General features: G+C 43.0%; 1 protein-coding gene and 1 pseudogene across 1 annotated transcript; both read left to right on the top strand.

Annotated features, from left to right (window-relative positions):
- The first annotated feature begins 6000 nt into the window (after window positions 1–6000).
- On the top strand, window positions 6001–28211 carry LOC120053022 (annotated as a pseudogene).
- A 10651-nt stretch (window positions 28212–38862) lies between these two features.
- Window positions 38863–43524, top strand: LOC120052956 (zinc finger protein 713-like). Its single transcript, XM_039000200.1, has 3 exons — window positions 38863–39324; window positions 41608–41738; window positions 41936–43524. Exons 1-3 carry the CDS (start codon window positions 39066–39068, stop codon window positions 43115–43117), a joined length of 1572 nt encoding a protein of 523 aa, XP_038856128.1. The 5' UTR covers window positions 38863–39065; the 3' UTR covers window positions 43118–43524.
- The last annotated feature ends 17424 nt before the right edge of the window (window positions 43525–60948 follow it).

Below are 60948 nucleotides of genomic sequence, written 5' to 3'. Positions count from 1 at the left end.
GTCACAAGACGCAGGCCTCCATACTATCCCTAGAATTTCTAAGCAAACAGCTAGAAGCAGGGCTTTCTCCTATAGAGCTCAATTTTTATGGAATGGTCTGCCTACCCATATGAGACGCAGACTCGGTCTCAACCTTTAAGTCTTTATTGAAGACTCATCTCTTCAGTAGGTCCTATGATTGAGTGTAGTTTGGCCCAGGAGTGTGAAGGTGAACGGAAAGGCACTGGAGGAACAAACCGCCTTTGCTGTCTCTGCCTGGCCGGTTCCCCTCTCTCCACTGGGATTCTCTGCCTCTAACCCTATTACAGGGGCTGAGTCACTGGCTTACCGGTGCTCTTCCATGCCGTCCCTAGGAGGGGTGCGTCACTGACGTGAACTTCCTGTACGGGTTGGCACCCCCCCTTTGGTTGGCGCCCCCCCTTGGCGGAGATCTTTGTGGGCTATACTCTGCCTTGTCTCAGGATGGTAAGTTGGTGGTTGAAGATATCCCTCTAGTGGTATGGGGGCTGTGGGGGGCTGTGCTTTGGCAAAGTGGGTGGGGTTATAGCCTGCCTGTTTGGCCCTGTCCGGGGGTATCGTCAGACGGGGCCACACTAGGGTGTCTGTTATATCTGGAGTATTTCTTCTGTCTTATCCGGTGTCCTGTGTAAATTTAAGTATGCTCTCTCTAATTCTCTCTCTCTTCCTTTCTTTCTCAGAGGACATGAGCCCTAGGACCATGTCTCAGGACTACCTGGCCTGATGACTCCTTGTTGTCCCCAGTCCACCTGGCCGTGCTGCTGCTCCAGTTTCAACTGTTCTGCCTGCGGCTATGGAACCCTGACCTGTTCACCGGATGTGCTACCTGTCCCAGACCTGCTGTTTTCAACTCTCTAGAGACAGCAGGAGCGGTAGAGATACTCTCAATGATCGGCTATGAAAAGCCAACTGACATTTACTCCTGAGGTGCTGACCTGTTGCACCCTCGACATCCACTGTGATTATTATTATTTGACCCTGCTGGTCACCTATGAACATCTTGGCCATGTTCTGTTATAATCTCCACCCGGCACAGCCAGAAGAGGACTGGCCACCCCGCATAGCCTGGTTCCTCTCTAGATTTCTTCCTAGGTTCTGGCCTTCCTAGAGAGTTTTTTTCCTAGCCACTGTGCTTCTACACCTGCATTGCTTGCTGTTTGGGGTTTTAGGCTGGGTTTCTGTACAGCACTTTGATATATCAGCTGATGTAAGAAGGGCTTTATAAATAGATTTGATTGATAACGTTAGATAGTATTTACATTTACGAAAAACTTAGCTTAATTTAACATGGCTACCGGTAGGTAACGTTCAAAGACACAGCTCACAATATATATATATTTTTGATTAACTGAAAATCCTTGCTGTCATCTCTGCAGACCATGACTAACGTCCGATAACCCAAATGACTTATTGAGTGGCACCTTTCGAAAACCCCACATGTCCTTATACGGTTCCTTTCGAAACCACCACCTTTCCTGAGAGATGCACTGCACTGAGATATTGATTTACATATAGGTAGGTGGCAGCATAGAGACCCTAAGGGATGACCTCTGAGCGATTATGTCGCAGTTGCACCGCTCACACACAACTGAACACATGTGCAGGAGGCGACAGGCATATATTTACAGCCTCGGCCTTCTGCAAAATGTACCTCTTGCCATTCCTCTGTATCGGTCGAGGATCTTGACACTACTGGGACGACTGGCGAGGCCGCGCTCCCGTGACACTTTCAGTTCCAGTAGCTGTAGTTTCCTCCGCAATGTCCTGTTTTCTTTCTGGCTTTGAGTTATTTCCAAACGAAAAACTGCATAGTCGTCGTCTACGAGTTTACAGATCTCTGCCACGGCTGCATTCGCTAGCACCTCCATGATGGAGGCTATTTGAGTGTGAAAAACCATACAGTTAGCTAACGTTAGTATCTAGCTAGCTAGCGTTACCTAAATAACATTGATTGGCAACGTCTTGTCTCCAATGCGAATTAAATACTACATGTGGTAAGTGTGTGATATTGTGCAGGTAACTTAGTCATATTTTGAGTTCCAGGGTGTTAATAAATCCCCAAACAACAACGCTAACGTGAAAATTGTTATTGATCACTGTTTACTTTTTTGTGTGGTTTTCCGGCAAACTAGACGATGTGTTAAGTATTACTGCCTTTCACAGGTCGGAGTGTGAATCGCACATTTAGTTCACAAAAAAAGAAGCAATAGGCTGCCTTTCATTAAATGTTTTATGCCGGTTTGATCGCGGGGGAGGCACTAGTAATGTCTGCAGTTTTCGGTTTGGCTATTTGTTTCAAGTGTATTAGTCTCTAAATAAATCTGTCTGCCAAAATCCGTCATCTCTCCCATGTCTTATTCGACGAGTAGTTCTTTAAAAGTTTATTGCTTGCCTACATTTTACTCCCTCTGTTTAATATAACACACATACATTAATTATTAATTTCGGTTGCCTATACTGACGAAGTTTGTCCTATAGAAAGTATTTGACTCTGACGAAATTAAGGAAATTAGAGGGGGGGGGGGTACTTCGGCAAGGCCATTTTCTTGTCTGCTGACATTCTCCACCCCCTTCTAATTTCCTTAATTTTGTGGCTAGAGGCTTTAGAAGCTTCTGATAAATTATGTCAATTAGCCTATCAGAAGCTTCTAAAGCCATGCCATAATTTTCTGGAATTTTCCAAGCTGTTAAGGCACAGTCAACTTAGTGCATGTAAACTTCTGACCCACTGGAATTGTGATACAGTGAATTATATGTGAAATAATCTGTCTGTAAACAATTGTTGGAAAAATTGCTTGTGTCATGCACAAAGTAGATGTCCTAACCGACTTGCCAAAAGTATAGTTTGTTAACAAGAAATTTGTGAAGTGGTTGAAAAACGAGTTAATGACTCCAACCTAAGTATGTAAACTTGTGACTTCAACTGTATATACACACACACACACACACGGACATGTACATAATGAACTCGTACACATTGTAAATATGAAAATAGAATACAGTATTTCAGAAAGTGACCTACCGCTTGCATGTCAATAGACTGGGAAGAATTAACCTTTGCCATCTCCACCTATCTGTAAGCATGACCAATGGCATAGCACCTTATTGATTTGTGAATTCAACCAACCAATAGGAATACCTAAACATCAAATACATATTTCTGCTGTGTCATGTGGAAACATAACTAACCCTGTTACACTGGCCACTCGGTAACATTCACTGTCTTCTTAGTAAGCAACTCCAGTGTTTTAGGTTATTATCCTGCTGAAAGGTATATTCATCTCCCAGTGTCTGGTGGAAAGCAGACAACCAGGTTTTCCTCTCAGATTTTGCCTGTGCTTAACTCCCCAGTCCTTACAATTATAAGCATACCCATAACATGATGCAGCCACCACTTTACTTGAACATATTGAGTGGTACTCAGTAATGTGTTCTATTGGATTTGCCCCAAACATAACACTTTGTATTCAGGACAAAAAGTTAATTGCTTTGTCACTTTTTTTTGCAGTATTACTTTATTGCCTTGTTGCAAACAGGATGCATTACATTTACATTTAAGTCATTTAGCAGACGCTCTTATCCAGAGCGACTTTGTTTTGGAATATTTTTATTCTGTACATGCTTCTTTCTTTTCACACTGTCAATTAGGTTAGTATTGTGGAGTAACTACAATGTTTTCTCCCATCACAGCCATTAAACTCTAACTGTTTTAAAGTCACAATTAACCTCATGGGGAAATCCGTGAGCGGTTTCCTTCCTCTCCGGCAACTGAGTTAGGAAGGATGCCTGTATCTTTGTAGTGACTGGGTGTATTGATACACCATCCAAAGTGTAATTAATAACTTGACCATGCACAAAAAGATATTCAATGTCTGCTTTTCTTTTCCCATCTACCAATAGGTGCCCTTCTTTGCAAGACATTTGAAAACCTCACTAGTATTTGTGGTTGAATCTGTGTTTGAAATTCACTGCTCGACTGGGATACAGAGATAAGGTAGTCATTCACACTACATACGCATACCGACAACACACACATCACATGCTGCTGCTACTCTGTTCTTTATTCTTAATCTTATCTATTCTGATGCCTTGTCACTTTACCCTGCCTTTATGTACATATCTCAAATAAAATAAAATTGTATTGGTTACATGTGCTGAATACAACAGGTGTAGACTTCACAGTGAAATGTTTACTTATGAGCCCTTTTCCCAGCAATGCAAAGTTAAAAATACATATATTTGTTAAATAAAAAAGGAAAGAGTAAAACAATAACGAGGTTATATACAAGGACTACCAGTACGGAGACAATGTGCAGGGGTACGAGGTAGTGGAGGTAATACAGTATGTACATGTGGATAGATAAAAGTGACTAGGCAATCAAGCTATATAAACAGAGTACCAGCAGTGTATGTGAAGTGTGAAAATGTGTGTGTGAGGGTATGTAGTGTGTGTGTGTGTGTGTTGGGAGTGTCAGTGTAGTATGTGGGTAGAGTCTAGCAAGTGTGCATAGAGCCAGTGCAAGGAAGTCAGTGCAAAACAATTAAGATAAATAAATAATAAAAGGGGGCCAATGTAAATTGTCCATTTTGATTAACTGTTAGAAGCTGTTCATGTTCCTTTTGGTCCCAGACTTGGTGCTCGGGTACCACTTGCCATGCAGTTGCAGTGAAAACAGTCTATGACTTGGGTGGCTGTGACACCGCCTGGTATAGAGGTCCTGGATGGCAGGGTTCGGCCCCAGGGATGTACTGGGCCGTATGCACTACCCTCTGTAGCGCCTTGCGGTTGGATGCCGAGCAGATGCCATACCAAGCTGTGATGCAGCCAGTCAATATGTTCTCAATGGTGCAGCTGTAGAACTTTTTGAGGATCTGAGGGCCCATGCCAAATCTTTTCATCCTCCTGAGGGGGAAGAGGTGTTGTGACCTCTTCACAACTGTGTTTGGACCATGATACGTCCTTAGTGATGTGGACACAGAGAATCTTGAAGCTCTCGACCCACTCCACTACAGCCCCGTCGATATGAATGGGGGCGTGTGCGCACCTCCATTTCCTGTAGTCCACAATAAGCTCCTTTGTCTTGTCCACAGTTTTTTGTCCAAGTGTCACATATCTCCCTCAAATACATGGGTTCTGCATCACTACAGACCTGGTTTTGATCCCGGGGTGTATCACAACTGGCTGTGATCGGAAGTCCCATAGGACGGCGCACAATTAGTCCGGGTTAGGGGAGGGTTTGGCCATCATTGTAAAGAAGAATTTGTTCTTTAACTGACTTGCCTAGTTAAATAAAGGTTATATAAATAAAATAAAACATTGTACCCCTGCACATTGTTCTGGTTCCCTCTGTTATAGCTTCATTCTTGTGTATTTTATTCCTCGTGTTACTATTTTTATAAAAAATAATGTAACTGCATCGTTGGGAAGGGCTCATAAGCAAGCATTTCACGGTCAAGTCTACACCTGTTGTATTCGGCGCATGTGACAAAGAAAATTGAATTTGATTTAGAAGGACAACGGTGTTGCAATTGTGGTGGGGATCATGATCCCGAGTTCCTGGAGTGCCCTGTAATGGTGAAGGAGATTGAGGTGTCAAAAGTTGGCAGTCAATCAAAATTCCGATGCGATTTAAAGAGGTGAGAAAACAAGCAACGCGTGCGAAGATATTGTAGTGGATGCACCACAGCCTGTAGTACAATTTTGCTGCCAGGTGGCGTTCATTGCCAGTTCTAAACTGTACGGCTCAAGTGTCAAAGAAACTGGACATTATTGTGGCTGCGGCAGAAAAGTAGTTTGGACTTATGATCATTTTCAGCCTGTGTAGGGATCAGATCTGTTTTACTTTTAACAGAAAAGTAGTTTGATTTAGTTTATTTATTTATTTTTGGTCGTTTGTATGAATATATCCTGTTTCCATCCCACACAGTAGGTGGCGACATGCACACTAAATTGTGTTAAAGCCAATATACCATTGAAGAAGAAGAAGTAGTAAACGGAAGTAAGCGTTGACCAAGAACAATTTTCACGTTAGCGTTTTTAGTGTTGTTATTTAGACATTTATTAACACCATGGAACTTAAAATATGACCAATTGAACTGCACAGCATCACGTACTTACCACATATAGTCGTTAATTCGCGTTGGAGACAGGGCTTGGTTGATGATATCTAGCTAGGTGGTAACGTTAACTAACAATGGCCAATTGTGTGGGTTTTCACACTCAAATAGCCTCCATCATGGAGGTGCTAGCGAATGCAGCCGTGTCAGAGATCTGTAAACTCGTAGACGACGACTACGCAGTGTTTCGTCTGGAAGTAACTCAAAGCCAGAAAGAAAACAGGGGATTGCGGAGGAAACTACATCTACTGGAACTGAAGGTAGCACGGGAGCGCGCAGAGAGGACAACGCGAGAGCGCGTCGTCGCCAGTCGACCCAGTAGTGTCAAGATCCTCGACCGATACAGAGGAATGGCAAGAGGTACATTTTGTAACCAATTGGGTTAACACTTCGTCCGTTTTTGGATAGTATTAAATAGTTCCCCTGATTACTTAGCTATCTTGCTCAAAGACACAATATCATATTCTAACCAGTTTCTGAATGTCCTATGATTTAGTCATTGTAAACAATATGACGCAAATCAAATCAACTAATTTGTCACATGCACCGAATACAACAGGCTTAGACTTTACCGTGAAATGCTTACTTATGAGCCATTTCCCAAAAAGGCAGTTAAAAAGTAAATAGTAACACAATATAACAATAACGAGGCTATATATGCATGGAACATATCAATTGATCTAGAAATGGAATATCAAAAAGTTATTTAAAGTGTCACCTTACATCCTTGACAATTCTAGACATTGTCACTGGTGTATAATATACCATTGAGCATTGACAGAAGCTAACCTAACCACCTCTTTTCCCCCAATCACTCTCTCAGGTGAAGGACATCTCACTGGAAGCCACAAGAGCTTTGTGAAGCCAGCCGGACACAATACATGGAGAGAGAACCAACCAATCACTGTTGATGAGGGGAGTGGAACCTCAACCCAGCACGTTATTGTGATAGAGGTTAGTGTAATAGCGTTGCATAAAATATGAGTTACGTTGTAAATCAAATGTTTGGTTTATTTCAGAAAGGCTCCCCCTCAGCTATTCACTTGATTACATTGTCATTTATCTGCCATAGGGAAGCTTGTGAGACTTCCTTACGACATTGTTATCCAATTCAACTCATGAACCGGTAATAACCTCCTCTCTTCTTGCCAGGCTGCAGGTCCTGGGGTCAAGCAGGAGAGGACTAAAGGAGAGAAGGAGCCACGGCACAGCGGAGACATCCAGACTAGAGAGCCCCCTGTAGCCACGGAGGACCCCACCTCCGCCCCAGTGCCGTGTAGGACCCGACCCAGCGTCACCGAGGTCAGTGGAACGCCGAACACCGTCCTCAAGTCAGATACAGACACGGAGACTTTAACTGCAACACACAGGCTCTTACACACAGGATCTGACCACAGATCAGACCCAGAGAGACTGGGGCTCGGACCACTGGTCTGTCCTCCTGCTCCTGGTTCAGAGTACTTACCCGTATTTCACCAGAGCCAAAGAACGGTTCATTCCCGTGGAGATGGTGATGGTGACACGTTAGACACTGGTGGGGATGTTTCATCTTGTTCTTACGCAACAGAGATGGACCCTGACAACATGCCCTTGGGTTTAGACACACAGGCTGATCTGTCCAGAGGGGACTGGAACCATTACAGTAGTAGTGGATATTCTGAAGGGTGCCTAAATAAGAAAGGGGAGGTTATAGTTATAGATGAAGTGACTGTGAAAGTGGAGGGCAACTCTCCTCTGACCTTGAATGCAGATGAGACTCACTTAGGGGAAGGACACTCACAAGGCAGAGATTTCTTAGATTACAGGGAAAGCTTAGAGACAAATCCAAATGTCGCAACCCACTCCCCTTTACACACGCTCAGGGATCGGGACCCAGTGTCTACGTTGATGGGGCCTTCTGATTCACAGGGCTGCATCCTTTTCGATCAGGTATTGAACTCAAAGGACCAAAGGGCCAATGGGAGGGGAGGGGGAGCAACATCAGGCAGTAGTAAAGAGAAACGGTTCCTCTGCATGTTCTGTAACAAAGGCTTCAGCTGCCTCCAGAAGGTGGAGATCCACCAGAGGGTCCACACAGGGGTGAAACCCTTCAGCTGTACCCAGTGTCACATGTGTTTTGCTGAGGCTGGCAATCTGAAGAGGCACCAGAGGGTCCACACAGGGGAGAAACCCTTCAGCTGTACCCAGTGTCATATGCGCTTCTCCCACTCGTCCAGCATGAAGAGGCACCGGAGGGTCCACACAGGGGAGAAATATTAAAGCTGCCCCGAGTGTGAGAAGAGGTTTTCCCATCAGAACTAGCTGAAGATGCACATTTAGGTCCACATGGGAGAAAGGCTGTTCACCTCTACGCAATGTGGGAAGAGGTTCTCAGAGAGGAGCTACCTCAAGATACACCAGCAGAAAAACCATTCCACTAAATAGCTTATGATGTTTAGATCAAACCCTGCATTAAAGACAGATTCATTTTCAGTATTGTCAGCTGAAAAGATCCACAGATGCAATTGGAATGACGAGAGTGACAGATTTCAGTGTTGAATATCCCTGGGTAGAATATTGCATCCAGACATTGTATTGTATTTAAGCCTAAAAAGTCTGTTACATATTGTGTTTGTACTGTGTAGGCTATTTGATGTATATTACTTACATTCAACTACTTTATTTTTTCCCCCAAGACAATTTTTATGAGAAAATGATTGCAGTTTAAATTTTGGCCTGTCCTGACTAAAATAAATGTTGGTCGCCCGAGAGTCGTCTGTTCTTTCAACAATCGATTGGTAGAAATTTTAAACATATTTTTCAATATATATATAGTGTTTTAATAAAATCAACTGTATGTACTAGATTGTGTGATGCTTTAAAGGGGAATTGCACCTGCTGATTTGGCCTTGTTTTTTGGCTTGCTCCTCAAGAAATGCTGGTGGCCATGACAGAAGCCAAACGTGAGTTGGCTTGGGTGTGTAGATTGATGTGGGTGTCAGAACCTTTCCCACAACTTTCCCCTCACTCAGTCACAACAAACAAACCAAGTTGAGCTCAATAACTGCAGGCAGATATAGAGAAGCTTTGAATAGATCATTAGCCTAAAGAGTAATATGAGAAGAATGCAATTGCTAAATTTATGTAGATATTCTAAAACAAATTGTTTTGATAACTTTCAAATGTAGTCACAGGTCCATGTAGACTAAACAACACTTTACATAATACCATAGAAGCACTGTTCTGCTGATATAACAATGTGAACTTATCATCTTTTATTGTCGTTCACCAGCCGATCTGCTAATATTGTGCCTATCTGCATTTTGTCTGGGGGTATTGGGGCTACCTTAGCAAACATGTCCGAGTAGCCATACCTTCCTGTGTGGTGTCCCTTTCACAACAGGAGATCCCTGATCCTGGTTCAGAATACACAGGGTTCCTCCCTCCACATATTGTCTGATACCATTTAATAAAATAAATAAAAAGTAAAAGTTGTCTAGTAAAATGTTAATGCTGGGTGCCAGGTCTTTCTCCCTACAGAGACATCAGTATCAAGCCCGTCTGTCAGTCTGGACTTCATCACATCATCTTGCAATTCTCCATGTGCTGGCTCCATACATGTTTCTGTGAACACATACATAGTCACTGTTCTATTACTAATGGCAGTTAGGATAGGTAATATCTGACACACAAACGGGTATTATGTTGAAGTTTGAACAGGTCAGACTAAACCTACCTATTTCTGTTCTCTCTATTGATGACCGTTGGTGAGCAGGCAAGAGGTGAGGTCTTTTCCAGAGCCCCATTGATGAGCATAACAGCCTAGATCAGCTCCTGGCCCCTCATCAAAGGCACTGGTGGGTCACACACACACACACACTATCAATGGTGGTTATAAATAGCCTGGTCCTGGTGGAACCAACTGGATCGCTTTGTTCACCTTTCTACTTCACTTCAAATATCAAATGTGAAGTGAAATAGAACGGTACAAAGGGATCAGGCTGGATCCACCAGGCTAGGTTATGCCCTGGACATTATATGCATCTAAGAAGTAAAAAAAATAAGCAACAAATAATGTCAGTTTAAATAAAATATGTTTCACAATTGGGTTATCTGTACAGATGAGAAGCCTGTGAACGCTGTTGCCGTCGACAGGTGAAGGTTGCTGGCTGGATACTTGCCAACATGCTAGCTATATTTTAAAGACTTGTTACTGAGTTTTGAACACTTGTCAAACTACTTCACTACCTGTTCATTGATTAATTGGTGACAACTTGATCAAGCTTATGAATATGTAAAACTTAAAAAAGGTACTTGTGGTTCTCAGCAACTTGAACCAGCACTGAAATGTAAGCAGTGGGGTTAAGGTCTTCCCCCTCACTGCTCTTTTCCTCAGGTTGAAGCATATCCCTAACATCCAGACAGATGTCAAGAACTTGGGAACCTCCCAGCCACCAGGATAATTATCTTGTTCTTGGAGTTTATTCACAAGGTTAGATAGAAATAGATCCACCTATGTTATTCTCTATCATGCAGAATTGTAGCTAAACTTGTAAGTTGGGAAGCTCATTCAATATTACAGACGTGGGTTATTTTCTGACGGACAGCACAACACAGGCCTAGCCCCCCCCCCCCCCCCCCCCCCCAAATACAACCTTCCCATTGAAAACCATTGACATCCATGTCTGATTGGAATTATGATTACTGTACTCACGCCGACTCATGCCCTCTCCTCCCTCTAAAAGTCAAGTCTCCCAGACCCTTATAGTCCTCATTCGACAATGTCAATGTTAACTCTTGCTCTCTCAAGAGCATTCAGTACCTCTATCCATCTCTCTACAGGTTCTACAGAGAGAATATTCCAAGGACCGCCAGAGCCTTCTGACCAATTATCTGCGATCTCGCCAGAGCACAGAGAAGCAAGGTCCGCTGGTGGTAATATACTTTATGCTCTATGTAAACCCCCTTCACTATGGCTGTCTGTCTCTGTGTGATGACATACTGTAGCATATAATCCAGGGCCACTGGTTGGATTGGATTTACTGTACTCACTCCAACTCATGCCCTCTCCCTCTAAAAGTCTCCCAGACTTTTATAAAAACGAACGTGGCCATCCCCCTGTCCCCAGGGGAGTCTGCTGGGCCATGGAACTCTAGAGCAGCACAGCAAAACACCTGCCACCATGTTGTCAGCTATCAGCAGACAGTTCCCTGAGGAAGGATGCAACCATCAAGGCTTTAAGAGGGACAAATTAAAGGGGATGACCACCAAATGCAATAAAGTTTTGTATAAACTACTCATGTTCATTTTTTAATAGGTTACAAAACCATAACTGTTTTAGCCTGTACTCATTTTTACTAACTACTATGGTAACAAACATCTGACAACATGCAGACTTTCTCCATCAAGATAGCACTTGGCGCTTCTGATTCAAAGAGGTCTAAAAATCAATGCAAGTCCCATATCCAGGGTGAATAAATTATTCTTCATGTATAAAAGATCACACAGGTGTGCCAACTAAAATATATATCCCAGACAAGCCTGAAGTATAGGACAAATAGGCTGTGTTTAGACAGGCAGCCCAAGTCAGATTATTTTTTCACCAATTGGTCTTTTGACCAATCAGATCAGCGCTGAAAAAGATCTGATGTGAAAAGATCTGGGATTGGTCAAAAGACCAATAAGTGGAAAAATATCAGGATTGGGCTGCCTGTGAACGCAGCCAGAGGCAAGTGAATATAAGTCTGTTCTTGTGTTCGTAGAAGTTTGTAAGAATTTTAGTGGTTACATACAGTACATGTTAAATGGCTACGAGACATAAGGAGACTCTTGCTGTAATCAAAGGGAAGGTACTGCTGAAGGCCCCAGTATTCAGTCAGGCAGCTTGAAGCATATGTCACCATCCGGGCCCTTGTCACAGCATGCAGAGACCTGATGGGGAGATGACAATAAATACATTATGTAACTTTCATCACCAAAGTCGTGTTAGCATTTACTGCACGTTTCTGAACAAACCAACCATTTTGTTAGTGCCATTGATATAAATGGGCAATTCAAAGCAATTTAGTTTAGTTTATTAATTAGACCATTTAAAAAAAACAAGCACACATAAAACTTAAAAGCCATATATGCACATGAATAAAATTGAGGATAACACACAAAGTCTGGGACTTATTTCCATTGTGGTCCTCTTGAGACAAGATGGCTAGACAAGATCAAACACAGTATGGCAGTGAAATAAAACACAAACATAGAAGAAGAACATCTATCTCATTGCAGTTACATCATATGGGTTATTCATATGGAGAATAGAGAAGACAAACATATTTTTACTTTATTTTTTAAAGCTGTCCAGAGAGGACGTTGTTTTTATAGGCAGAGGCAACTCATTCCATTCTGAGGCTCCAGTATACAAGAAAGTACCTTTCCCAGCATTACTCCTGAACCTGTATAAGCACACATCAGCAACACCTGATCTGGTGCTGTGATTGTGTGCATCCCTAACACGAGGAAAGTAATCACTTAGATATCTGGGCGCAGGACCATAAATACTCCTGTAAAACAAACCTAGTCTAATCTGGGACACCCTAGCCTCAACAGGCAGCCAGTTTAGTTCCTGAAAGCAGCTCCTGCCTATGTGAATACGTGGACTCACCTTCAATACTACCCTGATCAGCTTATTCTGGGCTATCTGGAGCTTCCCCTTCATAAGTTTAGATAAGCCCCCAAACCAGGAAGTACTAGCATAGTCAAAATGCAATGAGTTCATATGCATTGACTAATACCTCTAGGGTCCTGTGGTGGCCTGGCAGCATGCTGCTTTCTAGTGATCTTACTCCTGCTCCACCTGAAATGCAATAACAAAAACATGAAAAACAATATGCCCAGTCAGTCAGTAAGTTGGCTAATTAAACACTCATGTAATGTGCCCACCAGGCAAATGATACCCAACCAATACAGCCTAGTAGTCTATTTGCAGTGAAATTGGGAGGGGCATTTTTCTTTACAACTTTTCAGTCACTAATTAATCATTAAAACAGGCAGTGGAATGAAGTAGTTTGACAAGTGTTCAAAAGTAACAAGTCTTTAAAATATAGCTAACAAATATATAGTTTTTATTTTCTAGAAACCTAGCTAACATTAGCTACACTTCAGTGATGGTGGTAGTTAGTTAGCTAGCTTTCCCCCAGTACTTTCAATTTAGCTAGATCGCTAGCTAAGTAATGGAATTTATATCAACTTCACCAATCAGATGGTTCACTAGCAAATATATCCGGTTTCCCCTTGCATCTAAAGCTGCCTGATAAAGCTTGCCAGTTGATAGTAAAGCTAGGATGAATGTCAGAGGCCAGCTAGCTAACCCAATAGCGGCTGTCAATGCAATGGCTGGTCTGGAGTTCGTCACAAATGTACCATTATATTTCACATGATAAGCTTTTAGTCGACTCCCACTTTGGAAAGGTACAGGTGGGGAGACTCCTGTCTTACCAGCAGCCTTTAATCACAACGCGACACATAGTTCACCATAAGGAGACACCACCATTCCCTTCACTGCCTATGGATGGCTACAGAATAGAGAGCAACTTTCAAGGCTGCACATGTGTGTTCTGTGAAGACGACCAGCTTCACATAGTCTCTTCAGGTGAGAGAATACATAAAGACCCAGTGGTGTTCGCACTAATTGGAGAGAAGGGTGACTGATACATGCAAAAGTTCTTAGGCAGGAAAGACTAAATAACAAGGGGCGGGCTCCTTTGTCTTTCAATTAATGAAAGGGAAACAAAACGAATCTGTCTGCAATTAATAAAGAAAATATTTTAAATAATACTTACATTTTTCTGTTCTCTTGTCACTGTAAATAAAAACTCTATAACATTGTTTGGCGTATAAGCAGAGGTGTTTATTATCAATAAATGGACTACAGGATGTTAGACAATGTGGATGGTCACAGCAAAAAAAGGGAAGATGCAATGCAGTAGTAGCTCATTGCTCCTTGGCCCATGCCTTCACAAGAGGCCCACACTGGTAGTTTTGTGAGAAGGCAAGCCACAGTCCAGATGCAGTTGATGCTTCCCATCAGTGACATGACGATCTCTTGGACAGGGTAGTTATTCCACTGGAATAGCAAAGGTACTGCTCCCTTCTTCAGACGTCGAAGCCCACTAGAAGGTTCAATGAAATCTTAATTTCCTAACTTTCAATAAAGATGCCGCAACAACTAATAACGTTAACGTCATTAGCACTAACGTTAGCTAGGTACTGGTAGCTAACGTTTGCTAGCTAAAGAGACAAAAAAAGACAGAACATATTAAAATTACAAAAATCACTAACAACAGATAAACAGAATTTTCAACAAGAATGATACAAAAAACGCTATAGAAATATGATTACTGCCCTCCCAAGCAAAAAGGCAGTAACTGCTCATAGAGTGGAACTGAGAATGGCTTCAAAGTTTTTTAATTGTCCAGCCAAATTAATTATAGGGTGAACATTGGAGATGTAATGATCTGTTGCCTTACTATGAGTACATTTTTTATTAATGTTGACCCTGACCTCTGACATGACTTTTGACCCTTAAAACGGCAGTTACTGCCTTCTTCCTTGGCATGATATGTTATAAATTGCAGGGTAATACCAAAGCAAAGAGCAGTATCTGCCATTTTCATTTGTTAGTTTACTATACTTCTCATTTATGCTATTAATACAAGAGCAGTGTAACTACTGACAGTGTAACAGAGTTGAAGCTGCATCCTTTGTGTGTCTTCCACTAAGATACCAGTTGCATTTACATAGAGATGTAGGTTCTGCATTAGTCACATTACATGCTGTGTTTGACAAGTAGCCCATGTCTTGTTATAAGAATAAATGTGAAAAGCAGCACTGAAATTGTTTGAATTACATGAAACGATTACCTGTCTTGTAATATATAATGATGGAACATGATCGAAGTATGATGTAGGGTAATACAATTATTTTTTAAATGACCATGAGATTGCTAATAAAAACATTTTATTTGTATTTTTTGGGGGTGCAGTTATCCACCCAATACACTGCATGCTTGACATCTCTCTCACTCTCCAGTGCTGTTACGTAAAATGAAATAATCTCATCTGCCTTCCGACCAGCTGTTCCTTCATGCCATACCACTGAGATTGTTTTCTTCTTCTTTTGAGACTTCTTTCCAATGGTGGCGAATGTCTCGTGATAGGCAACGATTCTTCTTGTGAACAATGCTGTTTCCACACCTGGCATGCGAGGGAGCATGATGACTTTTTGCATATCAACGCTCCTCACAGACCAGTCCTCAGGCCAATCTTTCTGTGCATCAGCCTGGTAATGGCTTCTGCTCTGCCCTGCAGACTTATGTTCCTCATATTTTCTACATTGCATGCAGTCGGGGTTGGTGATGGTGAATTCAGGTGCTGCATGGCTGTTGTCTTGGCAGGCTTGGGTTTCCATGGCCTCATTCTCCCTGTGCTCCATCTTCAGATGATGACCCTGCACCAAAGAGAGCTCGCACTCCTCTCCAAGCTTCACAAAGCTGATGTTCCTTCCCTTTACCGCCTTGCTATAGGTTTCATAACCGCAGCTGGCATCTTTGTTCTTCTCCTTGTAGTCATTATGCATGAACCGAATATTGACGTCACTAGGGAGGTAGAGGCGATGTGAGGCATGCTCTCGTCTGTAGTGGCTGATTTGGGGATGGAAGGACTCAATGTGTTGCAGGATTGGATTCATGTTCAATTTGCTCACTGAAGCTTTCTTTCCCCTCTGATCCTTTGGTGGAATCAGTTTGGTGGTGATTGACTTGCCCATCATTGTGACAATCAACCTGTCATTTTTGGGGTGGTAGCCCAATGTTGTCAGAAAAAACACTTTGCACACCTGTTGTGCAGAACCGCTCTGGTTTGGAAGATGGTACAGAAATGACCTGCTGCGTCGACTGTCAGCACCAACAGTGACATTTTTCTTAGATTGCTGTGCCACCATGTGGAAGATCCATGTCCTCTTCATCTCCCAATACTTTTCCCATATTTCCTTTCGCCTAACCTCTGAAATATTCTGAGTACATTGCCTCTTGCATTTGGGACCACATGGCTTACCCATTGGTGGAATCTTGGATTTCTTGTTTGATAGGTGTTCTGTAGTTGTGTCCACGGGCTCAGCTGCCACTTGTGCTGGAACATCCAACTCTGAAGGTGGATGATAATCTTCATCATCAACATCATTGGCAATTGATTTCTCTTCTGATAGACTGATGTCTAAGGAGTCAGAGACCACCTACTGGTTCTCTATTTCTTCAAATAGTGTTGACACTGTGACTTCAGTTAAAGGGGGTAGATCAGGAATCTTTGTTGGAATGTGGCCCTCAAACTCAACTGAAATAAATAGAGCAAATAATCAGGGACATGCATCCTAACGATTCTATTCTGTCATGGATGATAATAATTAATACTGACATTTTCTGGTGTGCAAACATATGATCATAATCCTTTTCAGTTATTCTATAATATAGGATATAATCAATGTTGATTTTATCTTGTGCAAACATTATCTTAATAATTTTCACTGCCATAACTCAGTTAATCTATTAATTTCATACCTGCTCCCAAAAAGGCTCTTACATTTTAATTTTTATTTACAAATACAAAAAAATTGCTTGGATGGACATTGACAGGAATAAAACCTAGTATTGACGTGGTTGTACTGTCCTAATATACCCTCACATGGCAACTTTGATCCGCATAGATACTAATCATCTAGACCACAGGGATTGGTGGAAATCATGCAAAACAGTTTTTCCGCATTCATGTAATGATGACACTGAAGCAGACACATTGAGCACACGTTTGGCATGTCAAAACTTGTTGTACTAATTACATATGCCACCAACAAAGGTGATGGATACAATTTGGGATTTTAACTTTCCTGACCAGGACAGTCACGCAAAACTGGAATATAAAAGAAAACCAGAAACCCCGAACATGTGAGTAGATATATTATTAATGAGCTAGCAATGCTATGTGTGCGCTCATCCGGAAAACGAGTATGCGTGGCTTTTGACAATTCAGTATGGGGTGCACGTCCAACTGACCGTCAGCTGGCTAGGGATCGTGTGTGTGGTGTAACGTTACGGATTCAAATAACCCATTGAATGTCAGAATAAAACTATAAGGATTATATTAATTCTAGGTATAATAGATTGAAGCTAGTATAAACTGCTGATCGTCTCTTATGGGAACATGTAGCACAAATCTATTGCTTCATGCTAATGCTAGCTAGGTAGGTTTTGACGTTTTGGTAGGGGCGCGTCAGTTTTAGCTAGGTGGCTGTCACTGGCTAGAAATCGTGTGTATGGTGTACTGATTCAAAGAAACCATCAGATTAAATTTCAGAATATAATTCATTATATGGCTAATAGATTGACGTTAGTATCAATTGCAGATCTCTTATGAGAGCAGGTAGCATTGTTAGTCTGCTCGCTAGCTAATTCATTTTGATGTCAGATCTACTTAGCTAGCTAGTTCTTACCAGTGTCTGGATGTCGGCGTTTCAGAGCAAGTTCAACCATCATTTCCCCCCGGGAATGCTGTGCCATGGTGTTGTATCCCTAGATTAGCTATGTGTGTGTAGCTGTCAGTCAGTGTCATACAGGTTCGATTGCATCCCTATCAGAATAAAATGATACAAAGGTAAAACGCAGTAACTGCAGCCAAGGGCAGGTTGAAACCAAGCTAAAAAAGGCAGTAAGTTCAGTTACTGCCATTTACCTTGGTTTCACAGTAACGTTTTGCAGTTACTGCTAATACGACCCACATTTTCTCCAAAACACAATACAATAGAGGCAGGATACTTGTCCACATGATTAAGCATGCATTTAATGTAACATAAATGACTAACTCGTTTTCGACCAAATGAGCAGTTACTGCCTTTTTGCTTGGGAGGGCAGATTAATATACTGAGGTAATGATAAAACGAGCGACTTCGAGACTAGTATGCTAAAATCAGGATGACAGGAAGCTGTGTGTCGGGTAGGAAGTGGCTGTTGCTACGTTGTGCAAAAGGTCTATTAGTCTTATTTATAATATAATTAGCATTACCGTAGTTCAAAGAGCAACCCGCACCCTTCTTTTAATCACGCCCCAAGACGCCCGCCAATGAAATCATTTCTCATCCGTGTGGAAGGGAAGTAAACAGTGACCAAGAACAATTTCACGATAGCGTCTTTATTATTGTTATTTACACATTTATTAACACAGGACTTGGTTGATATATGTTACGTTATTTAGGTAACGCTAGATAGCTTCTAACGTTAGCTAGCTAACAATGGATATGGGTTTTCACACTCAAATGGCCTCCATCATGGAGGTGCTAGCGAATGCAGCCGTGGCAGAGATCTGTAAACTCGTAGACGACGATTATGCAGTGTTTCGTTTGGAAATATCTCAAAGCCAAAATGAAAACAGGGCATTGCGGAGGAAACTACAGCTACTAGAATTGAAGGTAGCACGGGAGCGCGCAGAGAGGACTATCAGAGAACGCGTCATCGCCAGTCGTCCGAGTAGTGACAAGATCCTCGACCGATACAGAGGAATGGCAAGAGGTACATTTTGTCCCGTTCCCCTCTGCGCATGTTTAGATAGTATGCAATAATTCCCCTGATTACAACTTAGTTATCGTTCAAGAAGTTATGAGAAGTGTTACCTAACATGCAGTGTCAATAGTGTACAATATAGCATTGACAGTACCTAACCACCTATTTTTCCCACAATAACTCTCAGGTGAAGGACATCTCACTGGAGGCCACAAGAGCTTTGTGAAGCCAGCAGGACACAATATCTGGAGTGATGACCAACCAATCACTGTTGATGAGGGGAGTGGAACCTCAACCCAGAAAGTTATCGTGATAGAGGTTAGTGTAATAGTATTACATCAAATTACAGTACATCAAATGTGACCAGTTTATTTCAGAAAGGCTCCCCTCAGCTATTCACTTCCTTACATGTAACATCCTCATTTATCTGCCAGAGGAGCTTGTGAGACTTCCTTACTACATTGTTATCCAATTAAACTCATGTACCGGTAATAACCTCCTCTCTTCTTGTCAGTCTGCAGATACAGAGGCTGCAGGTCCTGGAGGATTGTCTCTGGTCAAGCAGGAGAGGACTGAAGCAGAGGACCCACAGCACAGCAGAGACATCCAGACTGGAGCAACGTCTGGAGTGGCGCCCCCTGTAGCCACAGAGGACCTATCAACTGCCGCTGCGCCTCAACCCAGGACCCGACGCAGCATTACGGAGGTCAGTGGAATGCCAAACGCCATCCTCAAGTCAGAGACTTTAACTGTAACACAAAGGCTTTTACACACAGTACCTGACCGCAGGTCAGACCCAGAGAGACTGGGGTTGGGGAGACTGGGCTGTCCTCCTGCTCCCGGCTCAGAGTATTTTCTTTATGGTAGCCCGACGACTGTTCATTCCCATGAGGACTCAGGTGACGCGTTAGAGACTGTCAGTGATCCGTCTTGTTCTTACACTACAGAGATGGAACCTGGCAACATGCCCTTAGGTTTAGAGAGACCCACTGATCTGTCTAGAGGGGACTGGAACCGGTACAGTAGTAGTGTATACTCTGAAGGGTGCCTAGATAAGAAAGAGGAAGGTCTGGTCGTAGATGAAGTGACTGTGAAAGTGGAGGGCGACGTTCCTCCCACATGGAAGACAGATAATCACCTAGGAGACGGACACTCACAGGGCAGAGATTTCTTAGATTACAATGAAAGCTTAGAGGCAAATCCAAACGTTGCGACCCACTCCCCGTTACACGCGTGCAGGGATCGCGACCCAGTGTGTACGTTTATGGGGCATTCCGATTCACACGGTCACGTCCTTTTCAATCAGTTATTGAACTCAAACAGCAGGGCTGGAGCCCAGGCGCAGGGAGGGGGAGCAACATCAGGCAATAGTAAAGATAAACGGTTTCTCTGCATGTTCTGTAACAAAGGCTTCAGCAGCCCCCAGAAGGTGAAGATCCACCAGAGGGTCCACACAGGGGTGAAACCCTTCAGCTGTACCCAGTGTCACATGTGCTTTGCCCAGGCTAGTGACCTGAAGAGGCACCAGAAGGTCCACACGGGGGAAAAACCGTTTGGCTGCCACCTGTGCCAGGCCAGTTTCTCCCACTCGTTCAACCTGAAGAGGCATCAGAGGGTCCACACAGGGATGAACCATACAGCCGCCCCCAGTGTGAGAAGAGGTTCTCCCACCAGCACCAACTGAAGATCCACACGGGAGAGAGGCCGTTCGCCTGTACGCACTGGGGGAAGAGGTTCTCAGAGAGGAGCTACCTCAGGATACACCAGCATAATTATCGCTTTTGCCCTCAGAACAGCCACAATTCTTCAGGGCATGGACTCTACAATGTGTAAAAATGTTTCTTTGCAGGACAAGGATTGTCCTGACTTTCAAGAATGCCTGAATTGTTTCACCTTTGCTTTTCTGGTTGGCTGCAAGTTTCACCATCCAATTATTTCAGATCTACAGGAGTGCAAGTTTCACCATGGCACGGACCGCGATGATACATTGGCACATGAGTGTTATTAGTATATGGCAAATATGAGTCAATTATTGCATTCTATCCATGTGGGCTTTCGTAGACTACCTGAGACATGAAACAGATAGGTGTCGCCAATTTGTTAATGCGCAATTTGCCTAAATGGGTAATGGAAACATTTCAACCACTACATTTTTATTTGACACTGTAGGTTTTAGCGATTAAAAAAAAAATAATAATAATAAGTGTGACAATTGGTCCAGCTGTTTTTATTGACACAAGATAGTTAAATGGAAACGCACCCTAGCAGGCAGTTGTCGCATCTACTTTCTATGCTAACATTCTAAATGTCGACCAAAAAAAATTACTGGACAAGTTAATGGAAACACTCGCTATGTCACAGAAAGAACAGGTGTTCCTAATGTTTGTACACTCGGTGTATAAGCCTAAAAAGTCTGTTACATAATGTGTTTGTACTGTGTAGGCTATATGATGTTCACAAGTGCCTGTTTCATGACTTCCTTTCAACTACTTCATTTTTTTCCTCTCAAGACAATTTTAATGAGGAAATGAATGCAGTTTATCAAGTTTATGCAAATCTTTAGTTGAGATGTGCATGTGTGCTTTTCATATGGTTTATTTAAAACTTGTTTGTTTAATAAACAGTTGGACTTTTAATTTTAACTTTCATTGAGACTCTTTTTAATATACATCACATCTGATCTCACCCTATTCTGCATATACCCAACTGCACTTTATAACCAATATACACTTACTAAATATAACTACACTTACCCACACACTAACAAACACCTACTGCCTACGTCAAAATAGTTAGTCAGGTTTGTCTGATGATAACATTTGACTTATCATAGTTGACTTATTTGAACCCACATAATTGTTAAATCCATCATGGTGGACATAAATATGAAGTTCTATTGTAACTACAGTATAGGACTCAAGTGTAGTGGGGATGGGTTAACACTCTGGGTCAATACTTGCAAACACAGAGGTTATAAAGTACTTAAGTAAAAATACTTAAGTACTACTTAAGTATTTTTTGGGGCGTTATCTGTACTTTACTATTTATATTTTTGACAACTTTTACTTCACTACATTCCTAAAGAAATTATGTACTTTTTACATTTTGAATGCTTAGCATGAGAAGAAAATTGTCAAATTCACACACTTATCAAGAGAACATCCCTGGTCATCCCTACTGCCTCTGACCTGGCGGACTCACTAAACACAAATGCTTCATTTGTAAATGATGTCTGAGTGTTTGAGTGTGCCCCTGGCTATCTGTAGATTAAAAACCAATAACATTTATCTCATTTGGATTTCTTAATATAAGGAATTTTAAATGATTTATACTTTTATTTTTGGAGTTACATTTACTTTTGATACATAAGTATATTTAAAACCAAATACTTTTACTCAAGTAGTATCTTGCCGGGTGACTTTTACTTGAGTCATTTTCTATTAAAGGTATCTTTACTTTTACTCAAGAATGACAGTTGGGTAATTTTTACAACACTGTGCAAACATAACTCGTTTAAATTTACATGGTTGCTTATCTGGCACAAAATATGTATCAGCCAATTAAAATCGTAAATTGACTTGCACGTGACAGAACGCTAAATTGGTCCCATAACATGGCACACGTTTGGCCCTATGCTAACCTCAATAGGTTGCACTGATTATATCCTGTCACAAATTCTTCATCAGCATATCAAAGACTTTATATCCACCAACCAATATTATTTCTTAAAATAGGTCAACCCTGGCAACTAGATATTTTAAACCTTCAAAATCAAGGTTTACTTTTGTTCAGTTGGTCTGTAACAAAATGTTGTGTGCCAATATTGCATTGACGCATCCTTGAAGAGGTTACTGGCAACTACTGATGTTAGACTACATTTTCACGGTTTTGGCATATGACAAAATTCATGTTTTTGTTTCTGTTTCACACACACCCTTCCACAAGAGGTCCTTACAACTTAAGTTTATCATACATCGTTTAAAAAAAGACTGTCAAATTTCAGTCATGTAGGCTACCATTATCACCATCACTTCTAGGCAGCACACACTGCTAAAGCGGTCGACTAAATCATTAGTGCACTTTCACCATGAGCACCCCTCGCATCAAGCTTTTTTGTTAGGAAAAAACTGTTCACTGCTGGACCTTAATGCTCGATTCAAAACGCATGTGACGAAGTGGATGATTATAATAATGCATAGCCTATACAACGTTATAGGTCTGCATGTAAGTGTAGTCTACATAAGAATATACTAATGACAGCGAAATGTCATCCTACATTAACTGTTGAATAAACATATTTAAAGGAACTGCAATACTGCCTCATCTGTAGGATGATAACGAGAATGCTACCTATAAGCCTATTTATTGTACACTAACGCTCATCCTCCTCGAGTCAGATAATACATATGTAACCATGTTTCCATCCACAGTTTGAGTAAAGTCATACTGTATATAAAAAAACAATGACAGCTGTGATGGAAACAGGAAGTTTCGGTAAAATGTTATAATTGCAGACAGATCATGTGTTCTTTCGACATGGTGGGATCTTTTGGGTTTGGTAAAATGTATTATGCGAGAAATGGAGGTGGAAACGCCTTTGTGTAAATATTGATATAATGACCATCATATCGAAGTAAACTTGGAGTCACGCAACAATATGGTTTATGGTCCTCCCACTACGACTCGGGAAACCATGCTGTTTTAAGCTACATATTAAATAAGTTATGATGAACTTCACAGGGGAGTGAAAGTTTACAGTATTGAGTTTGACGCGTCTTTCCAATAAATATCGAGTCTTATTCTGGTTACTTGATGATCGATGCTTGACCGCTATTTGACAAATACAAATACACTGCTCAAAAAAATAAAGGGAACACTAAAATAACACATCCTAGATCTGAATGAATGAAATATTCTTATTAAATACTTTTTTCTTTACATAGTTGAATGTGCTGACAACAAAATCACACAAAAATTATCAATGGAAATCAAATGTATCAACCCATGGAGGTCTGGATTTGGATTTGAAGGGTGTGTGTGAAATTAAAGTGGAAAACCACACTACAGGCTGATCCAACTTTGATGTAATGTCCTTAAAACAAGTCAAAATGAGGCTCAGTAGTGTGTGTGGCCTCCACGTGCCTGTATGACCTCCCTACAACGCCTGGGCATGCTCCTGATGAGGTGGCGGATGGTCTCCTGAGGGATCTCCTCCCAGACCTGGGCTAAAGCATCCGCCAACTCCTGGACAGTCTGTGGTGCAACGTGGCTTTGGTGGATGGAGCGAGACATGATGTCCCAGATGTGCTCAATTGAATTCAGGTCTGGGGAACGGGCGGGCCAGTCCATAGCATCAGTGCCTTCCTCTTGCAGGAACTGCTGACACACTCCAGCCACATGAGGTCTAGCATTGTCTTGCATTAGGAGGAACCCAGGGCCAACCGCACCAGCATATGGTCTCACAAGGGGTCTGAGGATCTCATCTCAGTACCTAATGGCAGTCAGGCTACCTCTGGCGAGCACATGGAGGGCTGTGCGGCCCCCAAAGAAATGCCACCCCACACCATGACTGACCCACCGCCAAACCGGTCATGCTGGAGGATGTTGCAGGCAGCAGAACGTTCTCCACGGCGTCTCCAGACTCTGTCACGTCTGTCACATGTGCTCAGTGTGAACCTGCTTTCATCTGTGAAGAGCACAGGGCGCCAGTGGCGAATTTGCCAATCTTGGTGTTCTCTGGCAAATGCCAAACGTCCTTCACGGTGTTGGGCTGTAAGCACAACCCCCACCTGTGGACGTCGGGCCCTCATACCACCCTCATGGAGTCTGTTTCTGACCGTTTGAGCAGACACATGCACATTTGTGGCCTGCTGGAGGTCATTTTGCAGGGCTCTGGTAGTGCTCCTCCTTGCACAAAGGCGGAGGTAGCGGTCCTGCTGCTGGGTTGTTGCCCTCCTACGGCCCCCTCCACGTCTCCTGATGTACTGGCCTGTCTCCTGGTAGCGCCTCCATGCTCTGGACACTACGCTGACAGACACAGCAAACCTTCTTGCCACAGCTCGCATTGATGTGCCATCCTGGATGAGCTGCACTACCTGAGCCACTTGTGTGGGTTGTGGACTCCGTCTCATGCTACCACTAGAGTGAAAGCACCGCCAGCATTCAAAAGTGACCAAAACATCAGCCAGGAAGCATAGGAACTGAGAAGTGGTCTGTGGTCACCACCTGCAGAACCACTCCTTTATTGGGGGTGTCTTGCTAATTGCCTATCATTTCCACCTGTTGTCTATTCCATTTGCACAACAGCATGTGAAATTTATTGTCAATCAGTGTTGCTTCCTAAGTGGACAGTTTGATTTCACAGAAGTGTGATTGACTTGGAGTTACATTGTGTTGTTTAAGTGTTCCCTTTATTTTTTTGAGCTGTGTATTCTCGCTCTTATCCATCATAATCTCATCATGTAGACTAGCCTACCCGAAACGTATCTGCCAGCTGTTGGCTAGAGCGCAGGTGCCAAGACCAGTAGGCACGTTTGCTATTTAACGTAACAGTTTGTGACAAAACCATCAGTAGAGTTGGAAACACATTGAACTTTAGATTTGTATTAGGTACATGAAAACTTAAGCGCTAAAGTACATTTTGTGTGCGCTATGTCATCACGCACTGATTTTTATCTGATACAAGTTAGTTTAGTGGAAACACCACTAGTTGGAAAATGTACATATTTTTATGCGAATTTTAAATATTCGCATGAAAATCTGTCACCAAATGGATGGAAACCTAGCTTGTGACAAAGCAGATGATTATCAAATTACATGTAAACATGTAGGTCTACACTGTGTACCCGTATGTCCATTTAATATAACCTATGCAATATGATTATTAGCCAATAGCAGTGTGTTTGTGCAAGGCTTAACAATTAATTCTTAATCTTAATTTTCAAGTTGTTGGCTGTAGGCATGTTCCTTTTCAACACACTAAGACATATGTAAATCTACATTTCAAAGAGGGGGGAAAACTAATGTGAGATTAATACACTTGCCACAATTTGCAACAATTATGTGGACTAGGCAATTTACACAGAGCGCAATTTGACCAGTCAGTCAAATACACGTGATAGTTGTTTTGATTAACAGAACTTGCGGTTGGAAGAACTTGTGCCAGGATATAATCAGTGAGGTTATCAAAGGGCTAATGTTTGCCATATTGTCTGATGGGACCAGCTACAATTTGGCGTTTGGTTACGTTCGCAAGTATGGACCCTCCATGTTGAAAGTGTTTATCTGTGTATATGTACCTGAGGGAGTGTATGTCTGTGTAATCTGTATCACCTGTCCCTTCCAGGAGGAGGAGGAGGGTCCAGAGGTGCTGCTGGTGAAGGATGAGGGGTGTGAGGAGGGTCTGGGGAGCTCTGAGGGGACCATGGTCATGGAGGACAACCAGACTACACCTTCTCCTGAACCCACAGAGGAACCAGCTGAGCAGCACAGGACCACACACACTGAGGTGAGCCCACTATGAACTAACATCTTAATGGTACTAGGTCAGGGCCTTTCCACAAAGTAGGAGTGCTGATCTCAGATCAGTTTGGCCTTTTAGATCATAATGAATAAGACTATATAGACAGGTGGGGGACCTGATCCTCAATCAGCACTTCTACTCTGAGACAGTTTGCGGATACATGCCCAGGTCTTGGTTAATTTGGTCTTAAGTTTGGGACCATGCCTTTCAATTATCAAACCATTAATTAAAGAGTGTCAAGTAATCAAATCAACTAACATATTTACATAATACTCATAGCAATCCCTCATTGCCCAATCAGAAGATGCTCCATAGCAGGGTGCTCATATCAGATTTCTTGATCCAACATCCTCTCACTCTGTATCTCTTACAGTCAGTAGACATGGAGGATGGGAAGCCTGATCTGCTGCTGGTCAAAGAGGAGATAATAGAAGATGGTCCAGAGAGCATTGATCTGCTGAGTGGACTAAAGATGGGAGAGCAAGGTAAGGGAGATATACATATAGCCTACATACAGTAATAGATCTTCAATGGGAATAGTTATGCACCTGACTATTGTTTTTTCTCCATTCATAAAATGAAATTAATATAACTTATGTTTACATAGAAAAACACATTCTAATGTATGAACTTAACCAGGTAATTGACAAACTCCATATACAGAGTTTTCTCTGCCATGTTTATAAATTATATTTTGTAACCTCTTCCTGCAGGTGGTTGGCTGGAAGCTAACAGAGGAGACTGGGTGACCATCTTGGATTCCCAGACTGGTATAGCTAAGGGCCCAGGGGACAACATCACCGAGCAGGCCAGGACCAGAGGCGACATAGTGGATGTCAGTGGATGGGAAAGCGTCCTCAACTCTGGGCTGGGGAACAACACTGTTAACCACAACCAGAAACAGAGAGTGGAACATAAAACAACATCTGAATTTAGTCTCCATGACAACAGACTGGCTGAGACCAGGGCGAGGCGTAGATTTGGTCAGCGGGGACGAGGTGTCCATATGAGAACAGACTCTGCGAGCGATGCTCCATCCTGCTCCTATAGTTGTGATTCAGAGAGACTGATGGTGTCTCAGGTTAACCCCCTAACAGGTGCTGCCTTCAGCCTGCCTTCTATAGGATCTATCAACTGGAACATGGACCCTGTGACAACACAGACACTCCCTGACCTTCGTCCTCCTCACACTCTCCTTATGTTAAACCAGACCTCAGACAATGCCAGTGCCTCAACACTAAATGGCAACACAAGCCCACTGACAAATGACAGTAGTAGTAATGCTATCAGTAGATCTGGTGGCAAAGAGAAGCGCTTCCCGTGTTTGTTCTGTGGGAAAGTCTTTCGTTTCTCTAAACAGGTGGAGATCCACCAGAGGATGCACACAGGAGAGAAACCGTTCGGCTGCCACCTGTGCCGGGCCAGTTTTTCACACTTGTCCAGCCTGAAGAGGCACCAGCGAGTTCACACAGGGGAGAAACTTTTCAGCTGCCTCCTGTGCAGGGCCAGTTTTTCACACTCCTCCAGCCTGAAGAGACACCAGAGGGTCCATACAGGGGAGAAACCCTACACCTGCTCTCAGTGTGAAAAGAGGTTCTCCCACCAGCACCATCTGAAGATGCACCTGAAGGTCCACACGGGAGAGGCTATTCACTTGTACGCACTGCGGGAAGAGGTTCTTCGAGAGGAGCTACCTGAGAATACACCAGCAGAAAATGTGCACGCCCCATGAATAGTGAAATGTAATGAAGTACTAGTTTTTGTAGTTCATTCTGTTGGTTTTGCATATAGAGTAACAACCTTGTCCTGCTTGATGCTGGTGTTTTATGAGGAAATTATAGTGCCTTAATGAATGTTTTCTTGACATTAAGTAGTAAAGATGTTGAATCTTTTTCAAGTCATTCTAAAATTGATTTTATCAAAGCGAGGGGACCATATTTACAGAAAAGTGTTACCATAGTGAGAAAAGTTATTCTACAATACATGTCACATGTACAATTTTGTGCAATAAAAGTATTGTACTTAAATACAAAATAGAATCTGTGCTGACTGACTTGGTTATTATTTCAGTCGATCCAAAACTTAATTCTTGAATCAACACATGGATTTATAAAAATAATAAACTCCAATGGCTCCATATTGTTAGAAATGTGATTGATTGTGGTTAACATTGTCACATGCGCCGAATACAATGCTTACTTACAAGCCCTTAATCAACAATGCAGTTAAGAAAACGCCCCAAAAAAGCAAGAGATAAATCCAATCAAAGTTGTCGTCACGTGCGACGAATACAACAGATGTAGACCTTACAGTGAAATCTAACCAACAGTTCGATTTTTAAGTAAAAAAATAGGTATTAGGTGAACAATAGATAAGTAAAGAAATAAAACCAGTAAAAAAAGAGTGAACTAACAGTAGTGAGGCTATATACGGGCACCGGTTAATCGGGGGGGGGGGGGTGGCCCTTGCCCTCACCCTCCGATCCAACAGGTCCCAGACGTGCTCAATGGGATTGAAATCCAGGCTCTTCGTTGGCCATGGCAGAACACTGACATTCCTGTCTTGCAGGAAATCCCGCACAGAACGAGCAGTATGGCTGGTGGCATTGTCATGCTGGAGGGTCATGTCAGGATGAGCCTGCAGGAAGGGTACCACATGAGGGAGGAGGATGTCTTCCCTGTAACGCACAGCGTTGAGATTGCCTGCAATGACAACAAGCTCAGTCCGATGATGCTGTGACACACTGCCCCAGAACATGATGGACACTCCACATCTAAATCGATCCCGCTCCAGAGTACAGGTCTCGGTGTAACGCTCATTCCTTCAACGATAAACGCGAATCAGACCATCACCCCCGGTGAGTCAAAACTGCAACTTGTCAGTGAAGAGCACTTTTTGTCAGTCCTGTCTGGTCCAGCCACGATGGATTTTTGCCCATAGGTGATGTTGTTGCCGGTGATGTCTGGTGAGGACCTACCTTACAACAGGCCTACAAGCCCTCAGTCCAGCCTCTCTCAGCATATTGTGGACAGTCTGAGCACTGATGGAGGGATTGTGCGTTCCTGGTGTAACTCGGGCAATTGTTGTTGCCATCCTGTACCTGTCCCGCAGGTGTGATGTTTGGATGTACCGATCCTGTGCAGGTGTCGTTACACATGGTCTGCCATTGCGAGGACGATCAGCTGTCCGCCTGTCTCCCTGTAGCACTGTCTTAGGCGTCTCACAGTACGGACATTGCAATTTATTTCCCTGGCCACATCTGCAGTCCTCATGCCTCTTTGCAGCATGCCTAAGGCACGTTCACGCAGATGAGCAGGGACCCTGGTCATCTTTCTTTTGGAGTTTTCAGTCCGTAGAAAGTTTTTATAACTGACCTTAATTTTCCTACTGTCTGTAAGATGTTTGTGTCTTAACGACCGTTCATTAATGTTCATGTTCATTAATTGTTTATGGTTCATTAAACAAGCATGGGAAACAGTGTTTAAACCCTTTACAATGAAGATCTGTGTTATTTGGATTTTTATGAATTATCTTTGAAAGATAGGGTCCTGAAAAAGGGATGTTTCTTTTTTTGCTGAGTTTATGATAAACAGAGAGTAGCAGTAGCGTAAAAGAGGGGGTGGTGGGTGGCGGGACACAATGCAGATCGTCCGGGTAGCCAATGTGCGGGGGCACCGGATAGTCGGGCTCATTGAGGTAGAATGTACATGAATGTATAGTTAAAGTGACTATGCATATATGATAAACAGAGAGTAGCAGCAGCGTATAAGAGGGGTTGGGGGGGCGAGACAATGCAAATAGTCCGGGTAGCCATTTGATTACTTGTTCAGGAGTCTTATGGCTTGCGGGTAAAAACTGTTGAGAAGCCTTTTGGTTCTAGACTTGGCGATCCGGTACAAGAACAACATAATAAAAGAGCAGCAAAATAACAATAGCGGGGGTACTGGTACAGAGTCAATGTGAGGGGGCACCAGTGTCGAGGTAATATGTACATGTAGGTAGAGTTATTAAAGTGACTATGCATAGATAATAACAGAGTAGCAGCAGTGTGTGTGGGGGGTGGCAATGCAAATAGTCTGAGTAGCCATTTGATTAGATTTTCAGGAGTCTTACGGCTTGGGGGCAGAAGCTGTTCAGAAGCCTCTTAGACCCAGACATGGCGCCCCGGTACCGCTTGCCATGCGGTAGCAGAGAGAACAGTCTACGACCAGGGCGGCTGGAGTCCTCAACAATTTCTAGGGCCTTCCTCCGACACTGCCTGGTACAGAGGTCCTGGATGGCAGGAAGCCTGGCCCCGGTGATGTACTGGGCCGTACGCACTACCCTCTGTAGTGCCTTGGGGTCGGAGGCCAAGCAGTTGCCATACCAGGCAGTGATGCAACCCGTCAGGATGCTCTCGATGGTGCAGCTGTAAAACCTTTTGAGGATCTGAAGACCCATGCCAAATCTTTTCAGTCTCCTGAGGGGGAATAGGTTTTGTCTTGCCTTCTTTATGACTGTCTTGGTGTGCTTGGACCATGTTAGTTTGTTGGTGATGTGGACGCCAAGGAACTTGAAGCTCTCAACCTGCTCCATTACAGCCCCGTTGATGAGAATGGGGGCGTGCTCTGTCATGTTAGTTGTTTCTGTGGACAGCAAAGAGTTTCTTAAATAAACCATTATGCTTTTCTGTTCAATTTGTCTTTACAGTCTGCATTCCATGAGGACCTGCTGACATCCGGTGTTGCTGGTGGGAGAGACTGGACCTCTGAAGCGGCTGGCACAAACCCTGGCCCCAAATCGGAATCCTGGATCCGGACCGAACCACGAGGGACAGAGACTCCACCACCACACAGAACACAACCAGTGGACAGGTGGACTGAACAACCTCAGTCTTGGTGGTCATCAGAGAGACAGAGACTCTAGCCGGAGATACAGTCAGCAACCAAGGCCCTTCTCTTCAGTCTCAGTGCAGGGATGAAGCAGGGCCTGGGGCTGATAGAGATAGACCCTCCTGTTCCTATGATACAAACACCACAGTATCCATGAACAGAGCAGGTCACTCTGTGATTCAGCCTTCACAGAGAGTGGGGGGTGACCCCCCCTGGTGGTAGTCTTTCAGGAAGTATGTCTTCTCCAATGCCTAGTGAATTGGTTCATAGAAGCTGGACCTGGGTCTAGCTTTCCTCATCTACCTCAGGGTTACAGACAGGGTCGATGTTCACCACAAGAGGTACCTAGCATATAACACAGCACACAATCCCAACAACACCCAAACAATGGCTAGAGGTCAAGGAAGGAGCTCAACGACTCCTGCTTCTACCTCCTCTGGTGTCATTGGGTCACAACATGGGAGGCCAAGCAGTGGGACAGACACCGACAAGTCATATGCCTGCTCCATGTTTTGGAAGCGCTTTACTGAGACGAACTATGTGAAGAAGCACCAGACCGTTCACACCATGGACGCCCATCATGTGCAAACTATGTTACATGAACTTCTCCTTCCTGAGTAGCCTTAACAGACATAGGGGAGAAATCGTAGCCGTGTGGCTTGAGATGTACACATGAGATAGCTGGGAACCATTCCCCATATGCATCGGTGTCACGTCTTTCCAGGTTATTTCACAGCTTGTTTCTAGCATAAAGCGCTGTTATACTGTAGATCACTTTATATAATATATATAGATTTAATTGCTTTCGAATCATCAACTATCAAGGGGTAGGCCTGTGCTTTTTGCCATTTTCTTTAATAAAACGTAGGCCTGTTTGACAGACGAAATTAGGCTAGAGGCTGCTATGTCCATCGATTTGTCAGTCAATTCCTCCACCCACCATGCACTCTTTAAATAGCCTTCCTTTGGGTCAGTGAAGGACGAAGCCTCTAATATACGGGGTATGAGAGGATATTGCATAGGAAGAAATAGGCTCCAACACAAAGACCTCCTGTTTTTAGTAAAGTCCAATTAAAATGAAGACAGGTGAAATGAATTATGCCTCCCCGAATTTGTCTACTTTCAGCACCATGAGCTGTCCATTTCCAATTGATTCAAGATTCAGCACCACAATGTAAGTCACTCTGATAACTCTGATAAATACATCATGGGCAAGAAACATATTGTTTTTAATAAAATCAATTATAGTAGTAGCAAGCTATCAAAGTTGAGCTCTGGTCCTCCTCATCTTCGCCCTCTCCTCAATTGAAATTCCGCACCCAGCGGAGAATCAGAAATGAGGAGCGGCGTGTCGCACACCGATATATAGCCTAATAAGCAACTAATTCTAAAACACTGAGAAATATTTAAATTTTATCAATTACATGACCCTCTCCTGGACTAGGTAAAAAAAAAAAATACTAAACCCTCCCCTTGACCAAAGTTGAAAAAGCATGACCCTCCCCCATTTTCCTCCAGGTAAACATTCTGTGAATTTCGATCTGTTCATTAGCACTAGCCTGCCAATTGCCCTAACTATTTTTAGCTTCTGTGTTAGCTAGCCTATGGGTTTTTGTTACATTGAATCTGTATGCCTCTTCTATAATTTGTTTTACTACTAGCCTGTATAAATTGTATGTACTGTTGTAGCCTATGTAACACAAGGGTGTTATTGTAGTGGTTTTGTACACCACCAGACCATATTTTAATGTCATCACTAATTACATGAATAGCATTGAAAGCTATATAAAGTACTGTCTGTCATTGAGAAAGAGGTTCATGTATTTGTGAATGTTTTTCATTGGAATGAATGTTAAGCAGGCATGTTTTATCCTATTTCACAGTGGGACCTGTTACACACGCCTAATGAAACAAGCTGTGCATCACCCAAAAAGCAGTTGCTTGCATTTGTAATTGAACCTCAACACACCTGTTGTAAAAATAAATGAAAGAGAATTGAAATACAGTAGCTACTTAGGTATGTTTAGGTGTGATCCATGCATTGATTGTATTTAGCTGACCCAAAGAACATGCTAGATGTATTTACTATTGAATTGAATTTATTTTGGGTAACAGACATAAAAAACAAAATGAACAGCATGGACCCAGAGGATATCACTTAAAAGTGGTCCTCCATGGTAAACAATAACACATATCATGATTAAAAGGCAAGACAAAATTACAAACAACCATAAATACATTGATTTATATTGACATCCTAAAAAGTGGCAATATTTACTCCACTTTTCCCTAACCTTAAAAATCAACCATATTAATTTCACAATCTATTCATTGCACATCATACCTATCGTTCAAATAAATACACCTGACCAGCAGTAGGGTGCAAGGGGCAGTGGAGTGGTTTATCTTACTTCGACAACCTTGTCGAATGAAAACCTTTGCCTGCATTTTAAAGCTATTTCTACTTTTCTTTGCTTGATCTCCAAGGGGAGGCTATTCCATAGACAAATGCCTGTATAGAAAAAGGTCTGTATAGCTCCTCGCAGTACTGTTAACTATTGGGATTTTACAATACATAACACTAGCTCTGGTATTGTAACTGTGTTGGTTATAGACCATATCAGTGTTTTTTTTTTCATATAATCTGGGGCACAATCATTTAAGATGTTAAAACATATGATTAAGTTGGTCCACTCTGGACTCCAAAGGCAACAAGCCCACCTCACGGAACTCCTGTACCCCTATATGGTTCCAAGGGGGGACATTAAGCATATACCTGCTAACATTATTTTGCATTCTCTTTTTCGATAGCCCACTAAACCAAGCAGAGCAGGCATAATCAAAATTACACTGAATCAAGTTTGAGACAAACCGTTTCGTAACTTTGATGTTAAAATATCTAGTGTTACAATATCAACATTTCAATTTGTTCACCTTTTTAGAAAGAATTTTAGCAGCAATCATGTCTCCAGAAAGGGATTGATCTAGGGACACATCAAGATAAGTTAATGTTAAAGTTAATCTCTAACAAAATGCAATTCCTTACTCAGGGTCTCTTCTATGTAAACTGTATCTTTTCCTGATACCAGTATGTCTGATTCATCAGCATAAAGCAGGAGTTTGCACTTTACTGTATCTGGCATATCATTAATGTATATAAGAAATAAGAGAGGCCCTAAAATGGATCCCTGCGGTGCTCCACAGGATATTTCTTTGGCCTCTGACAGAACATCACCAACATTACATACTTATGTTCTGTTGGTCAGATAAGACCTAAACCAATTCACTGCTACATAATTTAGACCCATGCATTACAGTTTCATCAGGAGAATATCATTGTCCACAGTGTCAAAAGCTTATGACCATACCTGTATAGTTCCCCTTTTCACTTTCCTGCTTGATGTGGTCAAAAAGGTGGATAAGGCAAGTATCAGTGGAATGAGCGGTTCTAAAGCCAGATTGGAGTTCATAAAGAACTTTGTGCTCCGAGAAGACATCCCTCAAGTTGATTTAAAACTAATCTCTCAACAACTTTGGATGAGGTGCTGAGGATTGACACAGGCCTGTAGTTTCCTACATCTGTTTTACTGCTCATCTTGTGGAGCGGAAACAGCCGGGCTGTTTTGAGATCATTGGGAAATGTACCACTACTAATAGAAAGGTTTACAATGTGCGTTATCATTTTAGCAGTGACACCAGCACTATCCTTTATGAATCTTGCAGGAAGGTTATCCAGCCCAGTTGCTTTGTTTGTGCTCATTAAGCAGTGTAGATTGGAAACTTTGTCCTCTGCTACCATGCACAGCTCAAACAAATCCTTTGTGATAACTTTGCTATGGTAAAAGTTGTTCATGAAAGACTGGCCATAGTGTCCAGAGCAGGTCGGTAACTTCTTAACCAGAGATGAGGCTACATAAAAAATGTGTTAAAATTGTTTTCAACCTTTGCCTGGACATAACATAAAACATAATCAATATCCAGGCCAATGTGCAGAATCATCCATGTTTCCCACATTTGCCTGGGAGGAGAATGCATAACCCTGCATTACCTCAACACCAGGTCAGGAAGCGGAAGGGAGAGGACATGCAATCTCAATTCATTGTTCCTCGATTCCTTACATTATATCCCTTCACCTTCTTTTCAACTGTATCGGAGTATATAAGTTGGGAGCAGTAATACTGACATTAACATTTTTATATTTGGCTGCCAAACTTATTCCCACCATTATGAAATGTAATGTTGTTCATGATTTTGCTTCCCCCATCTTCCCAGAAACAGATCACTTGGGGAAACTGCACTCTTCTAACATGCTCAGTTTTCCCAACTGTCTATACGTTTCAACACAATATTTAAATAATATTTCATAATTCTAAAATAACTTAATTCAGTTGATATTAAATGACTATTTGGTTCAATGTTATTAAACTAAAGCGGAAAGACTGACATTCATTCAACTGGTGCTTCATTTTGTCCCCCGCAGGTTACACAGGGACTGGGAGAAGGGGACACCTAAGGGGATTCTTCTCAAACAACCCCCATTCGGAATTCTGCAGCCCATTTTGCATGTCTGTGGAAGGGTTCTTTGATTGACAATCTCTCTCTCACACTGCTATAATTCCAATGAAATAAGTAGTGCAGGATGAGGGGGTGTAATGGATGAAAACCAGTGTGGGGATGTGAACTATTTACTACAAGATGAAGATTCACTGGGTCAGCAACCTAGTCCTCATTGTGGTAGTTCTGAGTCACGTTTTTGATTGGACTTCTAACCCTGCTCTGCAGAGATGAACAACAAGACATCCACCCAGAGAACCAGGAGCATGTGCATACTGTTTCAGTAGCAGCTTCTGCCACCTCTTCTATGGTTCCTGTATAATTGTGTATTGGAGGTGTGGGAATTGGCGTGGTGCTATTAACTGTCCCATCTGTTGACAAATTGTGACATTTTTTCCCCCGCTCTTCCAATAATACGCCTCACTGCAGCAGGTCCAGGATGGGCAGACTGAGCCGATACTCATCTTGCAGGATCTCATTTCTGTTCTTAGAAAACCTAAAATTAGCATTCCTGCAAGATTATTTTGTGGAAATATAATTTGAGCTGAGAAATTAAGCTAATTGATTTCAACCAGATTGGCCATTTTAATTTATAGGATTAATTTAATATTTAATAAATATAGTACCTAACATCCGATTTGGACCAAACTTTTTTCTAACAATGAGTTGGGTGCAATCAATTAGCTTAATTTCTCAGAGATCACATTATATTTCAACAAAATAATGTTTCCAGAATGCTTATCTTATCTGTTTCTAAATACAGAAACGATTTCAGAACAATCTGAGATGGTGGGTGTCATAGCTTGCTGAAATGATATGGAATGACCCGGAAGCAATATCTAGATTAGTTTTAAATCAACTTGAGGGATACCTTCTCGGAGCACAAAGTTCTTTATGAACTCCAATCTGGCTTTAGAACCGCTCATTCCACTGATACTTGCCTTATCCACCTTTTTGACCACATCAAGCAGGAAAGTGAAAAGGGGAACTATACAGGTATGGTCATATCTAAATATCTAAATGACATACATCATATCATGTTGATTGACTATCTGTATTGATTATTATTACAGTTGTGGTAATTGGATAACACACTGGTAAGATGTATTTATTGGGATGATTAAGTAAGCCAGTAAGCATTTCGTTGGACGGTGTACACCATGTGTATCCCCAATATCGATTAATAAAACTGTAATAATTATAACAACACAGGGATATATTCAATCTCTCTTCCCCCCTTTCAACCAGTACGAGTATGGTTGGAGTAAATATTACAGGACGGAAACATACTTGAAGGTAACAGCGCTCACTGTTGCCCCTAGTGGCCGGTTTCCATGTCATCTCCCAACGTTCTCAAACATGGATGGACATCAAGTACTGACTTGTATCATGGGTGACCCGGCTGAGTGTACTGTATACAGTAGGCCTACCATGTGTATCCCGTACATATGACTAATACAACTTGATTAAGTACAACACAGGGATATATTCAATCTCTTCCCCCCTTCAACCAGTACTAGTATGGTTGGAGTAAATATTACAGGAGATGATGGTAACAAAGAATGTAATGTAACATTTCTTCACAGTAAATCAATTACATTTCAAATGCATCCAGTAGCTGGCAGAAATTCTCATTCTCCCGTCCATTTATAAACCCCAAAAATAATAAGGACAACGTGAAAAATCTTTGTTTCTGAAAACTAGATTTTTTTCTCTTTCATTCAATTACAGGTCATATTATAATTACTTTTTGTTTTACCGACAGGAGCAAAGAATGACGGGGTTCGATTGATCTCACCCGGGCGCCCGTGTAGGCATGTTTTGAATCGGCTGAAAGTTGATTGCATTCAATTTTGAACCAGGTCCCTGTTTAAAGCCCACGGCGAAGTGGGTTAAAAAAATTGTGACGTAATTAAGCTAACATTTTTACATTTAGAAGTGTTTTTAGGTATGATGTACCTAAACAAAAATATAAAACACAACATGTAAAGTATCGGTCCCATGTTTCATGAGCTGAAATAAAAGATCCCAGAAATGCTCCATATACACAAAAAGCTTATTTTTCACATTTTGTGCAGAAATGGGTTTACATCCCTGAGCATTTTAGCCTTTGTCAAGATGATCGATCCACCTGACAGGTGTGACATATCAATAAGCTGATTAAACAGCATGATCATTACACAAGTGTGCTGGGGACAATAAAAGGCCACTCTAAAATGTGCAGTTTCGTCACACAACACAATGCTACAGATGTCTCAAGTTGAGAGAGTGTGCAACTCATGATGACTGCAAGAATGTCCACCAGAGCTGTTGCCAGAGAATTCAATGTTAATTTCTCTACCATAAGCCACCTCCAACGTCATTTGAACTGGTGAACTGTAACAGCAAAATCATTGAAATTGTTGCATGTTGCGTTTATATATTTGTTCAGTATAGTTTGTTGATTAAGATGACAAAATTATGTTAAAAATGACCAACCAAGCATATCAAAAATGTTTATTGCTAATAAAATGATTTAAAAAATAATACAGCTGTTGTCGGGATATGAGTAAAGTAGGCAATTTATCATAGGAGTAATGGGGTATCCTACAGCTGTACCCTAATCAGGGGCGTGGTCACGTTAAGCACTGCCTTGCTGTGTGTATCTTTGTGAACGCTGCATGTCTGCTGTAGCGCCAATGAGAATGAGAAGAAAATATGGGCAAAGACACGACAGCGAGGTGCCAATGAGAAGAAAGAAGGGGTTTCGAAAGGGAACGCCCCTCGTACCCTGGCCGCATTCAGACCATATCTAAGCAATAAGGTACGAGGGGGTGTGGTATATAGCCGATATACCACGGCAAAGGGTTGTTCTTAAGCGCCACGCGGAGATCCTGGCTACAACCCTTAGCCGTGGTATATTGGCCATATACCACAAACCCTGAGGTGCCTTATTGCTATTATAAACTGGTTACCAACGTAATTAGAGCAGTAAAAATACATGTTCTGTCACACCCGTGGCTTTCAGGCAATCCGCATTCAGGGCTCGAACCACCCAGTTTATAATGGTAATTAGAGCCCTGGATGTGTAACGTAATAAGCAATAACTTAATTAAAAGAACAGGGCGCATACCTTTTCATTTAAGCAGTACCCGTTTTCACTTAGCCACACCCTTTGAGTTATGACGTGCACCAATAAGATCCTCTCTCTTCAGTGTAAACGGAAGTGAACATTGACCAAGAACCACTTTAGCGTTTTTATTGTTGTTATTTAGACGTGTATTGACATACTGGAACAAAAAAAATATGCATAACATCACAGCATTGCATACTTACCCCAGGTAGTGTTTCATTTGCGTTGGAGACTGGACATTATTAGTCGATGTTATCTAGGTAACGCTAACTAGGTAGCTGATCACGTTAGTTAACAATGGCTAACTGTATGGTTTTTCACACTCAAATAGCCTCCATCATGGAGGTGCTAGCGAATGCAGCCGTGGCAGAGATCTGTAAACTCGTAGACAACGACTATGCAGTGATCCGTTTGGAAGTGTCTCAAAGCCAGAAAGAAAACAGGGCATTGCGGAAGAAACTACAGCTACTCGAACTGAAGGTGGCACGGGAGCGCGTCCTCGCCAGTCGTCCCAGTAGTGTCAAGATCCTTGACCGATACAGAGGAATCGTACGAGGTATATTTTGCAGAAGGCTGTCGCCGTTCATAAAGTTGATTCCTTATAGCCCCGTTCCCCCCTGAACATGTTGTCAGATGTTACACAGAATTGGGTCTTGGTCAGTTTCTGGATGGTATGCAATAATTCAAATTCCCTGATTACGATCTATCTAGCGCAAATATTCACTATCATATAATAAACAAATGCGCACGACTTTTGGATGCAGAATAAAAGCAGGTCACCTTGCCAGAAGATACCGACCCTACCGTTAACATTGTTTACAATGAGCAGCACTGGGGCTGCAATCATGGTTAGTAAGTGTAAATAACATTTTATTCAACACGCTGGCTTGTAGAGACTATTGTTTATTTTTTGGGGGGGGGGCTCCAATCAGTAGCCACATCAAAAAAAAGTATGTGGACACCCCTTCAAATTAGTAGATTCGGCTATTTCAGCCACACAAGCTCACAGAAATCTGTCCTCAGTAGCAACACTAACTTCCCTGTTCCAAACTGCCTCTGGAAGCATTGTCAGCACAATAACTGTTTGTCGGGAGCTTCATGAAATGGGTTTCCAAGGCCGAGCAGCCACACACAAGCCTAAGATCACCATGCGCAATGCCAAGCGTCGGCTGGAGTGGTGTAAAGCTTGCCGATTGGACTCTGGAGAAGTGGAAACCGTTCTCTGGAATGATGAATCACACTTCACAATCTGGCAGTCCAACAGACAAATATGGGTTTGGCGGGTGCTAGGAGAATGCTACCTGCCGAATGCAGAGTGCCAACTGTAAAGTTTGGTGGAGGAGGAATAATGGTCTGGGGTTGTTTTTCATGGTTCGGGCTAGGCCCCTTAGTTCCAGTGTCGGGAAATCTTAATGCTACAGCATGCAATGACATTCTAGATGATTCTGTTCTTCTGACTTTGTGGCAACAGTTTGGGGAAGGCCCTTTACTGTTTCAGCATGACAATGCCCTCGTGCACAACTCAAGGTCCATACAGAAATGGTTTGTCGAAATCAGTATGGAAGAACTTGACTGGCCTGCACAAAGCCCTGACCTCAACCCCATCAAACACCTTTGGGATGAATTGGAACACTGACTACGAGCCAGGCCTACTCGCCCAACTTCAGTGCCCAACCTCGCTAATGCTCTTGTGGCTGAATGGAAACAAGTCTCCGCAGCAATGTTCCAACATCGAGTGGAAAGCCTTCCCAGAAGAGTGGAGGCTGTTATAGCACTAAAGGGGGACCAACTCCATATTAATGGCAATGCTTTTGGAATGAGATGTTCGACGAGCCATGTAGTGTATCACAACCATTTTGGAATGGCAGTGTCAGCCAATGTGACATGCAATTCCATAATGGCTGCTGTGGCTACTGCTAGCTAGCATGAGGATGAAAAGGGCACTTTTCCGGGAAAACGAACAGTATTTCAATCTTCTCGATAGAGCAGTGTGGATAAAGGTCAAATCTGGAGTACAGTGGCATAGCCCATCCCTGCACTGTTGTACCGACCCATATCTCGCGCTGGTTCCATGGTGTCTTAATGTAACCATGAAAAGATGCAGTAGTCTCTACAAGCCAGAATGTTGACTAAAATTATATTTACACTTTACCGGTTGTTCACGCTGTTGGTCCTTTTGGAGGTGGAGATAGGGTATCCACAGGAAAGGGTTGTTTACCTGACTCTTTGCAGCGCCGGTAGGTTCTGTCGCTTGTATTTTCAATCTCTTGACATGTACGTTGACCGAAGCACGTTTCCTCGCAGTCAGCTGGAAGCGTTTGCCGTTCGGTTATGCTCGGCCATATTGTGCAAGAATTTGTCAAGTGCGAATTGCATTTCTTTAATACAAACCAATATACATACCAGCGTACTAAAGGTAGGGTTGATAACGCTTCCCTGTGGATATTTTGTATCAGATTACCTCCGACATAGGGACAAAATCGGTGGACAACAAGTAAAGTAAGTTGAAATGATGTTTGTTCAACATTCTGACTTGTAAATGGGACTGTTTAGGAATGCTGAGCCTACATGAAAGAGACGAGTGTGTAAGTATTTCACTCTCAGATTCTAAAAGAGGCTATTGTAACCAGAACCATATATTTGTGGGTTGTCATACACTTACAATGTTATATTGAGCAGGACTTTCATACAAGCCTTAAAATGAGAACTTCCCCGTGTTCTGCAACCAAATTGCACTCTTCGCCCTCATGCAGCAGTGTTTGCAAAGACAGAAAAGGATCTATACCGTTGAGCAAACAGTAGCCAACATAACCTCTTTTTCCCCCAATCACTTTCTCAGGTGAAGGACATCTCACTGAAGGCCACAGGAGCTTTGTGAAGTCAATGAAGAACAATACATGGATAGATGACCAATCAATTACTGTTGATGAGGGGAGTGGAACCTCAACCCAGCATGTTATCATGATAGAGGTTAGTGTAATAGTGTTGCATAAAAATTAGTTACTTTGTAAATCAAATGTGGCCTCTTTATTTCAGAAAGGCTCCCCTCAGCTATTCACTTGCTTACATGTACATCTGCCATAGGAGAGCTTGTGAAACTTCCCTATGACATTGTTATCCAATTCTACTCATGTACCGGTAATAACCTCCTCTCTTTTTTGTGTCAGTCTGCAGATGCAGAAGCTGCAGGTCCTGGGGTCAAGATGGAGAGGTCTGAAGGAGATGAAGACCCACAGCACAGCAGAGACATCCAGACTGGAGCACCCTCTGTAGCCACAGAGGACCCCATCACCGCCCCAGTGCAGCCCAGGACCCGAAGCAGCATCACTGAGGTCAGTGGAACGCCGAACGCAGTCCTCAAGTCAAAGACAGACACCGAGACTTTAACACGAAGGCTCTTACACACAGGATCTGACCACCGATCAGACCCAGAGAGACTGGGCAGTCCTCCTGCTCCCAGTTCAGAGTACTTACTGGTATTTCACCAGAGCCAAAGAACGGTTCATTCCCGTGGAGATGGTGATGGTGACACGTTAGACACTGGTGGTGATGATCCGTCTTGTTCTTACACTACAGAGATGGACCCTGGCAACATATCCTTGGGTTTAGAGACACAGACTGATTTGTCTAGAGGAGACTGGAACCATTACAGTAGTAGTGTATACTCTGAAGGGTGCCTAGATAAGAAAGGGGAGAATATAATTGTAGATGAGGTATCTGTGAAAGTGGAGTGTGACGCTTCTCCCACATGGAATGCAGATAGTCATCTAGGAGACGGACACTCACAGGGCAGAGATTTCTTAGATTACAGGGAAAACTTAGAGACAAATACAAACATTGTGACCCACTCTCCTATACACGTGTTCAGGGATTGTGACCCAGTGTCCACGTCGATGGAGCCTTCCGATTTACACAGCCATGTAATTTTCGATCAGATATTGAACTCAAACGACAGGGCTAAAGCCCAGGCTCGGGGAGGGGGATCCACATCCGGCAATAGTAAAGAGAAACGGTTCCTCTGCATGTTCTGTAACAAAGGCTTCAGCTGCCCCCAGAAGGTGGAGGTCCACCAGAGGGTCCACACAGGGGTGAAACCCTTCAGCTGTACCCAGTGTCACATGCGCTTCGCCCAGGCTCGTGACCTGAAGAGGCACCAGAGGGTCCACACAGGTGAGAAACCCTACAGCTGTCCCCAGTGTGAGAAGAGGTTCTCCCGCCAGGACCATCTGAAGATGCACCTGAAGGTCCACACGGGAGAGAGGCCGTTCTCCTGTACGCACTGTGGGAAGACGTTTTCAGAGAGGAGCTACCTCAGGATACACCAGCAGAAAAACCATTCCACTCTATAACATAAAAAGTAACCATTCCACTCGACAGCTTAGATCAAACCCTGCATTAAAGACAAAGATTCATTTTCATATTTGTCAACAGAATAGATCCGTAGATGCGTTTGGAATAACAAGAGGAGCCGATATCGGTGTTGAATATTCCTGGGTAGAATATTGCATCCAGACATTGTGTGATTATATAAGCCTACAAAGTCTGATACATATTTAATGTATTAATGTGCCTATTTAATTACTTGCATTCAACTACTTAATTTTTTTACCAAGACACATTTCATGAGAAAATGAATGGAATGTAATTTATCAAGTTCATGCAGATTGTTAGTTGAGATGCTATGTGTGGTTTTCATGTGGTGTATTTATAACTTGTTTTATATTCAATAAACACAAAATGGGACTTTTCATTCTAAGACATTCATTTAGACTCTCTCTTTAGTGTACATAACATCTTATCTCGCCCTATTCTGCATACACACAATATTATAACCAATATACACTTACATAATATACCCCAACACCTACTGTAGTGTACACGTCAACATCGTTTAGTCGGGTTTGTCTGACTTTCCATAGCAGACTTATTTTTACCCACATCATATGAACCATGATGGGTTTAAAAAATTATAATTCTGTAAATACAGTATAGAACTCAAACTTAGTGGAAAACATAAGCAACAATTTAAATGTCAAAATGTTCTGCTGCTCAAAATGTGTATCAGCCAATTAAAATGTTTAATTTACTTGCAGGTGACAAAACCCTAAATTGTAGCTGGTCTCACCTGGAACAAGTTCTGCATCAGCCAATTAAAATCGTCGACATAGTTGGACGTGTCCTTAATACGGAACCCAAACCGGCTGCGCGCGTGCGCTATCGTGCATACATTTATTTTGTCCCCCTAATGTAAACTCGTACATCGCCTTGGTCCGTACAATTGCCCTTATTTTAGTGCCCCAAAAACGTAATACTTCCAGATCAACTGTAATGTCAATACCATTGTAAAGCACAATTTCTCCCCTTTCCAACAAAATCGATTACATGATCTAAACACTGCCCGTTTCTGCATAATTCAAGCAGGCAATGAGCCCCGTCGGGTCTTTTTAAAAATGGCGGGTGGGGAAGCAAAACTAATGGTGGTAGTGAGAAGGACAGATGTCGTGTGGGAAAATTGCTTTTTTCACTCGATCTGTCCAACTTATCACCTTATCGCCTCTAAAATGTAAATAAAACATATCAAAAAAACATATCAAAACAAACTCTGAACCAATGACATTAATTTGGGGACAGGTCGAAAAGCATTAAACATGTATGGCAATTTAGCTCGTTAGCTTGCACTTGATGGCTAATTTGTCCTATTTAGCTAGCTTGCTGTTGCTAGCTCATCTGTCCTGGTATATAAACATTGAGTTGTTATTTTACCTGAAATGCACAAGGCCCTCTACTCCAACAATTAATCCACACATAAAACGGCCAACCGAATCGTTTCTAGTCATCTCTCCTCCTTCCAGGCTTTTTCATCTTTGAATTTATATGGTGATCCATCTACACTTTCATAGTATTACGACGACAACCGGCAAAACAGTTCGTCTTTCAATCACCCACGTGGGTATAACCAATGAGAAGATGGCACGTGGGTACCTGCTTCTATAAACCAATGAGGAGATGGGAGAGGCAGGACTTGCAGCGCGATCTGCGTCAGAAATAGAAAGGACTTCTATTTTAGCCCTCTTATCGCAGACACTCGTTGGCGCGTGTGAGCAGTGTGGGTGCAATAATTGGATAACATGGATTTCTACATTTATTTTGCGACGCTCGCGCTCGCGCACGTGACGTGTCTGGTCTGGTCAGCAGTCCAACTGCACGTTCTGATCATCAAAGCAACTATCACGTGTATTTGACTGACTGTAAAAGGTTGCGTCAATCGAATCTGGTATCAGGATAAAATGTGATTCAGAGTCACCGAATATACTTTAATTATATTTATTTAACACAAGTGATAAATGGTAAATGCAATTTTCGTATATACGGGTTCACTGTATCACCACGCAGGGTAAAGCAGAGAACTGACTGAAATAGTACAGACATCTTCTTTTATACTGTGACAGAGGTAGTTCCAACTTTAGAATTGGCCTGTCACAGTAGAGGCTTAGCGTGGTTTAAACTTGCTAGCCTATCGGTGGTCCCAGCCTCACAGCACTCAGGATTCAGATGTCCGGAATGGTGTTTGTGAAGATTGAGCTGAGTTGTCGGTTTCTACACATTCCTCAGTTCCTGTTTTCTCGTTATTCAGCATTTTTCCTACATATTCCTCAGTTCCTGTTTTCTTGTTATTCAGCATTTTTCCATCTTGTCTCAACCTTGTGGTTTGCACAGTCGACACCCTAGATTAACAACAGCTTTTCTGCAGTCACGCTATGTTTTGTGATTAACATGTCCTATTTCTATAAGGCATATATTTTTGTTAAAAACAGAACAAAACCATCCTTCACAGTCATATTGCTCTCTGTGTAAATTGCCTAGTCTGCGTAACTGACGCCGATTGTGGCAAGGCTTCAAATCTCAAATGAGTCCCCCCCCCCCCCCCCCCCTTTTAAATGTAGATTTACATGAATTGTGTTAGTGTGTTGAAAAGGGACGTAGCCAACAGCTTGAAAATGAAGAGCTACCTCTTAAGCGTCACACACAAACACACTGCTATTTGTGCGTCAAACTTTCTTACGGTGTGTTTGTAATCTGGAGTACACTCTGGGCGTTCATAAATTCAGAGCGTTGTCGGATGGTCTGTTTGTAAATTCAAGAGCGTTTCGCTCGCGGAGCATTCAGAGCGCATACTGGACGCTCTGGCGGAGGAGTATGGTTGATCCAAGCGTTCTGACCTCACAACGGCAGTCAAGCACTCGAGCTAACCTTCGGGCACTAAGACCGCACTCAGTCAGCTGTATAAGGAAATAAGCAAACAGGAAACCACTCACCCAGAGGCGGCGCTCCTAGTGGCCGGAGACTTTAATGCAGGGAAACTTAAATCAGTTCTACCAAATCTCTATCAACATGTTAAATGTGCAAAAATGTGCAACCAGAGGGAAATTATAGATCACCTGTACTCCACACACAGAGACGCGTACAAAGCTCTCTCTCGCCCTCCATTTGGTAAATCCGACCACAACTCTATCCTCTTGATTCCTGCTTACAAGCAAAAATTAAAGCAGGTAGCACCAGTGACTCGGTCTATAAAAAAATGATCAGATGAAGCAGATGCTAAACTACAGGACTGTTTTGCTATCACAGACTGGAACATGTACATATCCCAACCAGAAGCCATAGATTACAGGCAACATTCGTACTGAGCTAAAGGGTAGAGCTGCCGCTTTCAAGGTGCGGGACTCTAACCCGGAAGCTTACAAGAAATCCTGCTATGCCCTGGGACGAACCATCAAACAATACAGGGCTAAGATTGAATCATACTACACCGGCTCCGACGCTCGTCGGATGTGGCAGGGCTTGCAAACTATTACAGACTACAAAGGGAAGCACAGCCGCGAGCTGCCCAGTGACATGAGCCTACCAGACGAGCTAAATCACTTCTATGCTCGCTTTGAGGCAAGCAACACTGAGGCATGCATGAGAGCATCAGCTGTTTTCTGGACGACTGTGTGATCACGCTCTCCGTAGCCGACGTGAGTAAGACGTTTAAACAGGTCAACATACACAAGGCTGCGGGGCCAGACGGATTACCAGGACGTGTACTCCGGGCATGTGCTGACCAACTGGCAGGTGTCTTCACTGACATTTTCAACATGTCCCTGATTGAGTCTGTAATACCAACATGCTTCAAGCAGACCACCATAGTCCCTGTGCCCAAGAACACAAAGGCAACCTGCCTAAATGACTACAGACCCGTAGCACTCACGTCTGTAGCCATGAAGTGCTTTGAAAGGCTGGTAATGGCTCACATCAACACCATTATCCCAGAAACCCTAGACCCACTCCAATTTGCATACCGCCCAAACAGATCCACAGATGATGCAATCTCTATTGCACTCCACACTGCCCTTTCCCACCTGGACAAAAGGAACACCTATGTGAGAATGCTATTCATTCAAAGCTCATCACTAAGCTAAGGAACCTGGGACTAAACACCTCCCTCTGCAACTGGATCCTGGACTTCCTGACGGGTTGCCCCCAGGTGGTGAGGGTAGGTAGCAACACATGTGCCACACTGATCCTCAACACTGGAGCTCCCCAGGGTTGCGTGCTCAGTCCCCTCCTGTACTCCCTGTTCACCCATGACTGCATGGCCAGGCACGAGTCCAACACCATCATTAAGTTTGCAGACGACAACAGTGGTAGGCCTGATCACCGACAACGACGAGACAGCCTATAGGGAGGAGGTCAGAGACCTGGCCGGGTGGTGCCAGAATAACAACCTATCCCTCAACGTAACCAAGACTAAGGAGATGATTGTGGACTACAGGAAAAGGAGCACTGAGCACGTCCCCATTCTCATCGACGGGGCTGTAGTGGAGCAGGTTGAGAGCTTCAAATTCCTTGGTGTCCACATCAACAACAAACTAGAATGGTCCAAACACACCAAGACAGTCGTGAAGAGGGCACGACAAAGCCTATTCCCCCTCAGGAAACTAAAAAGATTTGGCATGGGTCCTGAGATCCTCAAAAGGTTCTACAGCTGCAACATCGAGAGCATCCTGACCGGTTGCATCACTGCTTGGTACGGCAATTGCTCGGCCTCTGACCGCAAGGCACTTCAGAGGGTAGTGCGTACAGCCCAATACATCACTGGGGCAAAGCTGCCTGCCATCCAGGACCTCTACACCAGGCGGTGTCAGAGGAAGGCCCTAAAAATTGTCAAAGACCCCAGCCACCCCAGTCATAGACTGTTCTCTCTACTACCGCATGGCAAGCGGTACCGGAGTGCCAAGTCTAGGACAAAAAGGCTTCTCAAGCCATAAGACTTCTGAACAGGTTACCTGTTCTATTTAATGGTTACCCGGACTACTTACATTGTGTGCCCCCCCCAACCCCTCTTTTACGCTGCTGCTACTCTCTGTTTATCTTATATGCATAGTCACTTTAACCATACATCCATGTACATACTACCTCAATTGGCCCGACCAACCAGTGCTCCCGCACATTGGCTAACTGGGCTATCTGCATTGTGTCCCACCTCCCGCCAACCCCTCCTTTTACGCTACTGCTACCCTCTGTTCATCATATATGCATAGTCACTTTAACCATACCTACATGTACATACTACCTCAATAAGCTTGACTAACCGGTGTCTGTATATAGCTTTGCTACTCTTATTTTCAAATGTATTTTTACTGTTGTTTTATTTCTTTACTTACCTACACACACACACACACACACATACCTTTTTTTCGCACTATTGGTTAGAGCCTGTAAGTACGCATTTCACTGTAAGGTCTACACCTGTTGTATTCGGCGCACGTGACAAATAAACTTAGATTTGATTTGATTTGCTTTAACTAGGCAAGTCGGTTGAGAACAAATTCTTATTTTACAATGACGGCCTACACCGGCCAAACCTTCCCCTAACCCAGACTACACTGGGACAATTGTGTGCCGCCCTATGGGACTCCCAATCCTGGCCGGTTGTGATACAGCCTGGGAACAAACCAGGGTCTGTAGTGACGCCTCTAGCACTGAGATGCAGTGCCTTAGACCGCTGCGCCACTCGGGAGCCTGAAAATAAGAGAACACCTCACTCTGACCATTTTACTCGCCCTAGCATAGCTAGTTAGGCTGTTTTCATGTTATCCAGAGCATTGGTGACTGTAACTGTGCTGCTGGCAACAATTGAATTACGCTTTTTCGCTGAGGTTTACTGACACCGGCCATATTCAAGGGGTGTTGAGCTTTTGTAAATTCATCAGTTATTCTGCTGAGAGTGGAGGAGAGTGCTCCGAAATCGGAGTAGATCGCCAGAGCGTATTTACGAACGCACCCTTAGTCCTGAATGAATTGTGAATAATGATGAGTAAGAAAGTTACAGATGTAGAAATGTCATACCCCCAAGACAGGCTAACCTCTCACCATTACAATAACAGGGGAGGTGAGCATTTTGGGGGGGTATGATATTTGTGCGTCTAACTTTCTCACTCATCATTATTCAGGATTCATTCAGGATTATCCAGAATCATGGTAGCATCCACATGAATGTAGAATTGTTTCGAACCATATTCTATTCTTATTTACAATAAAAGTGACTCAACTGACACAATACATTATTTACCATTAATTTCTATTGGGCACAAAATTATCTGAAACACAACCAAAATAAACAGCAATGCATCCAACAAGTTTGTAGTGTCACAAGCTTGATGTAATCATTACGTGCTAGGAATATGGGACCAAAAACGAAACTTTTGAATTCTTTAATACACATATAAGTGAACTTGTCCCAATACTTTTGGCCCCCTAAAATGAAGGGACTGTGTAGAAAAGGTGCTTTAATTTCTAAACGGTTCACCCTATGGATGACAATAACCTTAAATAAAATCTGCCAGTCTTCACTTTAACCTCAGTCGTGTGGTCAGGTGCCACAAAGGGAGACCTCGGCAAATTATAATTGGCTCAGAACAGGGCAGCACGGCTGGCCCTTAAATGTACACGGAGAGCTAAAATTAATAATGTGCATGTCAATCACTCATGGCTCAAAGTGGAGGAGAGATTGACTTCATCACTACTTGTTTTTGTAAGAAGTGTTGACAAGCTGAATGCACCGAGGTGTCTGTTTAAACTACTAGCACACAGCTCGGACACCCATGCATACCCCACAAGACATGCCACCAGAGGTCTCTTCACAGTCCCCAGGTCAAGAACAGACTATGGGAGGCACACAGTACTACATAGAGCCATGGCTACATGAATCTCTATTCCACATCAGGTAAATGATGCAAGCAGTAGAATCAGATTTAGAAAGCAGATAAAAATACACCTTATGGAATAGTGGGGACTGTGAATAGACACAGACACACATACATGGATGTTGTACTGTAAATATGTGATAGTGGAGTAGTGGCCTGAGGGAACACACTAAATGTATTGGGTAAAGTGTTATGAAATATATATCATGTAATATTTAAAATTGTATATATCTGCCTTAATGTTGCTGGACTCCAGGAAGAGTAGCTGCTGCCTCGGCGGGAACTAATGGGGATCCATAATAAACCCCAGGAAGATGAGTTGCTGCCTTGGCAAGAACTAATGGGGATCCATAATAAACCCCAGGAAGATGAGTTGCTGCCTTGGCAAGAACTAATGGGGATCCATAATAAACCCCAGGAAGATGAGTTGCTGCCTTGGCAAGAACTAATGGGGATCCATAATAGACCCCAGGAAGATGAGTTGCTGCCTTGGCAAGAACTAATGGGGATCCATAATAAACCCCAGGAAGATTAGTTGCTGCCTTGGCAAGAACTAATGGAGATCCATAATAAGTACAAATACAAATAGTCATTGTATCATTTTAAATCCAAAGTGTTGGAGTACAGAGCCAAAACAACAAAAATTTTCCCCAATATGTTTCGAGCTTACTGACCTTCAGAGAAGTGTCTGACGCCCTCCCAGCTCCCCCGTCCCTATCTCTCCACTCTCGCCAATTACCACCATTGGAACTTAACTATAATGGAAAACAAGGAATAATAATGACTTGACCTCCTAATTTGTCCAGAACTCTTATTCATTTTACAGCAGGTTTGCAAGTCACAAAAATAAATAAAATTACATTGTAGTATAGATAAATCCTTCCTTCCCTCTTTTCCAAGCCAAGCTTGTCCCTCTCCACCTCCCCCTCCCAGTTGTCCTCCCCCCCCAAGCCAAGCTTGTCACACCCTCCCATCCTTGCCAAGCTTGTCACACCCTCCCATCCTTGGACACCCTTACTCACCCAAGTCAAGTTTGTCCCAACCTCCCGTCTTTTTCCACCCTCCCTTCTTCTCAGACACATTTACATACATCGACTTACTCATCCATTCTCCTTCATTCACATACACGTATACCCTATGCATCCACACACCCATGCGCTCCCTCCCACATGTATTAATTTACCCTCCTTCACACTCCCATTCATATGAACAGACACACATACACCTACACTCATTCCCAAACACACACACATCCATAGAACAGTTGGTTCCACTTTATTTGAAGGCTTCGTAAAGCATTGAGATAGGGTTCATAAGCACTGCATAAATGGGCCACAAATTATCTTTAATTGTATTTCATGCTCTATAAAAGATGTATAACTATGTCAAACAGTTATGCCACATTATGCATCTTTATAGAGCATGATATACGGTTATAGATGAGACACTTCACAAATATGTAGTGTTATGACTCCTATATGAAGGCTTTACGAAGCTATCATAAGATGCACTTAAAAAAAAGCGGGACCAAATAGTTATAGTTATCTTTTGTATTGCATTTTCAGTATCCATGTAGCCCATTGGCATCGGCTACTTCTATCGTTACTTCCTAGAGAAGAATAGTTACTTGGGGAAAGTAGATTATAGATTTTATTGGGGGGAGGGGGAAAGAATATTATCTCAATTTACCATATTATCTTAACTTAGCTGATCATAGGCATCACTGTATGTAGCCTAGTGCGCTCATAGTTTCTCAGAACAGGGGGCTCTCCTTCTTCAACTGGAAAGGTTTCTTGTAGCTTGATTAGGGCTTCATTGGCGCTTGTGAATTCCATCCTTTGCGTTCCCTTCCATACCCACAGCACTGCCGGGAAGCAGAGTTGAGATTTGATTCCTTCTTCTTCCAGTGACTATCTGATGGGAATGTATTCCTTGTGTTTTCTCCTCAACCTAGCCGACAGGTCCTAGACGAATCGAACGGACTGGCTGTGGATTTTGATCTCCTTTCCCCCCTGTGCTTTCAGAATGTTGACTTTGGTCTGATAGTTCCACAGCTTGAAGATTACCATGCAGGGATATTTAGCGTTCTTCTGTTTCACGCCCGATTCTTTGGCATCGTTCCAGATCCTCTGGTGCTATATCAACGTCAAATTCCTCTGATATCAGTTTGACCACGTAAATGGAAAGGTGTACTTCAAACAGACAAACAAAAACGTGGGATTTTGTCATATATGCAAAAACGTGAGATTGGGTTTACTGAGGTGAGCACACTGTGAACTACAGTCTGAATGGTATTAGGTCAGGGCCCGTATCCACAAAGCCTCTTAAGAGTAGGACTGCTGATCTAGGATCAGTGTTTCCTTGTAGATCATAATGAATAAGATTATACGTAAAGATCCTAGATCAGCACTCGTACTCTGAGACTCTTTGTAGATAAGGGCCAAGGTCTTGATTAATTTTGTCATTAAGTGTGGGACCATACCTTTTGAATTATCAAACCATTAAAGAGTGTCAAGTAATCAAATCAACTAACACGTTTGCATAGTATCAAATAAATTGACATGTTTGCATAGTACTCATAGAAATCCCTCATTGCCCAATCATATGATGCTCCATAGCAGGTTGCTCATATCAGATTTCTTGATCCAACATCCTCTCACTCTGTATCTCTTACAGTCAGTAAACATGGAGGATGGGAAACCTGATCTGCTGCTGGTCAAAGAGGAGACAATAGACAATTGATCTGCTGAGTGAACTAAAGATTGTGGAGCAAGGAAAGGGACAAATACATATAGCCTACATACAGTAATAGATTTTCAGTGGGAATAGTGATATGTGGGCAGCAGATAGCCTAGTGGTTAGAGCGTTGGGCCGGTAACCGAAAGGTTGCTAGATCGAACCCCGAGCTGACAAGGTAAAAATCTGTCGTTCTGCCCCTGAACAAGGCACTTAACCCAATGTTCCTAAGCTGTCATTGGAAATAAGAATTTATTCTTAACTGACTTGCCTAGTTAAATAAAGGTTAAATAAAAAATACTCCTGGCAATTATTTGTTTTCTTCCTTCTCAAAATGAAATGAAATGAAATACAACTTATGTTCAAATACAAAAACACACATTATATGTATGAACTTGATGGGGAAAAAACTCCATATGTAGAGTTCTCTGACATGATTTTAGTCTATTTTGTAACCTCTTGCTGTAGGTTTTCAGTGGGAGGCTAATAGAGGAGACTGTGTGGCCATCTTGGATTCCCAGACCGGTGCAGCCAAGAGCCCAGGGGAAACATAATTGATCAGGGCAGGACCAGAGGTGACATAGTGGATGGGACAGCGTCCTCAACTCTGGGCTGGGGAACAACACTGTTAACCACAACCAGAAACAGACAGTGGAACACAAAACAACATCCACACTTAGTCTCCATGACAACAGACTGGCTGAGACCAGGGCGAGGTGTAGATTTGGTCTGTGGGGACGGGGAGGTGTCCGTATGCGGCGGGAAAGAACAGACACTGATTCAGCTAGCGATGCTCCGTCCTGCTCCTATAGTTGTGATTCAGAGAGACTGATGGTGCCTCAGGTTAACCCCCTAACAGGTGCTGCTATCTATAGGATCTATCAACTGGAACATGGACCCTGCGACAACACAGACAGTCCCTGGCCTTTGACCTCCTCACACTCTCCTAATGTTAAACCAGACCTCAGACAATGCCAGTGCCTCAACACTAAATGGCAGCACCAGCCCATTGACAAATGACAGTACTAGTAATGCTATCAGTAGATCCGGTGGAAAAGAGAAGCGCTTCCCGTGTTCATTCTGTGGGAAAGTCTTCAGTTTCCCCAAACAGGTGGAGCTCCACCAGAGGATGCACACGGGGGAGAAATCGTTCGGCTGCCATCTGTGCCGGACCAATTTCTCCCACTCGTTCAACCTGAAGAGGCACCAGCGGGTAAACACAGGCGAGATATCATACTGTTGCCACAAGTGTGAGAAGAGGTTCTCCCACCAGCTGAAGGTCCAAATGGGAGAGAGGATGATTGCCTGTACGCCCTGCGGGAAGAGGTTCTCAGAGGAACTACCTCAGGATACACCAGCAGAAAATGCACACAGCCCATGTATAGAGGATAGTAACATGTATTGTAGTACTAGTTAGTTTGTACTTAATTCTGTTGATTTAGGATGTAGTGGGGAACTGGATGAGGTGAACTGAGGAAAGAATGAGTATGATGAGGCAGAGTAGATGATATAGTGATGGTTGTTGTGATTGTGTCTGTAAAAATACTTCACTGATAAAGAGTGACAACTATGTCCCTTTAGGTTGATACTGGTGTCTTATAATGAGGAAATAGTGCCCTAGTGTACTTGATATAAAGTAGTAAAGATGTGTGTATTGTTGAACCTTTTCCAAAGTATTCCAAAATGTATTTAATCAAAGCGAGGGTACAAGATGTACAGAAAAGTTCAAGTGTTACCATAGTGAGAAAAAAATATACTACTTTTCACATGTATCATTTTGTGCAATAAAAGTAGTGTATGACCATTTTGTTGAAATTAAATACAGTGCTGACGGACTTGGTTCTTTTTGTATCATTGCAGGGATTGAGTTTCAACACATATGGACATTTTAGTTAAATAATAAACTCTAATGGCTCCATATTGTTAGGTACTTGAATCAGTGTTAGAGATGGGCTTGACTGTGGTTAACATTTTATAACATCACGTCATGTTTCTGTGTGTACAGCGAAGAGTGTCTTATATAAACCTTTATGCTTTTCTGTACAATCTTTGTTTGCAGTCTGCAGTCCATGAAGACCTGCTGATATCCAGTGTTACTGGTGGAAGAGAGTGGATCTCTGAGGTGGCTGGTCATAAACCCTGGCCCAGGATCAGTATCCTGGATCAGGAGCCGTCGCTTTTCCTTCCCGAGTCAGAACCAGGACACAAACGCAAAGGACAGAGACTCCACCACATAGAACACAACCAGTGGACAGGTTGACTGAACAACCTCAGTCCTGGTGGTCATCAGAGAGACAGAGGCTCCAGTCAGGGATCCAATCTGCAGCCCAGACCATTCTCTTCACAGTCTCAGTGCAAGGATGGAGCAGGGCCTGGGGCTGATAGAGATCCTCCTGTTCCTATGATACAAACACCACAGTATTCATGATGAACAGAGCAGGTCCCCCTGGGCTTCAGCCTTCACAGAGAGTGGTGGGAGACCCCCCTGGTGGTAGTCTATCAGCAAGTCTGTCTTCTCCTTCAGGATCTTGTCTAATGCCTGGTGACTGGCAAAATCTGCAAATAGTGTATTCGGAACATATTCAGATCCCTTGACTTTTTCCACATTTTGTTACGTCACAGCCTTGGATTAAACATTTTTCCCCATCATCAATCTACACACAATACCCCATAATGACAAAACCAAAAGAGGTTTTTAGAAATGTTTGCTAATTTAAAAAATGATAAACGATCACATTTACATCACTATTCAGACCCTTTACGCAGTACATTGTTAAAGCACCTTTGGCAGCGATTACAGCCTCGAGTCTCCTCGGGTATGACGCTACAAGCTTGGCATATCTGTATTTGGGGAGTTTCTCCCATTCTTCTTTGCACATCCTCTCAAGCTCTGTCAGGTGGATGGAGTGCGTCGCTGCACAGCTATTTTCAGGTCTCTCCAGAGATATTCGATCACTTTCAAGTCCGGGCTCTGGCTGGTCCACTCAAGGACATTCAGACACTTGTCCAGAAGACACTCCTGCGTTGTCTTAGCTGTGTGCTTAGGGTTGTTGTCTGGTTGGAAGGTGAACCTTCGCCCAAGTCTGAGGTCCTGAGGGCTCTGGAGCAGGTTTTCATCAAGGATCTCTGTACTTTGCTCTGTTCATCTTTCCCTCAGTCCCGATTAGTCTCATAGTCCCTGCCACTGAAAAACATCCCCACAGCATGATGCTGCCTCCACCATGCTTCACCGTAGGGATGGTGACAGGTTTCATCCAGACATGACGCTTGGCATTCAGTTCAAAGAGTTCCATCTTGGTTTCATCAGACCAGAGAATCTTGTTTCTCATTGTCTGAGAGTCCGTTAGGTGCCTTTTGGCAAACGCCAAGTGGGCTGTCATGTGTCATTTACTGAGGAGTCGCTTCCGTCTGGTCACTCTACCATAAAGGCCTGATTGGTGGAGTGCTGCAGAAATGGTTGTCCTTCTGGAATGTTCTCCCATCTCCACAGAAGAACGCTGGAGTTCTATCAAAGTGACCATCGGGTTCTTGGTCATCTCCCCGACCAAGGCCCTTCTCCCCCGATTGCTCAGTTTGGCCGAGGTGGCCAGCTCTAGGAAGAGTCTTGGTGACTCCATACTTCTTTCATTTAAGAATGATGGAGGAGTCACTCTGTTCTTGGGGACCTTCTTTTTATTTATTTTTTTAATAAATAATTTTACCCCCTTTTCTCCCCAATTTTCGTGGTATCCAATTGTTAGTAATTACTATCTTGTCTCATCGCTACAACTCCCGTACGGGCTCGGGAGAGACGAAGGTCGAAAGCCATGCGTCCTCCGAAACACAACCCAACCAAGCCACACTGCTTCTTAACACAGCGCGCCTCCAACCCGGAAGCCAGCCGCACCAATGTGTCAGAGGAAACACCGTGCACCTGGCTCCCTTGATTAGCGCGTACTGCGCCCGGCCCGCCACAGGAGTCGCTGGTGCGCGATGAGACAAGGATATCCCTACCGGCCAAACCCTCCCTAACCCGGACGACGCTAGGTCTTGGGGACCTTCAATACTGCAGAAATGTTATGGTACCCGTCCCTAGATCTGTGCCTCGACACAATCCTGTCTCAGAGCTCTACGGACAATTCCTTTGACCTCATGGCTTGGTTGTTGCTCTGACATGCAATGTCAACTGTGGAACCTTATATATACTATATAGACAGGTCTGTGCCTTCCCAAATCATGTCCAATCAATTGAATTTACCACAGGTGGACTCCAATCAAGTTGTAGAAACATCTCAAGGATGATCAATGGAAACAGGATGCACCTGATCTCAATTTCGAGTCTCATAGCAAAGGGTCTGAATACTTATGTAAATAAGGTATTTCAGTTTTTTATTTTTAATAAATGTGCAAAAAATTCTAAAAACCTGTTTTTGTTTTGTCATCATGGGGTATTGGATGTAGATTGATGAGGATTTGTTTTTATTTAATCCATTTTAGAATAAGGCTGTAACTTTAACAAAATGTGGAAAAAGTATAGGGGTCTAAATACTTTCCAAAGGCACTATATATACAACAGTATGTGAAACCCCTTCAAATTAGTGGATTCGGCTATTTCAGCCACACCCGTTGCTAACAGGTGTATAAAATTGAGCACACAGCCATGAAATCTCTATAGACAAACATTGGCAGTAGGATGGTCTTACTGAAGAGCTCAATGACTTTCAATGTGGCACCGTCATAGGATACCAATTTTCCAACAAGTCTGTTCGTCAAATTTCTGCCCTGCTAGAGCTGCCCCGGTCAACTGTAAGTGCTGTTATTGTGAAGTGGAAACATCTAGGAGCAAGAACAGCTCAGATGCGAAGTGGTAGGCCACACAGGCTCACAGAACGGGACCGCCGAGTGCTGAAGTGCATAAAAATTGCCTGTCCTTGGTTGCAACACTCACTACAGAGTTCCAAACGGCCTCTGGAAGCAACGTCAGCACAAGAACTGTTCTTCAGGAGCTTCATGAAATGTGTTTCCATGGCCGAGCAGCCGCACGCAAGCCTAAGTACACAATGCGCAATGCCAGGCGTAAGCTGGAGTGGTGTAAAGCTCTGGATGGCTCTGGAGCAGTGGAATTGGGTTCTCTGGAGTGATGATTCCCGCTTCACCATCTGGCAGTCCGACGGACAAATCTGGGTTTGGTGGATGCCAGGAGAATGCTACCTGCCCGAATACATAGTGCCAACTGTAAAGTTTGGTGGAGGAGGAATAATGGTCTGGGGCTGTTTTTCATGGTTCTGGCTAGGCCCAGAAAACAATGATATTCTAATTTAGTTTTTATTGAACCTGTATTTAACTAGGCAAGTCAGTTAAGAACAAATTCCTATTTACAATGTCGGCCTACCCCGGCCAAACCCGGACGATGCTAGACCAATTGTGCACTGCCCTATGGGACTCCCAATCACGCCTGGATGTGACACTGGCTGGATTCGAACCAGGGACTGTAGTGACGCCTCTTGCACTGATATGCAGTGCCTTAGACCACTGTGCCACTCAGGAGCCCATTCTAGAAGATTCTGTGCCTCCAACGTTGTGGCAACAGTTTGGGGAAGGCCCTTTCCTATTTCATCATGACAATGCCTCCGTGCACAAAGCGAGGTACAGAGATGGTTTGTCAAGATCGGTGTGGAAGAACTTGGCTGGCCTGCACAGAACCCTGACCTCAACCCCATCGAACAGCTTTGGGATTAATTGGAACGCTGACTGCGAGCTAGGCCTAATCGCTCAACATCAGTGCCCGACCTCACTAATGCTCTTGTTGCTGAATGGAAGGAAGCAAGTTCTCGCAGCAATGTTCCAACATCTACTGGAAAGCCTTCCCAGAAGAGTGGAGGCTGTTATAGCAGCAAAGGGGGGACCAACTCCGTATTAATGCCCATGATTTTGGAATAAGAGGTGTCCACATACTTTTGGTCATGTAGTGTACATGTGAATCTGAAATGGAATGAGGTCGACCTGAGTGCAATGCAAGTGCTGGCTGAGGCTGCTGAGCACCACACTGAAATGAGTGGGGGAGGGGCACAAATAGACAGCACGGAGGCGGCACAGTGAGTCCGAAATAAATGATTGAGGGAGACGAATCGACACATTCTGAATATTGTGGGTGACATGTCCCCCGTGCCATTAATTTCGATGCTACCATGATGATGGATAATCATGAATGAATCGTGAATAATGATGAGTGAGAAAGTTACAGAGGTAGAAAAATCATACAACCCCCCAAAAAATCGTATCCTCCCCTGTTATTGTTAACGGTGAGAAGTTACCATGTCTCTGATTTGTTATGATCCCCATGACTCTTCCTGTTGTCCAAACAGGGTTAAAACAGTTACATCACAACAAAACACAACAACACCCTACATCATAAATAAAACAATACATCATACAAAACATTATTACATTATATTAAAAATGTACAATATAAAATCCACAATAGCACAACATTACAATGTGTGTTTGTAGAGTGCGTGTGTTAGTGGGTGTGTATGCGCGGGTCTCTTCACAGTCCACGTTGTGTCGTGAGGTGTTTTGTCGTCTTTTTCAAATCTGATTTTACTGCTTTTCTGGCATGAATTCTACAAGGTGTGGCGTTCAAACGTTGCTCAATTGATGTCAAGGGACCTAACGTGTACCAGGAAAACATTCCCCACACCATAACACCACTGCCACCAGCCTGTACTGTAGACACCAGGCAGGATGGGGCCATGGACTCACGCTGTTTACGCCAAATCCTGACTCTGCCATCAGCATGACGCAACAGGAAACCGGGATTCTGCTGCAATAGCCCATCTGTGACAAGGACCGACTAGTTGTACGTTCCGAGATGCCGTCCTGCACACCACTGTTGTACTGCGCCGGTATTTGCCTGTTTGCGGCCCACCTGTTAGCTTGCAGGATTCTTGGCATTCTCCTTCGACCTCTCTCATCAATGAGCTGTTTTCGCCCACAGGACTGCCACTGACTGGATGTTTTTTGTTTGTCGCACTATTCTCGGTAAACCCTAGACACTGTCATGTATTATAAGCCCAAGAGGCCGGCCGTTTCTGAGATACTGGAAGCGGCACGCCTGGCACTGATGATCATACCACGCTCAAAGTCGCTGAGGTCACTCGTTTTGCTCATACTAACGTTCAATTGAACAGTAAGTGAATGCCTCAATGCCTGTCTGCCTGCTTTATATAGCAAGCCACGGCCACGTGACTCACTGTCTGTAGAAGTGAACCATTTTTGTGAAAGGAGTCGAGTACCTAATAAACTGGCCACTTATTGTATTTAGGACTAGCTTATTGCTTGCCATCCATTCTAAAACTGACTGCAGCTCTTTGTTAAGTGTAGTAGGAATTTCACTTGCTGTGGTAGGTGCCGTATAGTAATGTTGAATCATTAGCATACATAGACACAGGCTTTACTCAATGCTAGTGGTAGGTCATTTGTAAAAATAGAAAAAAGTATGGGGCCAAGACAGCTACCATGAGGTGTGCCAAGCTCTACCTGGTTTAAGTTTAGAGAGGCTTCCATTGTCTGTGTTCTGTTAGATAGGTAACTCTCGATCCACGATATCGCATAGGATGAAAAGCCATAACACATTTTTTCACCAGCACACTATGATTGATAAAGTCAAAAGCAGCACTGAATTATAACAAAAAAGCTCCCACAATCTTTTTTCAATTTCTGTCAGCTATCATCAGTCATTTGTATTAGCGCCTTACATGTTGAGCGCCCTTCCCTATAAGCGTGCTGAAAGTCAGGTGTCAATTTGTTTACATTAACATAGCATTGTATCTGGTGAAACACCATTTTTTCCAGAAGTTTACTAACGGTCGGTAGTAGGCCGATTGGTTGGCTGTTTGAACCAGTAAAGGGTGTTTTGCTATTCTTGTGTAACGGTATTACTTTTGCTTTCCTCCAGGCATGAGGGCATACACTTTCCTGTAGGCTTAGATTGAAGACATGGCAAATAGGAGTGGCAATATAGTCCGCTACCATCCTCAATTTTCCATCCAAGTTGTCAGTGCTAAGTTGTTTATCATTATAGATATATAACAATACTTTTTCACCTCTTCCACACTCACTTTAGGGAATTCAAAGTTACAAAACTTGTCTTTCATAATTTGGTTAGTTATGTATGGGTATGAAGGTTCAGAGTTTGTTGTTGTCATGCCTAAATT

This window comes from Salvelinus namaycush, chromosome 8 (genome assembly GCF_016432855.1).
Source record: "Salvelinus namaycush isolate Seneca chromosome 8, SaNama_1.0, whole genome shotgun sequence".
Lineage (NCBI taxonomy): Eukaryota > Metazoa > Chordata > Actinopteri > Salmoniformes > Salmonidae > Salvelinus > Salvelinus namaycush.
Note: the sequence above shows the minus strand (reverse complement) of the source record. Positions and strands in the feature narration are given on the sequence as shown.

Excerpts from the sequence above, each read along its gene's own strand:
- LOC120052956 (XM_039000200.1), top strand. The coding sequence starts at position 39,066 with ATGGCTAACTGTATGGTTTTTCACACTCAAATAGCCTCCATCATGGAG. Across the intron at positions 39,325-41,607 it reads ATACAGAGGAATCGTACGAG|GTGAAGGACATCTCACTGAA; the intron begins GTATATTTTGCA and ends TCACTTTCTCAG. Across the intron at positions 41,739-41,935 it reads AGCATGTTATCATGATAGAG|TCTGCAGATGCAGAAGCTGC; the intron begins GTTAGTGTAATA and ends TTTTTGTGTCAG.